Source organism: Rosa chinensis, chromosome 4, assembly GCF_002994745.2.
Source record: "Rosa chinensis cultivar Old Blush chromosome 4, RchiOBHm-V2, whole genome shotgun sequence".
In the NCBI taxonomy this organism is placed as follows: Eukaryota; Viridiplantae; Streptophyta; class Magnoliopsida; order Rosales; family Rosaceae; genus Rosa; species Rosa chinensis.
The window spans coordinates 2811561-2881981 of NC_037091.1; the positions used below are offsets into that span (position 1 = coordinate 2811561).

The following is a 70421-nucleotide window of genomic DNA, read 5'->3' on the forward strand; positions in this document are numbered from 1 at the left end:
GCTGTATTTCTGTTTGTATTTGCAGCTCCTGAGTTGGGCTCTAAGAATCACTTTGTTGGAAATTGATTGCATTCCAACCAAGTCCTGACGTGCTCAAATTGAATTCTAACCATTTCTTTTAGAAGTTTGTTTGTAATTCACAAGGGAGATGATGGTGTCAAAATGAATATTATATATATCTAGCTAGCTAGCTCTCTCCTTGTTTCACAAAGCATAAATGGCTGGGTTTGGAAGGCTACCTGGCGTTGGTCTGCCTCCAAGAAGAAGAACAAACCACACCCACCCCCGTCAAGAAGAAAATCAATGGTTCAAGCCATCAATGACTTCCATGGATATTCTGGATGATGAAGCAGCTCATAAAGCCCGGGAAAGACTAGAGAAAAGGCTTGGCCGTTTCAGACCCTGCTCAAGGTGCACTCTCTTAATTAACTTTTCTAAATTCCAATTTTTTTTTTTTAATTTTCTCTTTTCTAAATTCCAATATGATAAACGAGTGATTGATAATTAATCAGTAATTACTAAGTACCTAGTTTTGTATATACCAATTTGACAAAGGAGTAGCAGCAGCAACCATTATGCCAAAATGGGTTCAAGTTCAAAGCAATTAGGGAGGCCTTCACGGGGATCCTTCTTCTCTCTCAGCAGAGATGAAATAGATGTTTGTGCTATTTGCTTGGAGAATTTTGAGGCAGGAGAAGAGGCCATGGAGCTCGCGTGTGCCCATAAATTTCATTCCCATTGTCTTTCGCCTTGGCTTCATGCCCATTCGGATTGCCCCTATTGTCGGACTAATGTTTCTGTTTGTTCCTGAACTTCATTCCTGGTTCTAGTTTTGTTTCATGTACTTGCTAATGGATTGTTGAAAATACTAGATGGAACCAATACTAGAGAAAACTTTGCGTATCTAAGTTTATCCAAAGAAAATATGATTCATAACACTGAGATTTGCTAACGCAGTGTAAACCTCTCCACTGAGAAAACTTCACTGCGTGGCTTTTAACGTAGCCAACACGAAAAGGCAATCCAATATGAATCAATAGAGTTTACAGAATACAAGTAGTGTTGTTCATAACAAACACTTTCACTTAGCAACAGATGCTAACTTGTTTTACAACTGTTCTAACTTCTAATTTTTCAACATCAACTACTTCAAGCGAATATGTATTCAATCATCCTCGTACTCAATCTTCTCACTGATCTTGAGAATGAATTATGCAAGTGATTGATAAAGCAATGAAACACATGAAACAAAAAACTGAGAGTTTTCAAAGACCGATATAAATAGCCAAACTAGAAGTTCAAGCAAAAACCAATTTTATGCAACCAAAACTCTCACCGATGAATTAGTTTGAAAACCCTTTTATACAAGGTTCTAAAAAACGCTAGGCGCTAGTCGGGCAGTGACCCGAGGACTAGCGCCCAGGGGCCTAGGAGGGAGCCTAGGCGGGGACTAGGCGGTTTTTATTTTTATATTTTATTTTTATTTTTATAACATATAATTATTTAAATAAAAATATAAGGTATATATAATGTTGGAAAATAGAAAAAATGGCATGGACAAATAGGTCAATTGAGCAATAACTCACTAAGTATAATAATATAAAAAATAAAATAAAAAACCCAGCTTGAGTCTTCGGCATTCCAACCTATCCCACTAAAATACTAATTAAACCAAACCCACTACCTCTCTCTCTTCCCTCTCTCTTCCATTTCTGTGCATCAAAACCTCAGGCAACCTCTTCCCTCTCTCTTCCATTTCTGTGCATCAAAACCCAAGGCAAGCTCTTCCATTTCTCTGCGTCAAGACCCAAGGCAAGGCCACCACAGATCTGAGACCTCCAAGATCTCCATCTACAATTTCCAATCTTTAACAGTAAGCTACTACTCTCTCTCTGTTTCGTTGCCCAGAAAACGTGGTCAAGAAATTGGGGATTATAGTAAAGATTGAAGCTTTTGCTTTTCTTGAACCAAAGAGGGAATCCCATGTTTTCTCTGCACCCAAATAGATGATTTTGATTTTGAATTGTGATTTGTGTGCTTAGAATATGGATTTTTCAGTTCTGGGTTGTTGGCAAACTAAGAGAGTGAGAGAAGACAATCGTTGCTTTGACGAATGAGGATTAAAAAAAAAAAAAATTCAAGCGCCCAGCGCCCAGCCTCCGCTCAGGCCGCCTAACCTCCGCCTAGCTCACCTAGGCGGGCGCCTAAGAGGCCAGCGCCTAATACCTTCGTCCAGGCCAAAATCGGAACGGTACGCCGGCGACTAGCGCCTAGGCGCCGCCCAGGCCGATTTTTAGAACCATGCTTTTATAGGAGCAGGACTCCCCCTCAATCAAATCGTATCTTAATCACAGAATAAGATAAACATGGAAGGGTTTTAAAACTCTTTTTGGCATGTAATCGGTTATCCATATATAAAGAGATTTTGAGATCAATTAAAATCAATGCATATCAATTTAGAATCATGTAAATATGATATGTATTAAATATACCTTTATCTCAAGATCAGTGAGATAGTTTCCTTGAAATTCTCTTCATGCGATCTTCCTTTATTTCCTTTGTTTCTGCGAGCAATTAGGAGAGTATCTCTCCTACTTCTTTGCATGTCTGTTGTCCTTGAGATCTTTGGAAAGTCATGTGTTGAAGGGAGTAGTCCAAGTACTTACAATTGTTATACCATAAAAACTTGCAGCCATATATATGCAGAAACATCTTTTTAATTGGCTCAAGGATGTTAAATAAAAAGTGTTTATTTGCTAATTTGCCCTGGTACATAGTAGATCCTCAGGTTAGGCAGTTTTATGAGATTTAGCTACAATTAAATTGTATGGCCGATTAAAGCTAGCTGAACCAAAGAAGTTTAACCATTGATAGCGGAGTTTATCATGGTAAAAACCTCTTAAGCCGATTGGCCAGAGATTTAGAAATCAACTTATAAACAATTGAACACAAACTAATAGGCGTGAATTCGATCAGTCGATCACCTGCTTGGGAGAGGTAATCTTAGGGATAAGAGCGAGAAGAGTATGGTTAAACTCCGGTATTTCTTTGCCGATTATCATCGTCTTGATGATGCATGTTTTATTTTATAGAAGCACCAGCCCCGGTTACAGATAAAGCCAGCAAAGCCAACACTTCCATTCATGAATTTCGTACTTTTTTTTTTTTTTTTTGAGTTGAAAAAGTCATCTATTATACAATTCAGCGAGCAATACAATGATGACTTGCCGGTAAAGGATGCCAGAAAAAGTCATCATACAGAGTACACCTCAAAGTACACCCACAAACGAGTATACGACTAAGCACACCCCTATCACACCCACCTTCCTATCACACCCACCTTTTTGGATTAAGCGCAAAAACAAGAAAACAAAACTACCCCAAAAAAGAAAAAAGTAAACAAGAAGCAGTTCGTCTCTCGTTGATCTTCCCCATTCAAGCAGAAATTAAAGCAAATTCTCAAAAAAGGGTGTTCAACTCCTCAACCTGAACAGAAGCAGAAGCAAGCACATTTGGGTTACAAAGGTTTGCTAGCATCCTCCATAACCACCCAAACATCTTTTGCAGCATTCCCACTCTCCAGAACAGTAGCCTCCATTGGATCCTCCATAGGGAGAGACTCTCCTTTTGTTTCCTCCTCAAGCCTTTTTAGGAATCGTTTCCTACGCACCTTTCACTTTAGATCAAGGCAACACCACTACCTCCTCCATCTTTGCAACTTTAGTTTTGTTCTTCTCACCCTTAGGTCATCTGAGCTTTGTCTTCTTAGGGGAGATAATCAAGGACCCTACTGTTGAGGTAGAGAAAGTTTTATATCCTCAGTCACAGGTAGCTCCAATGCATGGAGAGACAACAAACGTTTCACGAGCTTCAGCATAGCCACCTCAGTGGTCCGTTTCTGACCTCCAAGACCCTCAACAGCCGGTGTCTCATCCACCAGGAAAGACAGTGTAGTACCTCAGAAATTCATTATTATTTTTTGAGGATTTTCCAGAATTTAATTAGTGGTTATCAGACCATTTCGTGGCTCATGGATGGAGCGGAAATATTTCGGGCGAATAATTATTCAAGAAATGTCATTTTAGGAGGGGGCGCAAGGGTTGACTTTTTATTTGTTGGGTTTCTCCCAAAACTTCCCTCATGAAAGTCGTAGAGCACATCAATACGAGTTCGTGGACATGTGGAACATCAAAATCGGAGTTCGTATGAGAAAGTTATGAGCGATTGAAGTTTGGGAAAATTCTATAAATAGGGGTTTCCGTTTTCGGAAACTTACTATTTTCATTTTGGAAACTTCCCTTTTTGAAAAATTTTCAAAACCTCCATTCTCTCTCATCAGCCGCGTGACCCGACCTAGATCCGGCTTTTCCAGCGACCTCTACTAGTGAAGCAGGCCCAGACCGACTAGCCTCCACCGTGCACTCCTCCCTGTGATGTCCTCTATTGAGGATTCTCACCGTGTGCGACGCTGGAAGGCAGTAGCTTTTGAGTGCAGTCGGACCCAATCGGAATTCCTAGCTCCGGCGACATCGTGGCTTCAAACTTTCTGTTTTGAGTTCGTAGGAGCCTCCTCAAGCGATCTATGGTGTTAATTTTGATCGATTCACGTTGGAATCGGATCAACTCACGGTGAACAGTTCACGGCAGCTTGTGGTGACGATAGGCGGCTATCTAGGCCGATTTGACTTGAACCCCAGGTATTAAAGTTGTTCTCTTTGGTGTTCTTGACATTTTGGACGGTTGGATTAATCTAGTTTTGAGTTTTGGCCGGTGGTGGTTGAGGTGGTTGTGCCACTGACTGTAGTGCTGTTTTGGCAGACTTCCAGTCATGTAATGGATAGTTTCTGGTTTTATATATCATCTACTCATCAATACGAGCGTTTTGATATATAATACGTAATTTTTGGAGATCGTATGAATATGTTGTGATTTTTACTGTTTCGAACCATTCGATTATTCGATCCGTGAGGATTTGAGAGTTCGATCGACTTGTGATTTTGACATATCGATTGTAGAAGTATTCCGGAGACTTTGGGTGGTCTCGGATGTGGTTTTGCCTCGATTGGAGTCACTTTTGTGGTTTTAGTTCAAAACTGGGGTTCAGACTTTAATCACTTTGTGATTCATGCACTGAATCGAGACCGTATGTGTTTAGGTACTTGACAGGCTTGTGTTGAGCGGATTGTGGCAATTTGTGCTTGTCTTGGTTAACGTGTGAAGACGCAGCGGGATTCAGAGGTGAGTAAATCTCACGATATTTATTATGAGCATAATTACCATATTGTCTTGAAGTTATTAGGTTAACTGTGACTATAGTTGGTATTAATGGCATTCCTGAGTGGATGATTACGTGTGTGTGTGTGTGTGTATTGGTGGCTTCGTTGTGATGTGAACAATAATTTAAATGAGTTCATTATTGCTCGAGAATGGTAAAATTGTGTTTTGAGTTGTGATTGTAGAATTTCATGTGTTGAGATACCATGAGTCTAGTATGACCGTCTTAATTGAGATTTAAGATATGATAGCTTGTGTAGGAACATCTATGTGATGAATTGATGACATCAGTGTGATGAATCTTTGTGATGATTGTCATGTAAAGCTTGTGTAAGAATATCTATGTAATGAATCGATGACATCAGTGTGATGAATCTTTGTGATGATTTTCATGTAAAACTTTGTAAATAAACTCCAAGTAAATCGCCGGAAAAGATCTCTCAAAAAGCTTCGTGAAAAGCTGACAGTTTCTACCTTATCGGGAAGCCTACTTTGCGCTTGGTTTCCTACTGCCTCGTTGATGCTTCTGACCAGTTCTTTGGCTGTAGTTGAAGTATGATATCATTTCTTCATGGATCGCTGGCCCTTTCTTCAAAGTTGCAGCTGGAATGATGCAAGAATTGCTCCTCAAAACCGTTCCCAGAAAGCTGATTCTGAAACTGCAGTTTTCTGCTTTGCAGCAACTGTTTTGCACAATGAATTCTGTGGACTTCCCTTGTATTTTCTGGCCAAAAGGTTATCAATCTCAGTCCTCTGCATCAGTACTTCATGATCCAAGGCTCCATTGCTCCCGTTAAGCTCTTATTTCTCTTGAATCAATTCACGAACAACCTAAAAAGAAAACAAAGTTAAAACTGACTTTTACAAGGAATTAACTACGAAAAGTGTAAGGGATTTCACACTATATTTGTCACATTTATGCTCCTATCAATAGCTTGTGTAGGAACATCTATGTGATGAATTGATGACATCAGTGTGATGAATCTTTGTGATGATTGTCATGTAAAGCTTGTGTAAGAATATCTATGTAATGAATCGATGACATCAGTGTGATGAATCTTTGTGATGATTTTCATGTAAAACTTGTGTAGGAACATCTGTGTGATGAATCGATGACATCAGTGTGATGAATCTTTGTGATGATTGTCATATAAAGCTTGTGTAGGAATATCTGTGTAATGAATCAATGACATCAGTGCGATGAATCTTTGTGATGATTGTTATCTGTGTGATGACTGGCGAAATCTGTGTGATGATCAGTTGGATGATTGCTATCTGTGTGCTGACCGGCAAAATCTGTGTGATGATCAGTTTGACGATTGCTATATGTGTGATGACCAGCGAAATCTGTGTGATGATCAGTAGGATGATGGCTATCTGTGTGATGACCAGTGAGATCTGTATGATGATCAGTGTGATGATTGCTTGGTAGCGGAGTTGAATTGTTATTAAGTTAACAAAGATCGAGAGGACTGTAGTGATGGTCGGAGTTACCTACGGATGTCAGAGTGTGGAGTTATGATGATTACTATGACTTGAATTTCTTGTCTTAATGTGACCTCCTGAACTAAAATTGTACGCAGGGGTTACTATGAATTGTTTTGCTTGTTTTGAATTGTGATTGCCTTGTTTTCTTCTTGATTTTATTGATTTATGGTTTGATTGATCTTAAAGGCCATAGGGGTGACGATTGTGCTCTGTGTGAGGATAGGAAGGTGATTCATTGTTTTCACCTTGATGTCATGTTGATGGCAAAGGCTTCCGGTGGGAAGGAAATGAGTGTGATCTTTGTGACTCGTCATTGTGCGTCAAAGGATTTCCAAACATTATTTGAGGAGGTTTTGTTTGACTAGAATTTGTGTAATTGGATGCTAGGTTGAGAATCTGAGCATGTGGTTTCAATCACGAGTTGACCTACATAAGCATGTTATGGAAGGTTATCAAACAGATGGTTGTAGTTGTGAGTTATGTGCTTATCGTTGTTTAGGTTAAGGTGACTTAAGAATGTGTTTCTGCTTTATGGTTTTGAGTTTACTCATACAATCTTTCATAAGCTTACAGGGTTTGTTGTGTGGCAACCCGGTGCACTATTCAATGGTGTAGGGATTAATTCTGCAGATCAGGATAATCGTGGCTAAAGTTGAGGTAATGTCTTTGCAGCTTTACGGTAGGAAGCCATTTTTGTGACTTTACCGTTGATAAAGACTTCTGTTGTGTAGTAAGCTTTGAGGAGCATTTACGTTTTATTTTGTGGTGACAATTTAATTCGTAAGCGTATGTAATATATGACTCTGGGGAGCGGGTCTGTATTGACATAGTGGGTTCAGGGCATCAGTATATACTTGGTTTAAAAGGAAAAAGTTTCCAGGTATTTTGTATTGATAGCTGAACCATTACGCATGTATAATTATGGGATTATACATCAATTTTTATTTGTGTTAAAAATCAGGGGCGTGACAGACAGCGACCCATTCTTCAACAGACCCGAGGCTTGAAACCCAGAGTTCAGATGGGAGAAGAAGGCAGCTTGATTTCGGTGCTGAAAGCCTGTTTTGCTGCAACTTAGGACATAAACCCTAGGTCTCCTTAAATTCTAGGCTTTCTAGGGACCTTAGAATTACCATAAACCCTAGGCACAGTAACAGTGCGAGAACCTCCCACTGCGGCCACAATTGACAAACTCACCATCTCACCCACTGGCACTGCCATCTGCAACTCCTCATTCTCTTTGACAAAGAGCATATCACAACCCTCCATATCATGAAGAAACAAATCCATAGTTCTTGCACAACCCTTTCACCCTTTCATAAAAAAAAAGACAAATCAACCACCATTGTAGTAGAGAAAGAGAACTTACAAAAGAATCTAAATCGACACCTTGTGTCAATCACCAGACAAATTCATCATTTTTCATCCTTTCGATGGAGAGCCACTTGATCAAAACTTTCTACTTTCCCGTTAGAAGATCCTATCATGGATAGAGCGAGTTTGTTTTGAAGTTTTGGTGGCAGTCCTTTCACTACCATCCAGATCTCCAAGGAGTGAAGTGGGACAAAGTCTACAATTGATACACCGACATATGGCGCCACTACCAGCATGATGTTTCGTTAAAACCAGGGCCACCATGGAGGTATTTGTTCCGATCTGATTCATGATCAAATTGGAACACAAAACGCTCCCCAACAGCGTGTACTGATAGCCCTTATCTCATCCTCTAGATGGTAGTGATGGATCCAACAAAGCCAGCAATATTAGGGTTTCGTGTGAGCAGTTTCCCCACCATATAATAGTGATTATCTTGCAGGGATGCCTCACCGGCCAACCCGAGGTCAATATGAGCCTCATCAGACAAGGCAAAGGTTGTACCCTGCAGGGTGGAGAGTGAGTCCGCCATGGAAGAAGGTTGAGAATTGTCGTAGACTAGTTGTACACGGCCATCAACTATAAACCCTAGAAACGATAGTGCTAGGTCAGAGAAAAGCTATCAAGAGCATCTTTGTCATAACAGTAATGAATTTCATACAGTTGATTGGTCTTGTATATATGGCTTGCAACTAAATTGATTGTAGAGGTGGAACTTGAAAAATTAGGTTATCCTGAGGCCATTGAAGATGGCTTGCTCGATAATCATGAAAAAATGAGCAATTTACCAATAAGGTAAATTGACCCAGCCTAATATCCATGCGCAAACAGAAATTAACGTAATACCATGCGGTTTATTATATTTCTATCTAATACGAAATAAACTTTAAAATTTACATTAATTACAAAATTGCCACCGCATCTTTCTATTGACCAGTAATTACCACATTGCCACTGCAGCTTCAAAATGACTAATCATTACCTAACTGCCACCGCATGGACAATAAAATGAAATAAACCAAAAATATTTGGCCAACCATTTTCATCTAAACCAAGGCAAGTATTATACAATTACTATTGACCAACAATAACATTCAAAAATCTTGCAATTTTGCATTAGCTTTGTCAATGTTACACTTGATTGACATTCCAAAAACACCTTCAACTTTAATGACAAGTAAATTTTGAGATTAGTTTTGTACCACAATACAATATTTCTCCTTTGCTACATTCTTGGTCTTTGCCTCTGTTCTTGACATTGAGTTTATACTTCCTTCTTTTTGTTTGCACTCTTCACGTGTTATCCATAGTTTATGAACATTTTTTGGTAGGCATGTTGTGAAACTATAAATAATTAACAAATTATGAACATGTCAATTGTTATTATATATAGTTTAAGTTACTGATATACAGTATTTGTTGGTGCAACTTTATTTCGTATATCTAAATGATTAAGTAATACATATTAAAAGTGAAGCTATAGACATGTATGAAGAGAGAACTAAACTATTAAATCTACTAAATAGATGAAGTTCATATGGAAAACATTTAGACTCATCAGCATCCATTAGATGATCACTACTGAGTACCAACAGAGAATTTGGTTATTACTTTAGTATAATTGTAACAAACAATTAATAATTGGGTAATTGCTAACAAAATCAGTAAGGAATTGAATATTTCTTGCCTCATTATGAGTGGAAATTGGGTGACTACTACTAAATGAAAGTGACACATTAGTAATGTATCAATACTATTGATTGTCAGTAGCAAGGATGTGTTTCCTATTGACGGTCAGTCTGAAGTTGGTAATTGAGAATTGTGTACTAGCTACTGAAATAGGGAATTAACTACGAGTCAATATGAAAACCAATAGTTCATACGGAAGATTAGTATAAAAATAGAAAATTGCTACTGAGGATCAGTAGGAATAAAGTAATCCTATTGTAGGTTAGTAGGAATATGTTAATTGCTAATGAGGGTCAGTAGGGATTTAGTAGATAACTAGAATTCCTAAGAACTTTACCGTCATTATATGTAACGGTAACAAACTGTGTAATAGGAACAAAACATCTAGCTCAGCCACTGGATAGAAATTAAAATACCCTGCAAGAAGAGACTTGAATTAACCAACTACTTCATGAAAACAGAACTGTGAAAACCTAAATAAACACCAAGGATTAAGTAAAATCAGATGCATTAACCAAAAAAAAAAACAGTCATATTATATATATCAGCTAGCATTTGATTACAACACCATGAACATAATAAAAAGTAAGTCTGAATTAACAAGAAAATCCACATGCAAGACAACCCATTGTGAATTTCAATAGAAATGGAATAGAAAAATTCAAAATATAGAAAAACATACCTCAAAGTGTTAAATCTACAATTCAAAGTTCATGTTTGAATGAAAATTTTAGATTCATTGCCTTGATTGATCTCAATCTCGATCCAAATATAGATATTGATCTAGATCTCTTCTGTCTCTGGGTTACAAATCAAACTTCATATTTGAGTGAGATTTCAAAATTCGTCTCCTTGATTGACCCGATCTCGATCCCGGTCCAGATTTGTTCTCTCTGTCTCTGTCTCTGTCTCTGTCTCTCTCTCTCTCTCTCTCTCTCTCTCTCTCTCTCTCTCTCTCTCTCTCTCTCTCTCTCTCTACGTGCGTTAAGGGACATTTTCGTCAGTAAAAAATAAAGAATTTGCCTGCATGTCTACGTGGACTTTATGAGCTCACCGCAAGGAAATAAGTCCCTTCAACTCGGATTCAAATTTGCTCACCACCAATATTTTGGTGGTGATACCACCACTCAATACAAAACTGTCATGTGTTATAAAACACAATTATAGTTAATCATGATGTTTTATTAAAAAATAATTTCAATTAATTCTATATGATGTGGCAAGTTTTAATAGGGTGGTGAGCAAATTTGAATCCCTTCAACTCTGCACGTGGGAATTATTTGAGCGAGTTTGTATTTATTGGTAATTTGCTAAAAAAATTTAATGTTTATGTATGGTCATTGGGCATATTTCAAAATTGAATGGCCATTTACAACTGTTTCCTGCCTAATCACTTGGAACTTTTCGTTGCCATCATCAATGAAATCAGCTCTACTCCAAACTTCAAAGTTCAATTAATATTTTGCTGCTCCTCTTGGTGGCCTATAATTAAAGTCTAAAGAGTTGGCTCTTTGAATATTTTTCCAAACGGTTCTTAGGTTCAAATCCCTTACCCTAACCCTAACTCTATGTCTATGGCATATGGATTATCGACTTGAATCTACCCACAATAATAAGTAGGAAACTTTCAAGTACAGTCGTCACAAGTTTTACATAAAGCTCTGTTCTAAAATGACTTGCTATGAACAAGTTTTCAAAACCACATTATGAGGGAAAAAGAATTTTACCTACCTCAACTTAAAAGCTTTTAGTGGTGGTGAAGATGGTCGTAATCACATCTCCATCACACATTAACCATGAATTGTAATTTCAATCATGTTAAGGACAAAGTAGCCGGTAATCCGGTACATACTACTTGAGCAGTGGTCAGATTTGAGGGAACCAAGTGACATATCGATAAAGAAGTTCTTTAAAGGTTCACGGTATTGACCAAATAAGTATGAACAATCTATAAATCTTATACAAAGGGAAGCTAATATTGGATAGCATAAAGGGTGCTATTTTTCCTTCCTTACGGATAAGGTTCCTGATAAAAATAACATCCAAATGCTCTCTCAACAGCTACAAGAAATGATGCAGTCGGAAAGATCACCTAAGGTTTACAAGCAATAAACCTAGAACAAAGTTTCTGGAATCCACTAGAGATAAATCTCAATTTAATTGATAATATGATAAAAGATACGTTCTGCAGCCGCTTAAGGCTGCTTAAATAAGAGAAAATAAACCCTAGGGCGACTAACAATGAAACTCTAAAGCTCATGGGTAAAAACGAAAACAATGCAAAATAGACTAGAAAACCAAAATTCGGAAAAAATAGAAAAACTGCGTTTTGAGGCCCTAAACGATCCCGAAAGCCCGAAAAGGCCCACAGCTCATAGTAAACGATTCCCTTTCCGGAAAGCTATGGCGCGCCCCAATCGGAGACCGAGTTCATCCGTGGCTACTAGTACCTTTTCGTTTTCCCCCTTTTGCGTGATCAAACTACTCCTCGAATCGGGCTGCCATCCGTTCTGCGTCAAAAAATATATCAACATATGCTATAACTGATACTGACCATGCTCGTTATTTGATGGCATGGAAGAGCTCACCGCCACTCTCCGCATCTCATTCTTTCAATTCCAATAGAATAAGTGTTAACTGTATTCGAGATTTTTCGTTGTAAATTTTTATTTTGTGGTCGAAAAAATATCTTATGTAGAGAGTTCCAAAAAAGTGACATAAATAAAGCTTATGTAAACGTATCACTTTTTGAAAGTTTCTCAAAAGAGTATGGACCATGTATAAATCTGACGTGTCCATGTATTGAAAAAAGATCCATACCCCAACTCCCAACGACCTACTTTTGCCCTTGCAAAGGAGTAAACCTTTGAAGCTCAGCCACGTTATAGCAAATCTTAACTAGTACTATAGAGCATTCTAATTCAAAGTTCATCTCATCCACAGGTCAAATATTAAATCACAAGCATACCTCACCGCCCTTCCTTCCCTTTGTCTCTCTCTCATTCATTTCCAGCCAGCTTCTGTTCTGCCTCTGTCTTAGTATCTGCAAATTCTGAGACTTCAGAATATGGCTTTCCCCATTATCTGTGTTTTTCTTGCCATGTTTCTTCCTCTTGAATCTGTCACTGCCGAGTCATTAGGCGACATATTGGCTCCTGTTATCTCTCCAGTCATGGGTTTGTTTCATTCTCATTCTTTTGCTTTTAAATTACTGGGCTTTCTTTGATTTTCATTTTTATCTCACTATCGCTTGGAATGGTGGTTTCTGATCACAGTTGATGTTTGCAAAGGCATAGAATGTGGTAAAGGGACATGCAAGCCTTCAACCAGCAGCACTTTCTTTTTCGAATGTGAATGTGATTCTGGGTGGAATCGGACCACTATTGAGAATAGTGATCACTTCAAGTTTCTACCTTGTGTGATTCCCAATTGTAAGGCCTGTCAGTCTTTCTCGTTCCATAATTCATAAACAAGTAGATTATGGACTGTATCTAGTAATAACAGTCAAATTATATCTTCTCGACTAAAATAATATAGACACACACATATACATATTTCTCCTTATTTTATATATCTCTGTGTGTGTGTGTGTGTCTGCGCCTTTTTTTTTTCCTTTTCTGGGAGTGTAAGAGTGTTTGTTATTTTAAAGCTCTTAAAGATGCAAAAAAAATCTTAATACTTTTAAATGCTGGTTTCTTAGTTTAGTAGTTTGGTTGATGTTAGTAATCTTTGCTCAGTGGTAACTGGTTGGGAACTTGGGGGTAAGGGGTTTTTGGTATATGGATAGCCTTTGTTCTCCGCAATTAAGACAGGGCAAGTAACCGGGACTAAAATTTAAACATGCAGAACAGCTTACATTTCAGGTAAAATTGAAGTATATATCAAACCATGACAAACAGCTGACCCCAAAGGACAAAATCTGTTAATAAACAATGCCCATTTAATTTAATTTGGTAGTGCATGTTAGTCACACAGACGCACACTAATCTTGTCTTTGTGAGATATGCATACACTTCTAATTGCAAAGCTGTGATTTTGATATCTTACCTATAAGTCAAAAGATTTTGAGTGTAACTTTCCTTTTTACTTTGATATTCTACCCGTAAGTCAAAGATTTATATAATGTTACATGAACAATTTCTAACCAATGTCATGATTTTGAGGTTGCTGATATATGGTTGTGGATGTTTATAGGTAACCTGGATTACTCCTGTGCAAAAGCACCAGCCCCAATTTCAGATAAATCGAACAAGACCAACACATCAATCTTTGATCGTATTGACTCTTATACTAACAGACTGTTTTTTTCTCCTTCTTTTCCTAGATAAACTCACTTATTATATATTTTTTGTCTTATAGCTTGCTATTGGATGGATTGTGGAGGTGGAACTTGCAACAAGACATCAAAATTGGCGTACAAATGTGAATGTGGAGAAGGTTATTATAACCTGCTCAATGTGACTACCTTCCCTTGCTTTAAAGAATGTAAGAGCACCTAAGTTTTTAAATACTGATAATGATGATGAATGAGTATGCAGCAATGCAGATGAGAAGATAATGTCTGACTGTTTCACTCTTTGTATTTAAGGTGCAATTGGAATCGATTGTGCAAACCTTGGTATTTCGGTGTCAAATAAGTCTACTAGTCCTCCACCACCTGCATTGGCTGACAATAGTAAGAATTATGGTGTAGAATAGAAACTGACTGTTCTGTCAAGTATGTGTTGTGTGTTGGGGGGTGAACTCTTGCACTTCTGGTGGAAACTTTACTTATTGAAAGCAGTACAACAAAACATATATTATTTGACTTTTGACTCTTCTAGGAGCTTATTTTACTCAGAAATTTCAGTTGAATGCTACTTCCAACAGCTATACTAATGGGATTAAAGTATCTGTTTGAGTTATTCGTATTGACAGTGTAATGCTGAATTCATTTTCTCTGCCTTTTTCTCATGTACAGGTAGCTCGACTACACATGCAAACTCCATTACATTGGTGATCCTCATAATGTTTGTTGTTATGGTTCATGGGATATGAAATTAGTCAGGTTAGTTAGCTAAGTTACCACATGTATTCAGTGAGGTGATCATTTCAATTTTTCTTTCATTCACACATAGTTGAAGTGTGTTTCTGTTTTTGTATATAACTGAGACCTGTTGCCTGCCGGAAGATATAGGTTCATATTTGGGCTTGGTTTTTGTACTTCTTTCAAGATGTAGGTTAGTAGGCACTTTGAGACATTTTGAACTCCAGCAAAAAACAAAGATGGCAGTGCATTTTAGTAATCTGCTTGTATTCTTTATACAGACTAGTTCTTGAGACCCAAATACTATCCAGTATTAAGAAAGAGAATTACTTGGCTGGTTACTTGTATAATAAGAAACTTGCGGCCTTCAACCCGTTGATAACTTAAAGAAACAAAGAAGACTAGAGACTTCCAAGTATTAGACAGAATTAAACTTGAAATATTCTCGTAGCTGCAAACCAAGTCAATAACCAAAAGATACTAACATACCTTTGAGAAAAATAAAATACCATGATGGAAGCTTTTGTTGCAAGTTTTTGACCTCCTTTTAATTGAACTCAAAAACCACATCTTAGATAAAACTAACTTTCTCAGATAAAACTAACTTGACATGTCTTTGAACCCTTTACAAAGGATAAAATCTTCTCCTTTGCACCGCGAATGCTGGAACAACTTTCACAAGAAACAATCACCTTATTTAGAACTTCACCATAGATTAACAGATACACTGCCACGCCAATCTCATTCGGTGTTCCTTTGAATCCCTTTATGGAGATAGTCTTGAGCTGTGAAGACAAACACCTAGGAAAAAACTCAGGTGGATGGAAGGAATCCCATCCTTCTCTCATGTTGATGCTTGCAAAGTCATCGCCAAAAGATTCCAAATCAGGCAATGAATCTCGTCCTCCTGATTTTATTTTTGCAAAGTCTAAGACAAGATATTCTAGATTAGGCGATATGTTAAGCACGTCGGCAAGCCATTTCCAGCAAGACTGATTGTAAAAAACCAGCTCTAGCTTGATCAAATTACTAAAAACATGCGGCAAACAAGGCTTAAAATCAGGAGCTGAAAGGACCATATATCTGACGCTTGAAATTCTATCCAAGAACTCAGCAACACGGTCAGCACAAGCTTCATGGAACTCTTGGAGTTGAACTTTGGCTTGAACTAAGGAGGTTGAGTTCTCCAAAATATACGTTGACATAACCTCTCCCGCAACACAAAGGTTTTCTAGTTTTGGGGCATCGATAAAGAAATTGCAGGGTTCTACCCTATATTCTCCAGAACCTTCTCCGCCAGAATCTTCATCCGATTCATCAAATTCTTCATCACTTTCTTCTGAGATGATGGTCGTTAGTGTCCGCAATTCAGGTGCAGATATGTTGAAATTCAAAACATCTTTCTTATGATGTCCTTCTATAGTCAACTCTTCAAGTACAGGGCAGCTACGGAAAAGATTTTCCTCAAAGGCCGAATCAGAATTATGCCTAGAAGAAAAATGAAGGAACTTGAGATTTGGGAAACAACAACCTGTTGTAGGAAGAGAATAGGTAAGATAATCTGACTTCACCTTCAAAGCCACCAGTGATTTGCAGGTAAAAACACTTCGAGGCATTTCGAAAGGACGCACCAAGTCAGGTTCACCACAACAATCCACACTTAAAGAAACAACAAGCTCAACTACATTAGCCTTGATGGCGGCACGTATCCAACGATCAGTAATAGAGAAATCTTCATAATCGACCCAATCAACACGAAATCTTCTGATGTCTAACGATGAGTCGCGTAAGGCCAACACCCGATCAACGAACGTGACGAAAATGCGATAGTTATCCCGTGATGAACGGAAATCATACATGTCGAAATCAAGGTTGGTAATACAACTAGTCCACAAGTTGTTCCACCTCTTAGACAAGACGGTGGTCCGGACAGAATATAACGGGATGAGGAGAGAGAGTATATGACAGAGAATCTCATCCGGTAACGCACTGATCCTGTCATCTCCAATACCTTCCGCAGCTTGGAGTTGTGATTTTGAATCTTCATGTGCACGTTTGTGATCTCCACTGTCCTTCATTCCGCTGGGCTTTCGGTTTTTGGTGTATGAGTGTATGGCGATCTTCCAGATCTACGTGTTTAAGGATAAAGGATGCAGAGAAGATTGTAGAGAATAGTTGTGTCTTTCATTGATAATAGAATCCCATATATATAGAGTGTCTTGGAGTGCAAAGAATCCTATTCTATCTAGAAAAAGGAACCTACAACATTCTCTCCTATTACAACTATAGAAAGTAATTCTAGTTTGACAAGACACACTAAAGTCAAATATCCTTCAACACTCCCCATTGTGCTACTCAAACTTGGTATCGCTTTTGACATCATGACGCTTCAAATGTTGCCTCGTTAAAACCTTGCTTGAGTAATAAAAACCCTGTGGGACAAAAACAACCTTTGGGAGGAGAAAAAAAAGTACAACATGTCCTTCATTCTTCGAGACCAAACATGTAGACATTATACCTCCTTCTAATGTCGAGATCTCCCCCTGATTGCTACAATCGTGGGTGTTCGGATAATTTTCTCATTCCAATGCTCTGCACATGCTTCTCGAATGTGGATTTAGGTAACGACTTAGTAAATAAGTCCGCTACATTATCCTAAGATCGGATTTGATTCATTTCAATCTTTAGAAGTGTTTGTTGTTGCTGATTGTAAAAGAACTTAAGCGATATATGTTTGGTGTTGTCTCCCTTGATGAAACTTAGCTTCATTTGTTCAATGCAAGCTGCATTATCCTCATATATAAATGAATGAGAATAGAAAGTATATGACAGAGAGAGTATATGACAGAGAATCTCATCCAGTAATGCACTGATCCTGTCATCTCCAATACCTTCCGCAGCTTGGAGTTATGATTTTGAATCTTCATGTGCACTTTTGAGATCTCCATTGTCCTTCATTCCGCTAGACTTTTTGGTTTTTGGTGTACGAGTGTATGGTGATCTTCCAGCTCAATGCTAGGGTTTCAGTTAATTTGTACTGTGTTTGTGTAATTGCATGGGTTCGAAGAGTGTGATATGTGTTGGCCCAACTAAATATTTGTATTGGCCCAGAGCTTACTGTTGACCAGCAAAACTATTTTGGGCTGAGAGAAATAATATGGTGTGGAAAGGTGCTGGATACAGCCCATGAATATGATCTCGAGGACTATCAAATTGTTGGATGAGTTTTAGAAGTACCATCCTAAGGCTGTGAGGAAGAAGAAGAGGCCTCTTACCAAGTGGCAAAAATCACCTTGTGGTAGACTGAAATATATATCAACGCATTACGACGATGCATTTAGAGTGGAAGATGGTTGTGGGGGCATTGGCGTGGTGGTCAGAAATGATTCGGGTTCGGGTATTGCTGCTTTAGCTAAACCTATTGTACATGCATACTCGACCCTTAATATGGAAGCTAAGGTGTGTAGAGCTGGTCTACTACTTGGTATTCACCAAGATTGGTCTGACATTGATATTGAAAGCCACTCTGCCATTTTAATTGCTGCTCTCAATGGGGAGGAGAAGAATTTTTCGGAGGTAAATCAAGTTTTTAAGATTAATTAAATGTTTTTCAATCAGTTAGAATCCGACATATTTACCATGAAACAAATAATGTAGCAAATAGGCTTGCTCTCCTTACTAGTTTATTTTCCATTGATGATGTTTGGTTAGATGAGACTCTTGTTATCATATAGGATGTTTTTTACGAGAATGATTGTAATTGTTTTTTTGTAACTTGGGGTTCAGGTTTTCTGTCCCCTCAAGATTGGGTTCCAAAATCCTTTTAAAAATAAAAACAAAAAAACAAAAAAGTTCCAGAGTTTAAGACATTCCAATTTGTACTAGGTTTCCCTATTATAATAAGGGTCCTGGATTCCTGGACTCATAAGGATATTGGTCAAGATTTTCTTTTCCTAATTAGATGATAAATTCTAGCTTGCGTTTCTATGAATGTTCTCCATGCATGTCAGCTGGTGGGTTCGATTGTTTATGTGCAAACCCTGCATTCTGCTACCTTTGCTCAATGCCGGGTAGGGATTCTCCTGTCTCTATAAAGACTCGATGTTAGGGTTTACGTTGTTATGTACGAGATGAACTTTACAATGGACTCGGCACAAGCCCAAGCCCAATACCAATCCCAAATATGTATTGGGCCGAGTCCTCCATTTTTCCTTTGTGATCATGATCGTAACCCTCATGGAAATTTGGCTTGGGATCACAAATGGCAAGGACCTTTGCGTGAAATTTCAACGTCATCCAAAGAGGTAAAAGAGAAATTGGGATGGGGTGATGGTCATGTATTCCTCCTCTCTTTGTGAAAAGTGGAGGAAATTGGAGAACCTTTGGATGGACTCAAAACCATGAGTCTCATATTTCAGTTGTGCCGTCTTTGCTAGTAGTATTGATCTCCATCATTATCAGACCCAAAACAAAAACAAAAAATGATCTCCGTCATAATCAATTAATCCTAAGATTAGGGTTAAAAATAACTTATAATACTGCATGTGGTAACTCTCACCCCTTAACATTCTCAATATAGTTCATTTCTCAAAGTAAGAAAATAAGACGTGAAATATTGTGCAAATTGTTCTTGTAAAGACTAGACATAATTTTTGATACATTGAATAATTTTTTTTTAAACTAGATGGTGCCAAATGAAATGAGCCAACTGATTTGTGTACGTTAAGGAACTGAGAATTTGAGATATACAACTTTTACTTTTTCACATACCTACTAATACTTTTCTTCTTATAATCCGAGCAAGAGAAAAGTAAAGAAAAGCAATTCACCCTTTTACCTTCTTTCTTTCTCCGACTCCAAATCACATTCCAAAAACATAAACCAGTAGTCTAGTTTCTATATGATGTGTTCATGTATCCCAGTACGTACGTGGGGGCAAAAGTAAACCCAGCATAAATTCGTTCATATGATGGATCCCAAACTTCGTCATTCATATCATCATGAATGACAAAGCTGGGAGAAAGCTGAAGCCTAAGCTACCCATGAATCATGATTAGTATTCCTCCCCCCTGAATCTTCAGTAGTCCTCTCCAAAATCTAAACTCCCTCAGTCACTCAAAGCTCACCAATCAATCCCTCATCCAAACCCCATTGTAAAGCAACTAGTCTGAGCTGCAAAGCTTACAAACCCTAAACCATAGTACAATAAAATAAATAAACACAACCCCTAAAGCCAAAAGCCAAGCTAAGCTGTCCCCCGGCCCTATGACCCCCATCACATCCCATCACATTAAATCTTTGAATCTCTCTCAAACTCATCAGCCTCGCCCCTAAAGTACGGCAGCCCCCTAAAACGGCGGCGTACGGCTCCTCCCCGTCCCATTAAGGTGTCCTGTATCATAGTAGTAGATTAGTGTACAGAAAGGCTGACTGACCCTTGAATTTGATTGCACTCCTGTTCAAAAAAAAATTTGATTGCACTCAAACCATTCGAATCGAATTCCACTAAGCTGTATATACATGTTATTCGAATCTCGTGTTTGAATTATTGCTGCTTTTACTCCATCTCAACACATCACCAACTTGTCCCGCTCTCTGTATCTGTGTTTTTTTTTTTTCCTTGTTCAAGTTATTGGTTTCCGTGCCTCGCAAGTCACTAAAGTTTCCATTCTTGTTTCTAGTTTCGTTTCCTGCCCATCGGGGAACTCTTCTTTTTGGGCAACTCTTTTGTATTTTGGGCACCAAAACCCTAGTTGGTTTCTCAGTTTTTGCTTTAGGGTTAGTGCTGTAGCAGTGAAAGCTATGACTTGATTCACTGCTCTCTAGCCATTGGAAATTGAATCTAGTATCTATCCACAACACTGGCTTTCATGTCCATGTTAATTTGCTACTGTATCATTCATTGTCAATCAAATCCGAGTCCTTGTCTGTCATCGAAATATGAAATGCTAAATCTGGGCTTGCTTTTCTTTTCGGCAATTAATATTCAATTTTGATCCTTTCACTTAGAAATAAATAAACGAGATTATCCAAAAAAACAAAATAAATAAACGAGGCATTACCGAAATTTCTATTTCAAGAGTCAATTTCCTGCCTATTGACCAGTCCCCACCTTGAGTGTTATATATATCATGACTATACCCACATGGTCCAATTCAGTTGGCAAGTTGACTGTGCTCCTTAAGCAAGTTGGGGGACTTGAGGCAAAGGTCTCAAGTTCGAGCCTTGTGTATGGAAAAGACTATGCGGGGAGGGCAAGCCCACCTATTTGGTGTACTCGATGCCCGGAGGGGGGGTGTCGCTGCGTCTTTGGCGCGGCACTGTGCTGGACTTCGGGTAAAAAAGGCCATTGCATGCCTCCTTGTGGTCCTTCCCAGTACCTCCTTTTTAAAAAAGAAAATATATATATCATGACTATGATTCATGAGTCATCTAAGCAATCTAGTCTTATCCATGTGGACAATAAATACCATGATTGTAAAGTCAATACGCTTAATAAGTTAATATTGTAATTATAATGCTATTAGAATCATAGAGAATGTAGGAAGTAATTAATGTGTAGACTAATGATTCCCCATCTTGATTAGCAAATTGAATGGTTTGTGTGGGTGAGGCTGTAACCCACTAGCCGGCGGAGTTATTCTATATGCTGGTACATTCCATATTTGATCAAAAGAGATCACCCGGGTTCAAGTAGATAGTTTCCTCACTTAATCTCTAAATTCAAATTTTAATTAAAATATAACAATTTTTAAAGAAAAATTCAACTTCAATAGACTAGTAATATCTAAATTAAATTTACCCTTACGTAAAATTAATAGTTATATTTAGCTAGTGAATTATAAATAGTTAAAGTAAAAGTTATATTTATCTTTCCTCTTTTTGTCCACATGTCAATTTATAATTCAATAAAACATATTATATCACTTTCAAATAACTACTACTATTAGGATGTAGAAATGGCTCTGCGTTTCAAGCCTAGCCTCCTAAAGCCTGGCCTCCTCGGCTTTGCGTTCCAACAATGGCGGCCGGCTACGGTCTCTGTCCTAAGCCATTTGTTGATGGCCCTCCAACGCCAACCTCATGTGGAAACCACCCAATCTAACCCTCAAACCTTCATAACCTCTTTTGACTCTCACCGGAATGAAGTGGATGATGTGAATGAGATGGATTGGTGGTCTAATCCGGGGAGACCCAAGGCTCGGTGGGTGCAAAATTGTTTGTCCCGGATTCACCCAAGTAGAGCTCAGCTCAAGATAGACCTAGGTTTGTTTGGAGGAGCCTGTTTCGTGAAACCATGGGGAGGCAGCCATCTATATGATCTGGATCTGAAGATGGCGGTGATGGACATCACAAATCACAGATGGAAAAAAGCTTCTAGTGTTTGGCATAAAGGACGGGAGCAGGAGACGTTTGGGCTGGACTGGCGGCGACAGGCTACAGATCTGCCATTGCAGCAAGTCTTCGAAATTAGGCGAGCAATGTCTACATTCGACTGTGATGGGAGGCTGGGAGCGATGCAGCCTAATTACTCAAGGGGATACAGACTGAAGATGAAGAGACACACGCATCGATCTGCGGGCACGGCGATGGAGTCTGCTTCGAATGATTGCATGGCAATGGCGCGGCTGGTCGATGGGTTGAGAAGCAGCTGTGCTGCTAGAGATCGGAGGCCGGGTTTTGATAGGGTGCCCGAACTATGCTAGGTGCCCAAAGTAAAATATGATTGGGGGCCCCATGGAGGTTTGGGACCTAAATGGGTGAAAGTTTGTTGGAATTGGGCTCTCTTGTGAGCCAAACTAATGAGCTCTAATTTGCTAGGGTTTCGTATTTGAGATCCTAGAGGTTTTAAACCAGTCAAATATGTTTACATTGACATAAGTGGTACTATTGCATCTTCTGGAGTAGTACTGAAAGAGGATTCAAATTATTCTATAATGGTGGAGCATGAAACGTCAAATGAGTTTACCTATCTCTATGTACCACCATGGGTACTACCACATCTTCTTGTTCTGTCTGCAGATGACAGCGGAAGGGTATGTAATGGGTACTCTGGCCTTAGGCTAACACAAATTTCTAGTATTTTGTTAACACTCTACGATTGTTATCTGGATGTGTTACGATATGCTTGTAACCAAGCTCTATTGAGTTTCTATCTATAAAATTATTTCCTTTGATTCAAAAAAAAACTATTAGGATGTAGAAAAAATATCATAAAGACTTAATTGTTTAAAAAATCTCCCAAAACCCTTGGTGGATCGTCTGTTCGTCCCGGCAATTGTGTATGCCCGGTCCGACGGCACGCCCTAGCGGCAGTGGCGTCGGACGGGCAAGAGAGGACCTTGTGTTTGGCAGTGGATGGCCCAATCAGAGAGAAGGATGTAGGGTAGCGACGTTGCTGTCCAGGACTCTTAGAAGAGTTAACGGTGTCGGGCAGTGGTGGGTTGGTTGCCGGAAGTCAGGGCCGGTGTCGCTTTGTCTCAGGGAGGAGTGTGGAAGGCCTGGTGGGCATTTTGAGGTGGTGTTGCAAGATCGGAGGTCTCCCGAGGGTGATGACCGGCCGGTAGCATCTATGAGATTCGCGGGAATCAGATCAGATCCGATTCGATTTGGATGGTTTGGTTCCGATCTGAGAATGGGCGGCGTGGCTATCTGGCGAGAGGGAAGTGATGGTGACGCTGCTACCGGCGATGGAATGGCCTGGGAAGCGCCGGCAGGATGGCAAAGTCGTGATCTCTACACTCGGGTACTCATACTTGGGCATGTTGAGCTTTGGGTCAGGTTTTTGACCTTTGACCTAGCTTTGTTGGGTTGGGCTTTGATCCTTGATCCAATTTACTTTTATGCTTTGATTTATTATTATTTACTTTTAGTACAAAGTGGCTCTATGCCGACAATAAGTCCTTACCACTTTTGGTTAGGGCGACGTGGGCTTTATCCTGGTATGCACACTCAGTGTGCCTTGTCTAGCCTACCAAAGCGGCAAGCTGTTTGCTTGATCAAATGGACGCAACCTCCTAATGGCAGGATGAAATTGAGTGTCGCCGGATTTATTTCCGTGCGACAAAATAGTGGGAAAGCTGTGCTATTTGTAATGATGTTTTTTTGTAATAGAGTTATCTTTCTAGTATGTCAAAGCAAATGGAGTAGCCACTCGTGCACTCTTTGCTAATTGGTGCTTGTTAGAATACATATATTTTGTGGAGACTCCTTGTATTATTTCAGGATGTTCTCTCTATGCTTATTGTAATCAAGGGTTTAGGCTCCCCCCCCCCCCTTATATTATGCAGTTTCATTAATCAAAGCTTGAGGGCAACCGCACCAGCCCCTTTTTTAAAAAAAAAAAAAACTACTACTGTTAGAGCAATATTATTAAATTAATAACTATATTTCACAACTTTAGTTAAATTTAATTAAAAACTAAAGTATACTATTGAATATGCCTTAGTTCATCACCTTATGTTGAGTAAAATGTCTGAATTTCATTTTTATAATCACGGTACCATTATTTTACCCGAACTTCAGTGTTTTTGCGAAACTATTGTTTATGGACTAATTACTCATGGTAGTTTCTAAATATGTTACACTACAGCTGATTATTGAAAAGTTCAAAAATCTTCAATCTTAATATAACCCAAAATAATACTTTAACCTAGTTAAGGATTTTGGATTTGGATTGAAACTGTTTTATACTGATGTTTTATGTTAATGTATAGATAAATAGGGTGGGATGGGCTAAGGGTTCTTTTTGAAAAGGAAAAAATAATAATTTGTTAATGTATAGATAAATAAGTTATGCCAAATGTATAGATAAATAAGCTGGTTGGGTGAGCGCGGGGGTTGGTGCAACCAACACTGGGCAACCGGGGCTGTGAAGTACTGGAGGTGGCGACCCGACGTTGGCGGTTATGCGACAATGGCAGCGAACAGTCGGCGGTGGCTTTTCTTGAATTGGGTTGGGCCTTACATGTTTCTGATCTCTTTGATAGTGCTTGGGCCTGGGCTATCCTATTGGGCCAAGCCTGGGCTTTTGTTTTATTTCTTTATGTTATAATTTAGTTTGGTTGCGCATTTCTCGCAAAATAATTCCCTGCATGTGTTGTGTAGGGCTAGTCGGGCTATATGCCTGTGTGTGCACTCAAAGTGTCTTGTTTGCTCTAGGTAGGTGGTGAGTTTCTTGCTTAGTCAAATGGTCGCTACCGCCTAGTGATAGGGTGGAACTAAGTGTCGTCGGATCTATCCTCCGGCGGCAACATAGTATGAAAGCTGTGCTTATGGAAATCATGCTACGTTGTGATCGGGTTACATATCGAGTTATCTTTCCGTTATGTCACCGCTATGTCAAAAAAATGGAGTAGCCAATAGTGCACTTTGCTAATTGGTACTTGTTAGAATACATGTATTTTGTAGAGTTTTCTGATATTATTTTAGGACGTGCTCTAGATGTTTATTATAATCAGGGGTTTAGGCTCAATGTCTCCCCCCCCCCTTGTATTCGACAGTTTCATTAATCAAGGCTGGATGGTAACCGCACCAAACCCTCATTCTAAAACTTGCAGCTACTTTCCATTATTTAAAGGGCTGAACTCAACTATTTGAACTTTTGAACAAGAGGATACAATTAATATGAAAAACACTATATATATTTTTTTATCAAATAAACAACTCATATACAACAACTCAGTCATGATCACCTGGTCACCTACTGACCAAATATTATTTGGTCAGTCACTGTTTGATTGACATCGGACGGTTGACAGCTAAGTGATGAAATCTGAGATGAGAGCTGTCAACCGTCTGATCTCAATCGAACGGTGACTGACCAAATGATATTTGGTCAGTAGGTGACCATGTGAACGGGGCCGCAACTCAGTCATGATACAACAACTAGTTTATTGTGAATTGAACTCACGACCTCCCATTTACAAAGGAAAGACTTATACCACTAGACCAAATGGTACTGGGCAAAACACTATATATTCAATCTCAGCATCAAAATGAGACTCACAAATTAACATATCAACAATAATAAAATGTATCCCGCCACATCTTGAACTTTGTATTTCAGATAAAGTGTTTTTTCCATTAATGTGATGATGAGACTAAGGCTTTATTAACTCCTAAAATTTGTTTATGGCTCATTTTCTCTCTCTCATGGTGGGTCTGTTTGCCCTGTCCCTTATCTCTTCTGATGGTGACGGCGGGTGCGGGGATGACGGTAGCGAGTTTCGTGATGGCAATCTGGGCTAGTCTCAGGCATATAGAGGGTCTCGGCCACCTTTGCTTTCTCATTCTATTTATGCGGTGGGTGGGCATAGGATGGTGATGGGTGACTGTGTGGTTTTGAATCCACGTAATGGTCGTATGTCTTCTCCCTCTTTGGGCAATGAGATGGATGTATTGGCGTTTGCTGCCAATGTTGTTGATTGTAGTGGTGACTGTCAATGGCAGTTTGCTGACTGTGATGGCCGACAAAGCAGTGTTGGTGGCGGTCTAGGCCATGGTGGAGGTAGTGGCTACTGTTCTGAGGCTATGTTGGTGTTGGGTCAGGTCAGATTGATCTGGACAGGTGAATGTGACGACGGAGCGAAGGTCTCCAGCAGCAACAGTGATCTAGCGTGGAGGCTGGAGACACCGATCTGGTTTGGTGGGACTGCAGCTAGGGTTTGGAGGTTGGCCCCTTGCTGTTGCTCTTGGGCTTCAGCCTTTGGCTAGGGGCCTATGTTTTAGTTAGGGTTTTTTCTCTTTTTATTTGGCTTGCAACATTTTGGGTGTGTGGGTCGACAATTTTTATTTTTGGTCTTTTCATGGAGCTTGGGGAATGCCCCTTTGATTAGGGTGTTCTCTTGGGTCTAGGAATAATATTGGGGATGAATTTTGACTATGTTCGGAGGCTTTTCTAGTAGTCTTGGAATTTTTTCTACAGCATTTGAGCTTCATCTCATGCTTAGGTAGTCTAGAGTTTTGCTTTAGGCTTCCCATTCATGGCTCTTTCTGTCGTTGCTCGGAGTCCGGGTGAGTCATATTTATAATGTTTCCTACTTTACTATCAATGGGCTGACATCCCTTGCGTTTAAAAAAAAAAAAAAAAAACCTCCTAAAATTAGACTTAGGAAAAATATGAAAAGTATGCCTAATTAGTTACTCTATCAAACAAAGCAAAAAGGCTACAGGTTAGTATATTCAATGGAATATTTGTGTTGAGGATTTTGGCCCTCTTAATTAATCAAAATTCTATTCGTACATGGGCCAAGATGATCATGATTACATAATACAACACTCACCAGCTTTCCGCTAAGCAGGTTGTATTCATAAATGCCATGGCAACTTGGTAATGAATATGTCAATTGTCATATCTCATGGAGTCGCAGTCACATTAGACCCCTCGCCCCGGCCAGCTAACAAGTCGCAACTATATGTGCAGATTGATGGATACATACATATTGAAGAAGCTTGTTGACTAGTAGCATCACAAGGTGAGCTTGGTGGTGATAATCAAAGATTCCAATGAACCTGAAGTTGAAAGTTTTAGAGAAATCGCAATATTTGGGATTTATAGTTGGTTTGATCACTATCTTACATATAGGACTCCCTGTCATCCACACAAAGTGAATAGCTTTCTAAGTTGGTGGTGGGTTTTAATGTTCCATAAAATCCTCTCCTTCCTTGAGTTATGGTTCTGTCCCATCTCATCATCACAATTTAAATAACCGATCGAAAAATATCCTAACTTGAAGAATTTATGCACGATTATATTTATAGCAATTGGTCCTCCATAACATCATTTTTTGTAAGTAAAGGTTGATAGCGTCATAATGTTATTCAAAACATCTATTTTGAAATTGTAATCTGAACTGAGAGGTCAATTGTATTATTATCATTAAAAAATCAGCGATTAACAAACTTTTAAATTAATTTGATATATATTGTTAGCACATTATTAATATTTTTTGACCTGCTGGTTCAATTATATTACGAGTACATACAAGAATTTTCTAAATTAAAATAATAAAAATGAGATCCTCGCCCCTGACAATGTAACTCAGAGCTTTTGATCTCTTTATGTCATTATATATTAAGAATCTGCCAAGTGGAAATCATGCTATGTGGCCATTTGATTTCAACAAAAACATGGCTTCAAAATGGCAAAATCCTAGCCATGGAAACCCCATAAATTTAGTGGACTGATTTAGAAAGTATTAAAATAACATTCAGACCTAGCTATAAGTAGTCTATAACTTGAGGCAAGCCTGCTCAACTCTTCCAACTGTCAATTTTTGTGTGTTTTGACTCTTAATTACAAGATTGAATGTGTCTTTTTCTCTAAGCTACTTAGGTCACTCACGGACGTCATGTCAATTTATTAAATTGCATTAACTATGCTATTTTCCTTTGATCAAAATGCCCATTGCTCCGTAATTATTATTAGTTATACAACATTGAACTAGAATTCCGTCACATTGCTAGTTACCCCATATGTAAGTTACCTAGAAGTTCAAGTGAAACTTAAGTTGATGATTCTCTCTTATCTTGTACTTTAACCTAGGAATATCTATACAATTAGTATTCAGATCAAGGGAGCCCTGGTAATGAAGATCACTATAATGAGGACTAGTTGATGACTTTATTGTTAGACGTACTTTTCGATCACATTTCCGTAAATCGACTATTAGATGTTTAGATATTTGTGTGTAGATCATTTATGCAATTTTTTAACTAAATTGAAAATCGCTAAGGCATTCATAATCGTGATTTATTAGTTTTGACTATGAATGATTCATATTTGACAGATTTGGTTTGTTAATTAATTTGATCTACTTCGGTACTTTAACAATTAACAATTTGAAAGAAAATTTTGAAACATGATCTACTCATACATATATAAATATCTAACGGTTAATTTATAAAAATAAGTCTCCCAAACTATTAATTAGAAAACCCTCAACTACTGCTCAATATATGTGCTCGCACTTGACATGCATCTCGAAATAAGAACTGAATTCCCATGTTTCTGCGCTAGTTATCGAAGTCATTAAAATAATAGGTTTTGCTCTACCATGTTTCATGAAGCTATGATTACCAGGAGCATCAAACTTGGTACAGCTAATAATTGCACCCTCTACATCACCACTGCAGTTACCATTACCAATGCGGGCAGCACCCCCATATTGCCAGACCTCAGAACTCAGAAGCATGGTGTTTTTCTTTTGGACATTAGAAGCGAGGTGTTCTAGTTATCGATCCACTTGTATATATTGATAGCAACCAGCCAGCTATCACTATAAGTATACTGCTAGAAAATCTAATTATTAACCGCAACCTCTTCTCTGACAGAAAGGAAAAAATAAAAAAAAAATAAAAAAAAATAAAAGAAGAGAGAGAGAGTAAAACTTGATCCGATAAAAATAGTACCGCATATGTTTGATTTATTAAATAGAGTGTAATTATTCAATGTAATATATAGTCAAGTTATATGGGAAGGAATGTGATTTTTACAATATTACAATATTTAAGAATAAAATGCAACTACATTGTAGAATGAGAAGAGAATAAACGAGCTAGGGTTGATGAAGGAAATTTGAGCATGCATTGCATATTTTGTTGTTACTATATATCAGGATTTTTAAAAGATACTACGTACCCAGATATTCCGCATATGGTTATTTAGCATACTGTGCACAAACTTCCATATGAAACATTGAACCTTTAACAGGTCTCCCTCATTATTAGGTCTTTAAGTTCTCACTTAGCAGTAGTAAAGTGTTACTTGGCTTTTCCATTAAACAAAAGCGGGAACATTCTGCACCCAAATTCAAACACTCCCACCACCATTTACACACTTCCACAGCCCATATATTTGACTACCTCAAGACCCTTTTTTCCACTATATTTCCACTAAAAGTACATGCAAGATCGATCACCACAAGGGCAGTATCGGAAAAACAAAAGGGCAACTCGGGGGGATCGAGCATGATATCAGAGAAATGGGAGCCCGCGCTCTGCACAGTAGTAGTGTGCACAGTAGTGTTGTCCGGTTCATTCACGAAGAAGAAACAAAAGTGTAAAAGAGAAAAGGGGTTAAAGCCTGTGACCCTCTCTCTCTCTCTCTCTCTCTCTCTCTTAAAGCTTTTGATCTGCGAAATCGAAAGGGTTTAAAGCAAGAAGATGATGACGCAAGGCAAAGGCACGCCACCACGCACCGTTTTGGCAGGAGAGCAAGGAAGGGGACCCCGAAACAAAATCTGCAGAGAGACACCTACCGCTAAAATAGTATTACCGGAATCACTGCATGCACTTCCATTGTCAGGGGCTGGTTTCTCTTACATGTTTTGTCTCCGTTAGTCTGAGCCAAGAACTGAGAAAAGGGTCAGGATTATTGTTCACATGGCATTTTTGGTCCTACTTGGCAGTCATCTATGGGATCGTTGTGGGGAGTGGGGACCTACATGACTTGGATCGATGGATCATGTAGAAATATCTTCACGGAATCACGGGGAATGTTAAGGAATAGTACTCATATACCTATTCACCATCGGTGTTATTTTACATTCGGGTTACGGGTTACCTAGTACATGTTTCAATCTCGCTATCAACTACTAATTAAGTAACAGCAGAAGTGTTCAATGAAAAGCCTCTTCATGTTTGTAATATGCATTTCGATGGAACACTGGTAGCCTTAGACATATTTTGTGTAAAAATTTCATAAACATTTTATATACGGAGATATTTACTAAATTGATGAATTCTTAATTTTTGACACAATTGAGACCCACCTCAAATACCCATGTTATAAACAATATCTAATTTTTATGTCTCTTGAAGTCTTAAATGAGACAACTGTGCTGGGAGTGACTAATTGTACGATAGTAAAGATTGTTAGATTATTTTGAGTTTGCTCAATTTTTCTATATTTATATAATTTATGAATTAGACATGTCACAACAACATTCCACCCAACACTTTCTCCATCAATTCTTTCTTACATATGTATGTTTAAAGGGGAGGTTGAAGATTGTGTGTATGCTTATGATGTGTAGGTCGTGATTGATACCTGTGAAAGATTATGACAATGCACAAGGGTATTTACAAGTTATATCTATTCACAATTTAAGATTTTAAGGACCCATTAACAAATTAAACCTCAATGAATGTGGAAATGGAAATACATAAACATCCTCAAACCTAATTATTTCTTGCATATGTATGTTTAAGGGGAAGGTTGAAGATTGTGTGTTTGCTTATGATGTGTAGGTGGTTGATACATGTGAAGGATTATGACAATTCACAATGTTATATACGAGTTATATCTGTCAGAATTTAAGATTTTTAGGACCCCCTTACCAAATTAAACCTCAATGAATGTTGAAATGGGGATACATAAACATCCTCAAACCTAATCATGCTAAATGCAGCACCAATAATGTCGATCTGTACCAAGTTGGAAACAAATGTAAGAGATGAATTAATTGCTGGAAAACCAGTACAAAGTAGCTTAAGCTAGGTAGACAGAAAATATGGTGGAAGCTAGAACCTAGGGCTAGGGCCAAGAGCGAAAGAGACTAGCAAGAGGCCAAGAACCAAAGGACGTCGTTGAAATAGGTCTCTGCCCTACATTTTTGGTCCGTACTAGTAAATTGAAATTCCTTCTGTCTTGTTCAACAAGCATCTGTTGAGAATATATACATCCCACATGGGAAAAATGGGACCTTGCCTATGGGTTTATAAGGGTTTGGGCCACTCCATCCATTGCCAATTGGTTTTGGATGTGAACCCCAGATTACTTTATCATGGTATCAGAGCGGGTTACTCACGTGTGCGTGCCTAACGGCCACACGGGCTCCACGTCACCCAAGTTGTCCACGTGTATGGCTTGAAAATTCGCCACACGTGCGGGGGCGTGTTGAGAATATATACATCCCACATGGGACAAATGGGACCTTGCCTATGGGTTTATAAGGGTTTGGGCCACTCCATCCATTGCCAATTGGTTTTGGATGTGAACCCCAGATTACTTTATCAGCATCATGAGCTAGTTGATCGAGAACTGGAGGGGACTCTGATCAGAGTCATCAGAAAAGGCTGGGCCAGTGAATTACTGGAGCAATATCATGAATCTTGATTCTTTGCCGTTGAAGGCTGAAGCAAACCACGGACAGATCGAGATGATTATTTCTGAATTCTGATGGGTGTTTAATTTGTATCTACAGCACTGTATGGATCGGGTCGGCCAATTATTATGCATGCCCTCTCTGCACGTTCTACAATTCAAATTTTGTTTTACATGGAATAAGCGGATTCAAAATTGTGTGAATAAGATTGTGAATGAGCGGATGCCGGAAAATTCTTAGTCAAGATTATAATGCACAGTGGTTATAAGATTCTTAATCATGTGGTGGTGACCGTGTGATCATTATTGTATTCTTTGTATATAATCATTTTTTTCAAGCGATAATTTTAATTAATCTACTTTGAGAGTTGAAACGCTTTAAAAACATATTTATTTAATTTAAATGACGATATAAAAAATTTATAAACATTAATTACTTACAATTAGAAATGAAAAATGATGTAAAGATCACGCTAAACTACCGTGACAAGCCCTTCCATATTCAACAACCACATTGACAAGAGGAAATGTGATTCCTCCTCGAATGGATGGGTTTTTCATACCAAAGGACTTGCATTTTTCTTCAAGAACTTCCATATATTTGTCCATGGATATTTTAATAATAAAGCTAATTTATTGAGAATGACTATTTGGTTTATAACAGGACTATCTTCCTTTCAATTTGGATTTCTAGCTTATCGTTAGTTAGTAATGAACTTAACAAGAACGATCCACTCATGCCCCAACCAATTGATATTTACCTCTTATTCATGTTAATTTTCATTTCAAAAAACTAATGTATTGCTGCAAACTTGGCAGCAAAAAAAAAAAAAATACAAACAAACAAATATCGGGTAACTCTAATGCTGATCAGTCACGACTATTGTCTACGATAGTAGAGCTAAAATAATCATCCACCTTGTTATGATGCAAATCACCTTCCACCTTTTTTCAGTAACATTCGGAAGTTGTCAATTAACATTCCTATTTTAGCATGATTTTTTTTTTTTTTGTTGTTGACAAGGAAGAACTTTTATACGTAAATTAAAAGCGATGGGAGCTCTTCTAATGAAGATCACTTTAATGAGGACTAGTTGACTGTTTGGGAGTCCCACTTTTTATTACATTACGGCAAATAAATTGTTACATATTTATGTATATATGATTATTTCACTTCTGAAAATTTTCTTCTAAATTGTTAATTGTTAAGGTACCAAACTAGATTAAATTAATTGATGAACCAATTTTGTCAAACATGAACCGTTCATGCTTATAATTGATATCGAGTTATCTTTCCGCTGTGTCACTGCTATGTTAAAGCAAATAGAGTAGCTAATTGTGCACTCTTTGCTAGTTGGTGATTCTCTGTAGAGATTTCTGATTTTATTTTGGAAAATACTTTAGATGCTTATTGTAATCAGGGGTTTAGGCTCAATGCCCCCCCTGTATTTGACGGTTTCATTAATCAAGGCTTGAGGGCAGCCGCACCAGCCCTTTATTAAAACCAAAAAAAAATTTGATAAATCACGATTATGAATGTCTTAATGATTTTTAATTTAGTTGAAAAATTGCATAAATGATTTACATATAAATATCTCAACATCTAACGGTTGATTTGTGAAAATGTGATCGAAACTTAATCTCTTAAAAAGTTAAAAACTAATCTTCATTTTAATGGTCATTAATAAAAGCGATCTCTTATACAGTCCTACAATAATAAAGAGATAATGAATCGAGGTGTTATGAACGCAATGATCTATTTCCTCAAGAATTCTGGATCACAAATATTTCATCAGAGAAGATTGACATCAACCATCAACAATTGGGGTATTCATTATTCACTTTTAATTCTCTGGCCTTGTCTTATGTCACATTTAAGTTCATAATTGAACAACAACGTCTGACAAGAACAGTACGCAAGTTATGTAACATACACACATGAATATGTCATAACTCATAACAACCATACCATATAATGGTCAGAATATCTACCATGGCATGTGAGAAATGACTACTGAATGAATACTGGATAGGATTCACAAGTACCTTATTTTCCGATGAACAAATTGTTTAGTAGAAACAGTACAAAACAGAATTCTGAACGTGATCAGGAACATTTACCAAACTCAATCGATCACACACTAGAGCAATGGAGGCCTCTCTTCTTCCAATTCATATACATCCGGAAGCTGTGAGTCGACTGCCAATGATTGATCGTCGTCTTCATCTTCTTCTTCTGCAATCTTCACCATTAATCATTCAATTCAATTCAATTATCAGTGAAAGCTGCTTAATGAGATTACCTCTATCGCAGGTTCCTTCCTGGATCATAACCTCTCCTTGTCACTCGTTGCTTTGTCTTTTTGGCCCCATTTCATTCAATTCTCCAGATGGATACAGTTCACTGCCTTCGTCTCGGGACCCTTTTAGCTCCAAATGCCAACCCTCTATGTTTTCAGACTTGTCACACATTATTTCTTTCTTTTCATAAAATCTATTTTGTTTTGTTTCTTAAAAATAGCTCTATAATTGAGTGATTGACCTCAAAATTTTTCATGCCTTTCAGGCTTTCACTGAACTTTCCTAGAAATAAATAATGAATATGGAAAAATATGACTATGTGAAGAAAACGAGAGTTCACCAAAAAATAAATACACATCAAACTAAAATTATTGAGTTTCCGCTAGAAAACAAGAGAGTCCACCAAAAAACAAATACACATCAAACTAAAATCATTGAGTTTCCGCCATAAAACAAGAGAGTCCACCAAAAAACAAAATCATTGCGAGAATGTTCATCGATCAACTCCTTTTTTCTAGGGGGGAGTGTACCTTCCACCACTGAGTCGAATGCTCTAGCTGTTATTCCATGCTTAGCAGATGAAGAGATGAGTCTCACTTCCGATGTACATCGATAGAGCACTTCAAACTTAGATATCAATATTTTGGATAAAAATATCATTCAATATGTTGAAGTAAGCTCTATCCACAATTATTGTGAAGTCAATTTTGTTATTGATGTTATAGTTTCTACTAGTAATGCGCAAATGCTCAAAGACCTATAAAAAATGTACACTATATTTTAACTGATGTAGCCTTGTATTTTGATTCGTCGTGAAAAGGATGAGAAAGAGAGTTACGTAACCAAAAAAATTATGGGTAGATGACAAATCTAACCAAAATAGAAAATGAAAGTCTCAAAGGTATCATAATCTCAAAGAGGCATCAAAACAATTTCGAAGTATCTTCCTCATTGATTAGAACAATGTGGGTCTTCCCATTTTCTTCACCAACAGTTACCAGAAAATGAAACTTTTTGATTGGGCAGAGACAAGTCAATGCAGTTATTACACACGTAAATAAAATTAACCGCCTTGCTACTCACTCCTGATTGGCCTGACAAAAGTTGCCAGCCGTACGATTTTAACTTTATCGTGCAGTAAAATACCCAACGCGGCCGATTTGCAACATGTGTCTCTCTGTTTTCCAATTCCACTTGCTGTCACACTCACTCACTCACAAGTCACAACATGCTTACTCTGAAAGAGTTACAAAATATTATAATAATAAAATTGACACAATAACATGTTAAAGTTAAAATTTTTAGCCTCATAAATTTTAGTTTTTTGCGTCATAATTAATAGCTTTTGCCTTTTGATCTTTTCCAAAATAACATATTTTTGATTAATAAAAACTTGGACAAACCTTTCACTCATTCTGTTCTTCATCGATAGGTTGCGTGGTCTTAACTTTTGGTCTATACATTCCTCATAGCTATATATTGAATCATATGAAATTTCCCGCCTAAAAACATTTTTCTCTAAACTTACAATATTTTGGACACACATAATACTTTAGTATTGACATAGACAACTCAGATCACACCTTTAAACTGAAAAAATGTTGTTTTTGCTAACCAAATAGTCTCATATTTGTTACTTACTCACTTTAAACTTTAAAGGACAACAAAAAGCTTAAAATAACTTTGGATTCTCATACATAATTGTTTTTTTTATTTGTATAATCTTAACATATTTAAAACTCCAAAAAGCAATGTATATATAAATTTCGGTACAAAATATGCAAATATCCTCTTCTTATTCTTATTATTATTATTATTTTTCATTTTACAAAGCTGTAATTTAGTGAAAAAGAATATCCAATTTAAAGAAAAGCCAATGCGGCCGCTTGTCTTTTTCTCTCTCTCTCTATAAAGCCACGACCTTCCCCATTTGTGCATAGAACTCTCCTTTAAAGCCCTTCACTTCCATTAAAACCACCCACTCACTCTCTCCCACTAAACCCATGACCGAGCAGTGGCGACCCGACCCGGCCCACTCCTCCCTCTTCCGTCCCCCGGAGACTCCCCGTGAGCCCATGGAGTTCCTCTCCCGCTCCTGGAGCGTCTCCGCTCTCGAAGTCTCCAAAGCCTTGGCTCCTCCCCAGGGCCAACTCTCCAAGCTCAACCTCAACTCTGACGCCACCGCTATTCCCGAGGACTTGGCCGGCGAGTTGGAGGACGCCGCCGCCGTCTCCGGCAACCCATTTTCGTTCGCTTCTTCCGAGACTTCTCAGCTCGTCATGGAGCGTATTATGTCACAGTCGGTAAGTTCTAAGAAGCAGAGTGTGAAACAGAGTCGAGACAATATTGCGGATTTCTCAGTTCTGTGTTTTTTTGGCTCTGTTTTGTTTAATCTGATTGCGATTTTCTGGTCTATTCTCTCTTCGCTTCTTTTTGTTTTTCTCTTTGTTTTCTTTTAGCTTTCCGTGACTTTTTATTTGGCCTTTCTCTCGTGTTTGTATCTGAGCTCCGGTGGATTCTTATGTGCCTCGTTTTCTTGTTTTTGGCTGACAATAATACAACACCCATTCTTACTTAGAATGTCAACCTTCCATTTCCGGGTCTTGTTCTACTAATAATTACCGATAATTTCCTCTACTACAGCAGGAGGTGTCTCCCAGAACTTCAGGCAGGCTCTCTCACAGTAGTGGCCCTCTCAACGGTTCCCTAACCGACAGCCCGCCGGTCTCTCCTTCCGAAAACGATGACGTCAAGGTCTGTTTCAATTGTTTTCTGATCATGTATGAGTTTATTAAGTTTTTTTTTTTTTTTGGTTTTTCACGTTCGCCGGAAACCACCGTCCACGGTGGCCGGAATATGACACGGACACGACTAGAGGACAAGTACAGTTGTGTCTTGTGGTTTAGAGCACGAAAAATGTGAGAGCCTGACGCAAACTCTGAACCGGTCGAACATAGTCCCCAGCTTTCCCAGTAACCAACGCCAATTGTGTGTTGTTCCTGTTTTCAATGCAACCTAGATTTAACATCCACTTTAAATTTTAGCTTATCAAATTTGGAATGGTTGTAGACTTGTAGCTTCAACATTTACGCAAACAGTGTTCGTTTTGTTTTTATTTACTTAAGTACCACTCTTCTCTGTTCTTCTCCCACTATCCATATTGGTCCCCCAAAGTTCTGATCGATTCAGCTTCCAATCCGCACGGCGTGGGATGACACCAAAATCTGTTTCAGAAAATTTATAACCTCCATATCTACTTGTAGACCCAGTTCTTGGTGTTGCTTTGGTTTGGTTAAATGAGTTATGGACCCCCATAACCAGAAGTGGGTGTGTGATTAGTACACTGTTCATGATCCACACTCTGTTTTGCTGGTTTTGATTTTAACTCTTTTTAAGTCTATCATACCCAATTTGGGGTCTTTCAATCAATTGATGATGACCCAAAACAAATTCTGTCCTTTTTTCTCTGCAGTATTGTCGCTCCAGCAACCACCACCTCAACAACCAATATAGAGCCGCCACGAACGGCGGAGTTACGGTGGCTGCGGGCGGTAAGACGGTGGGGAGGTGGCTGAAGGATAGGAGGGAGAAGAAGAAAGAGGAGGCGAGGGCTCACAATGCACAGCTCCATGCTGCTGTGTCCGTCGCCGGGGTGGCTTCTGCCATTGCCGCCATTGCTGCCGCCACGGCAGCTACTTCCGGGTCTGGAAAAGACGAGCAGATGGCTAAAACCGACATGGCAGTGGCCTCTGCTGCCACGTTGGTAGCTGCTCAATGTGTGGAGGCGGCTGAGGCCATGGGTGCTGAAAGGGAGCACCTTCACTCGGTTGTTAGCTCCGCCGTGAATGTCAGGTCTGCCGGGGATATCATGACGCTGACCGCCGGTGCTGCAACAGGTAAAGAATTCTAATTTTGTTGTGCATTGTTGGGTATAACTGGAAAGAGGAAATTTTGTCTCGTGGAATAATTCTAATGCCATTTGATGCTTGTGGTATGGGATTGCAGCATTGCGTGGTGCGGCAACATTAAAGGCCAGGGCGTTGAAGGAAGTCTGGAACATTGCGGCGGTTATTCCTGTTGAAAAAGGGAATGCTGTAGCTGGAAATGGAGGCAGTAATGGTAATTCTAACAGTAGCTTCAGTGGTGAACTTGTTCCTGAGGAGAATTTCTTAGGCATTTGCAATAGAGAATTACTAGCCAAAGGTTGTGAGCTCCTGAAGCGCACCCGCAAAGGTAAATTTTTGCAGGCAGTAACTTTTCTTCACTGAAATTGATGTATGAGCATGCATCTCTAGATTCAAAGTTGGAAAATCAATTCATTTAAATGAACTAAACCGATTCTACGTGTACTTTAAATTGTCTTTGAATTACAGTATAGTAAAGCTAGTGAGTACTAATTTTGTTGTCATTGTTGATGAAGAAAATGCTTTCTTTTCGCGTGAATTTACTTGAACTAAAATGATTCTGCGACTACTGGAGATTGATCACTTTAGATTGTTCTTAAATTCCTGTAGAGTGAAGTTACTTAGTACTAATTGTGTTGTCTTTGTTATGATTAATGCAGGAGATCTTCATTGGAAAATTGTTTCTGTTTATATCAACAGGAGCAGTCAGGTAAAGCTCCTAGCATGTCTGTGATTAATTGTGCTCTTTTAGCATTAATTGAATCAATTATTTGGGCATCAATACAACTTTTCTGGTCATGAATGTGTGAAACTGTTGGGATCAAAAGGTTCCCAGCAAAAGAAGAGTAGTATGATGAAAGAATTGGATCTAGTCTCTCTTTTCTCTTTTTGTGTTCTCTTTAATTAGATTGGAGCTTCTTTTTGTGCAGGTTATGCTGAAGATGAAGAGCAGGCATGTTGCTGGGACCATCACCAAAAAGAAAAAGAGTGAGTGAATTGCTTTTGTCTTTGGCTAATAATTTGATGAGCAGAATGGAGGTGTGGGGTGGGGGTCTGCTGCTTCTGTATCTTGGGATTTGCAAAAGCTAGCTTATCAGTAGCACTACCAGATCAAAAGAGTTCATCTTTAATTCCATCTCCTTTTGATTTTTACAGATGTGGTGCTGGAGGTGATTACAGATATGCCCGCCTGGCCAGGTCGCCACCTTCTCGAGGGTGGGGAGCACAGACGTTACTTTGGTCTGAAGACTGTTTTGCGTGGGGTGGTGGAGTTTGAGTGCCGGAGCCAAAGGGAGTACGACATTTGGACTCAGGGTGTCTCAAGGCTAATCTCCATTGCTGCAGAAAAGAGGAACAATAGGCATAGAGTTTGAATAGTAGCAGTAGTGGTAGTAGTCGTCTTCTGTTGAATGTTTTTGGTATTTTGGCAGTGCTTATTATTGTAAAAAGGGTTAAATTAAAGGTATAAGCTATCCAAATTGGTCTTCTTTAGTATTGTGGATGGAATATATATATTTTGGACTCTTTGGGTTTTCTTTTTTTTAGTGGGAAAGAAAGTGATTGGAATGAGATTGAGAGGTAGCAACCCCATGTGATTCAAGTCCTTGTTTAAGACACTGTTGAGGAAAGAAAAGGGGTATCTTGGACTGAAGGCAGTCAAAAAAGAATGGAAAAGAATCTCAGTTTGAGTAAAGAACAAGATGGAATATAAAGACGTTGTCCTGATTTGTGGTTTTGTTTACTCATGTGGGGTTTTTGGCTTTTGACCCCTACTGGGTTTTGGACTTTGTTTGAGGTTTATAAGATGCTGTGGATCTATCTATGATTGTCTTGGTGTGTAATTCTGCGCTTTATTAAGTAAATTTGTCTGGATTAAGTGGAATGTTGCAAGGCTTCAGAAATATTTCATTTAATTGGCGGAAAGGGGAATAAGAGGCTGATTCAGAGAATGTGCTTGAAATAAACTAGGCGGTAAAGATGATTGTCTGCTCTTAAACCTGGGTATTGTATAAAAATATAAATGGCCTCGTTAGTCTTTAGATTTTTCAAGATCCTGTGCCGGAGGCCATATATTTGACACGAACGCTGCTTTCCATGATAACAACAGCATTAGATTTCATTTCTTTTTAGTCTACATAGATAGAGTCGCTTGGTGCCAGTTGTTTAGATGATGCCTGAATCGAACTAGATGGACTAGTTTTTCGCTTGTTACTCTCGATTTTGTATTTCTAATACAATACTGGATTGCATAGAGAAGCATCATTTGAGCAAAACAATGGTATCTGGTCTAGTCTTGCAGAAGAAGCGAAAAACATATAGAATACAACCGAGTTTTTGGTACTAAAAAGTGGGCGGTTTTGAACTTATTCTAGTCCCAACTCAATTTCTCATATTGTACTCACTCACTAGTAAAGCTAATCATAGAGCGATGGAAATTTTGCCATAGATGTTTAAAGAGAAAGAAGCATGTACAATAAACTGAATGCAATTGAAATCAGCTATTATTGCAAAAATGTCTGCATAGTGCCATGGTATGATTACACCGAGCAAGGGATGTTACAGCAATTAGATAGGGTGATGAGATGAGAGAATTACTGAAGTTAGGATCTACTCTTGACATTACTCTACTGGTAACTGATATTTACTCTGCAGTGGTAATTAACTCATTAACCGAGCAAACGTAGAATTGACAGAAACAGCATGACAATATCGGAATATATATTGAGAGCTCCCATGATGTACTCATCGTAGCTCAGGCGCTTGATGATGTTGTCTGTGTCGTATACAATATAAGCACAGGCCAGAATCCCTGACAAGGCTGCAAATATAGTCTTCGATAACGGCCCCATAGGTAAGAAAATCTGTTGTAAATGTAATCCATTGCAAACACCATATTAGACGGACAATTAGATTAATCAAGAGCTGATTGAACTAAATATAAACCTAAGAAAAGAGCTAGAAATGCCGCAATCAAACATGCATGGTGCCGGAGCTTGCTGTTTAAGGCTGCTCCTCGAACAACTTGTTCCCAAACTTTCAAGGAAAACCGCAAAACATATGGACATGCTTAGTAGCTTAATGCCTAAACCAAAATGGGAGGGAGGAAGATTGTCTTGCAGACAGTTATACATACATGTGCATTTTGTGATTCTGGAAAAGTGCTTTGGGAGAGCAGATCATAGGTGCTTTCTCGATCAGAGGAAGCATTATTACGTGCATTTACTTGAGTACTTGGGCATTTCCAAATTAAAATGTGCTTCTAACAAAATGCTACCGGTGTAATTACCTGAATGAGGGCAAAAGTAAAAAGCATGAGCGATGCAGCGAATAAAAATGGTCCAAGGAAGGCGAAATCCGCTCCTCTTTTAACTGCCCAGAATGTGTATGCAGTTAAGCCAACAACCACCGTCAGCGTCAGAATCACAGCCAGCATGACAACCTTCCCTGTTACCAACAAAACTTAAACAGTCACTCCAAAATTCTAAATTAGTTACTACATAATCCATGTCAAAGACTTGCATACATATAACTTATATTTTCCACGCCCTTTTGAAACTCCGAAAAAATGGAAAAATTCACTTTCTTTTCTTACGAATTAGGGATGGCAGATATATCCATTGTTGATCACTTGTCAACTTTCTCATCTCCTCCCTCTCTTCCTCCTTGTAACGAGGGAGGATTAATATTTAATAGTGACATTTGCGTCATTAATATATTTATTACCATTGCAGATAAACAAATCGTGAAGATCAATACACATATTTAAATCATGCACTTTTATGACAATTTTAATTTTCTATTCACACTCACATAACTAGAATCAACAATTTGAAGAGTTATATGAGAGGGTCAAGGTTGTAATTTTAATTCTTCTTTAGAAGAAAAAAAAAAACAATTTGACAAGTTATGTTAACCGAAATTCTTGCTTACCTTGTTTAAATGAACAACAGACCCCGATCACAATCGCCTCAGCAAAGGTAAACAAAATAAGCAGCAAATAATTCCAAGGATGCTTGTTGTGCAACCACCACAACGAAATAGCAACTGCACCAACAAACAACACCACAAATCAAGAAATTGAAAACCTCAATATTGATAATCAATTATTGTTGAGGAAATGAAAAATGTGACATGAACTTACTGGCTACGGTAAGGATGATGAGGCATACGAAGGTGATTAGTCCTTCTAACGTATGGAAGAACTTGGAAATCTCTTTGACAGTGACCACGACGGCGGCGACTGCGACGGTGAGAGCCAGCTGGCAGCAGATAATGCTGTAAACCTTGCGGATGAAGGCCCAGCGGAGCTGAGGCGTCTCCATCTGATTAGGGTAAAGTTGGCCATTTTTTTGGGCCTCTACGTCGGTACTCTTCATGAACTGTGGTAAACCCATTGATCAAGATTGAAATATGCAATTAACACAGACGGAGAAGAGATAGAGACCCCAAGGGATATTAGATTGTAATAGCTATAGAGGTCTAGGAATTATGACGACGGATTTGCCTTTTGTATGAGAATTGATCGACGGGAGAAAAAAGCGTAGGAATGTGTGGAAAAAATTTACTCTAGGCTACACGGTTTTGATTAGGAGTCTTAATTATCTTTTCTACTAGAGAAATTTTTCAATACTACCATCAAACCACTCAGTGAGTCTCTTTTTTACCTATATACTGCTGCTCCCGCGTAACATTAGCGGACGCGTACTATCTATATATGGTAAATATGTATCATTTTAGTTTTTTCTACCAAGTGAGAAGCGCGTAGCAAGTATTTTCTTTCTTAAGCATAAATGCCAAACTTATTGAGGATGCGAAGATATCCATTGTCTAATTTTTGGATGGTAGTTACTTGAGAGCTTGAATTAGCGTATAGAGATATATCTTTTTCAAGTTTAATAACATATTTTTCTAGTACCGTGAAAAATCAAGCGTTACATATATTAAATTGACATACACGCTCGAAGCTATAATCTCAAGGTACAAGAGTTTGGAAATATGGACATTTCAATTCATGAGCATGTTATAGGAAAGAGAGTTTCTATTCATGCATACCTCCTAAATTGGTATTTGGACCTCCCCTTCTAATATTTATACAAAACTTCCAATCTTGCCATTTCTTGTAACCACACAATTTTTTCCAATACAAATCTACTAGTAATATCTTTTTTTTCATCACTTAAAACTCAGTTCATAGCCATAACTTAACACCATTCACCTTGTAAGCTTGGATACTCTTATAAAACTCCTTCTATATCTTAATAAAACGTGCAATTTACAATACCACAGGAGGACTATTATCAAAATCAATTTCCCTAAACCCAAATCAAGCTAGCAACATAGTCTACTCTAGTAGAAAAAAGAAGAAGAAAAAAAACCATAAACAGAGACCAAGATAACAATTAACGATCAACTCCATGAAGTGAAGCAATTAAGCCAAACTAGAAAGAAACAAAAAGAATAGGAAATAGAAATTGCTTTTCGATCATTATTTTCTCGATTGTCTTCTCTATATTTTTTGTCCTTTATTCCATTTTACAATTTTTAACATTCTACCTTAATCAAAGTTGCCCAATAATCCTCATGTATGGTTGTAAGAGAATGAGGGAGGGGGAAAGGGGGGAGAAGAGAAGGTGCAGATTTTATTTAATTTTTTTTTATCTTTCATTTTGTTCATTTTTTAGAAGGGCAAAGCTGGATTTAAAAACTTCCAAAAATTGTTGGAGGTCTAAATATAATTTTAGGAGGTATGAACAGAACTTCCCTATAGGAAATGATCAAGACAAGTCTCCAGTCTGTTAAGCTACGTATTCCACTATGTTCTTTTAATGTATGAGAGAGTATTCAGTATATGGACGTGCACTTGCACCAACAGAATTCTATAGTTGGATAACATCAAGTACATTTTTTTGTTATTATAAATAAAATTACATATAAATATCAACGGTTGAAATCTGTTGGATCTGATGATTCACTTGCATCGTCAGTGCATAGAAGAATTTCTTTAATGTAAAAAAGGTAAAGTTTTTCCTTTAAAAAAAAAGGTAATGTTTTTAATTTCATTTAGTATACCTTTATACTAATATTTAAAGAAATAACGGAGATTGGATAATTATATTATGGGACCTATTGCAATTCTTTCGCTCTCGTTAATTTCAATGAATAAATAAGCTTTTATTTTCTTAACTATTTGACGATTGAATTTTTTTTTTTTTTGAACCAAGTAATTCATTCATCTTAAGCCAGAATGGCACGGATACATACCTTCACTTGCCAAACTCAAGTGCAAGTTTAGGACGTGATATGCTAGCACCACCCATTAGACAATCAGTGCTCACTTATTCAGCGAGCCTAAGAACTATGAAAATGAATACATAGCAATTAGGCAAAGTTCAGAAATAAAACTAAACTAAATTTTCTCCTTGCCCATAACACTTGGGCTAGGAGGTTTGGAAGGAATGTAGAAGTGATTTTCTGAGTCGATTCTCCTGGATCCCAAAGCTGAAACCCTGAAGAACCCGAGCCCAACAGTTTGGTCCACCAAAGAGCCCACAACCAAAGGGTACTCTTATCAGCAGTGAACACCCCAAACCCCTTTGATTTGGGTACCCAGACTAATTCGGGCCACCAAAATGATCTGGGCACCCCCACTTCTGCCTCGTTGCCCATCATGGCTGACGCTGCTGTCGTCCATTGTCCACCTACTGCAGAACTGCTCGCAGCCAGGTCCTCAGACCAGATTGCCCCTTCGACGTGACCTGTTTTCCCCACCACCGAACTCGACGCCATGGTCGCACTTGTAGAGCAGTGCACGACAATCATCGCCGTAACCATCTTAGAATTGAGATTCGAGTATCATGCCGCTACCACTTTCTTTGATCGAAGATCCCACTGCACTTTGTGTTGGACATCTCACCCAAGCCATTCTTGCATCATAGCCCAACCAGAGACAGTCATCCTCTGCAACCCAAGCCTCAATCTCCACCCAACGGCGGTCGGAATAGCCAGTGACTCATCAGAATCACCACATCCACACAGGGCTTTGAGGCGTCCCCTCGCCGGTCGGATTTTCCAACTGATGGCCCCCCCGCAAATCGTTCTCCCTAATGAACTCACTCCGACAAGGGCTGTTCTCGGAGAGGTGCAAGACCATTCGCACCCCGGAATGTTGCAGATCTGATTGGGTGTTCGTCAAACATGGTTGACGTTGGAAAGCTGCGCACAAGCTACACGTTGCGGAGAGGATTATTCTGCTTAGGGTCGGCGACTTACTCCGATGTTGGGACCCAATGCCGAAGCGGCTAGGGTTTAGAATTTTCTCCATTTTTAGGTCACACGAAATTCTATTTGACGATTGAATTAAGACACAATCGTACGAATTTATTGTTCCGTGTTAAGACACTATGTTTTTAGTTTTTTGTCTAATTACAATAATGTTCCTTAGGAACCTAGATCTCTAGTGTCTCCAGCGTAATACCAAAAAATGATCCCCGCTACCTCTACGTATTTGAATGTATAATGAATATGTCTATTTCTATTTACTACTGTGGTTACTACCACTATCTTCTTGTCTATCTATAAGACTATAAATGGCAACGGAAGGGTATGTAACGACCTATTCTGATTTGTGATGAATATATTATCTCGCCCCGTGGGCTTAATAAAAAATAAAAATAAAAAAAAACCTAATTTTCTCTACCACTGACGAAATACATTGAATCTTTGGGTGTGTTTTAGTTGGCCCAAGAGAATTGGACACTGTGCGGTAGTACCGAATTTAGGCACACAATAATTGGGTACGTATGAATATCCAACTTGTATGGAATAGTAGTTCAATGTCATTGACAATATGTTAGGCCTCAAGACCCAAAAATAGACATCATGTTAGGCCTTGAAACTCCATCCATACCGAACCAAGATTTTGCATTGTAAATATCTCAGACAAACTTTCCCTTCGTCACAAGTGGGGCTATAAATACCACTACTCAAAAGACCAATGTAACTTATCCTTTGATATTTATGCTCCAATTCCACTGAAAGACAAGTCATGTCTACTTCATCTTGTTCAAATGTTTTTGAGCTTGGAAAGTACAGGGTAGAACTCCAAACAGTTGAGGCAGCAGAGTCTAGTGGATGCTGCAGCACCAAGTCTTCTTTAAGTGTTTCGGTTCCGCCTCCGAAACCGCTTTTGATTGGCTTGCCTTGTGAAGCTGGAGAGTTCCCAGTGCTGCTTCTCCTCCATGGTTTCCTTCTCTCCAACTCTTTCTACTCTCAGCTTATCCAACACGTTGCTTCTCATGGCTTCATCGTCATTGCTCCTCAGGCTAATACTCTCTCTCTCTCTCTCTCTCTCTCTCTCTCTCAACTTAATGATGTGAACACTTCACAGTTCTTCACAGTTTTGTTCAATTCCGTGACTTCAGTTTCAGTCAGACATGAATAATCAATTAGCATATATATTGCCTTGCCAATTATATATTGATTGGGGTTTAGATTTTTACCATCTAAGTGGTGAGGTAGTCGTTAGAGTCGCCTAATGTGCTTTGCATTATTATTGTTAGCTTTTGATTGATATTGTCGGTTCGTCATCCTCTTGAGCTTTTTGAGTCGGGTGGTTGCTGAAATTGGTATCAAAAGCTTACAAACTTGGTTTGCACATTCCTAACTAAGTTTTTAAACCTTCATCTTCATTCTGCACTTCTTTGTTGGTTTGCGAAGTTCGCGTGTGATTTGAATAATATATCTCTTTCTTTGTATTTTTTTTTTAGTTAAAGGTTTTAGATTCCTATGCTTTGTCTAGCAACAGTGACTCATATGCAGACAGTGTTCATATCCAATTTTCCTTCAAGCCACTCTCAATTATTAATGATTGCCTTACTCTGCAAGATAGAGGCTTTTAGGTTCTTTAAGGTAATACAAGAAGCAAAATAATTGAATGTGCTTTCTTTTTCACTAAACAAATTATTGAAGGCAGAATTAAGTATGATATGGAAATGTTCAGTTGGTATTGTATGAACTGAAAAGAACCAAGTGGCTCAATATTCCTTGTCAAAAATGCTTGGCTCTAAATACTGTCCTTTTAATCTGTGGTCAATTGGTCATACAAGTCCAAAAATCTCTATTTTTCCTTCGTCATCTACAAACTAGAAGGCCTGTGTTCACATTATGATGTTACATGTAGCAATTTCTAGACCAAAACTGATTAGTGGTTACTGATAAGTAAATACTCTATGTGGTTGAACAGTTGTATACAATAGCTGGATCAGATACAAGTGATGAGATCAAGTCCACAGCTGCAATAACAAACTGGTTATCAGAAGGACTTCAATCCTTGCTTCCACCCCATGTTCAAGCAAATCTAAACAAGCTAGCACTCGCAGGCCACAGCCGCGGAGGCAAAGTTTCTTTTGCTCTAGCATTAGGGAAAGAAGGCATCAGTACTAGCTTGAAATTTTCAGCCTTAATAGGCATAGACCCAGTTGATGGAATGGACACAGGGAAACAGACCCCTCCACCAGTACTAACCTATGTCCCTCATTCTTTCGATCTCGATGACATGGCAGTGATGGTGATTGGTACTGGTTTGGGTGAAGTGAAGAGAAACCCTCTATTCCCTGCCTGTGCTCCAAAGGGTGTTAACCATGAGGAGTTCTTCAAAGAGTGTCGAAAACCGGCTTGTTACTTTGTGGCCAAGGATTATGGGCATCTTGATATGCTTGATGATGAGACAAAGGGGATTAGAGGGAAGGCTACATATTGTTTGTGCAAAAATGGCAAGTCCAGGGAACCCATGAGAAAATTTGTTGGAGGAGTTGTGGTTGCTTTCGTTAAAGCCTATTTGGGAGGGGATATGAGTGAACTAATGGCTATAAGAGAAGGAGGGCATGAGGCTGCACCAATTGAGCTTCAAACTGTTGAATTCTTTTTGTGAAACTCAAATGGTTTGATTATGTATGTAGTATTTCTTTTTTTTGACAAAATGTACCTGATACACATGAATATAGTTGTGTGTTTTATTAACCTCTAAGCCTTGTGATTATGAATTTTAAGGCACTAAGATTGAACTAAAAATACATGTGGTCATTTAGTCTAAAATTTTGTTCAACTCCCATATCATTCAGCTGGTCAATTATTGACAAAAAAACAAACAAAAAAACTATACTCAATCACTGTTTGTTGTAAATTTAATAATTAAGAACAAAACAACTTAATTATGCTGCTAAAAGCTCCTCCGAGGCTCTAGAACGCGCCCCACGCGCGTAGGAAAAAAGGAGGAATCCCGGCGGAGTTTCGTTTCTCTCCCGGCCGAGCGCTACCGGCGATCCTGCCGCTGCGTTCCGGCCCGGGAGAGGATGACGGTGATGATTGGTGGAAGGCCCTTAGTGCAGAGATGCGGTCCAGAGGAGGAGGAGGGTGGGCTCTTGAGTTCGGGTTGGGCGGATCGGTCTCGATCTGGCCTTCTGGGTTCAGGGGCGACGACGGCCGAGTTATTGCGGCGGTTTGGTTCTTTCCGGCGGAGAGACTCGGAGTCATCGCCTAGGCGGGCTGCATCATGGTGGCGGCGGTCAAATCGCGGCAGAAGGGTTCCCTGTAGGGAGCTGTTTCTATCGTGCGTTTGGATCTGGGTGGGATTGTCAACAGGATGTAGATTCTGTTTGCAACTTGGCATGGTGGAGTGGCGATGGCAGGCAACGGCGAGGCAGTGGGGTGATGACGATGGTGGTTGCCGGCGGGGGGAATGGCTGTCTGCGGTGATTGGGTGTTGTTGGGGGAAGAGGGCTCTGGGCCGGGCCCCTGTCTTTGGGCTTTGGTGTTGTGTGGTTTTAATTAGGGTTTGTAGTTTGGTTTTGGTTAGGGTTTTTAGTTTGGTTTTGGTCAGGGTTTTTAGTTTGGTTTGTTTAGGTTTAATAAGTCCCTACTCTTTTGAGCTAGGGTTGGTTTCCTACTCTCTTGAGCTAGGAATTGGTGTAGGTGTTAAGCCATGTGAATGGTGTCATTCCCGAGGACGAGGACGATTTTGTTCAACTCTGGTTTACTTTTGCTGTCGATTTGCTGATAAACGATCCTTTACACGTGGTCTAGCACCTTCGGACACGGTGTTGAAGAGGACGCTGTCTTCTTCGCAGTTGATTACAAGGTTTTACTGGAATTTTCGGGTTTATCTGCTCAACGTAGCCTTGGAAATAGGCGTTTGGTGGTTAGAGTTTGGGCCCTTTGGCCTAATGGTCTCTGTAACCGCGGTTTCTTGGGGTTTTGGTTCATGTCCCCCCCCCCAATGTAAGCTTTGTTGATTAATGGTTATTTTCTCTTCTCAAAAAAAAAAAAAACAAAACAACTTAATTTAAAAATAATTCTTTTCACTGTTGGTAAATCCAACTATAATTAAGCATACTTTTCTTGATCAATTACCGATAAGGTAAACACGCTCGACTTACTCTCAGTAGAAGGTGAGTAGGACTTTATAAAACCTCGGGCTTCTGAAGCGCGAGGTGTATTGGGTTTTACTAAACCCTCTTTAAACCCCGGGAATGAAATTTATCGGGACCCAAAAAGAGAAAATATCTTAAGCTTTAGCTCGGCGGTCTCCGCCACGGCGCCACCCCTCTTTCTCCGGTCTCCGCTCCAAGTCCAACCCAACTATCTTAAATTGATAAAGAGGTATTTACTTCTTCTGGGTCTTATACTCCTTCCTCTATTTCCTTTCTCTCTTGAGTTTCTAATGTTCTTATAATATTGTCTCTGAATTTCTCCCGTTTGATTATAGAACTGATGGGTTGATGACTTGCTGAGTAGCCTGAATTGTTGATTGTTTAGAATTTATTCAATAATGGGCAGCTGATTTCATTCAGTTCCTTCGTTCTTAATTGAGTTAACTCTGATATGCCTAATGTTGTAACCATGCACTAATGCAATTGTTCATAGTTTTTCAGTTACTTTCTTTATATTCTGTTTTTAGTATTTACAATATGCCTTGCTTCAGTAGCTGGTAATGCTCTGTGCTCAACATTGCTCCAGCTTCTGTCGCATTGGTGTGCTGTCGAGGAATCCCATTTTGCTTTTGTTGAATGTTTGTATTGTTAACTGCTAATACAACTATGTTTTTATCTCTTCAAAGTTGAGTTGTTTTCTTTTACGCATCTCATTCTGTCTTGGTTCCATTCCGATCCATAACTACCAGTTACGAGCAACATGGATTGTTTTAAAAGTGATTTAAGCAATGCCATTAGATTGCTTCAGACAATGTTATATATATTCCCAAAAGCGTTCGAAGCAGGCTGCCCTCCTTTTGCTGTGAGAGCCTTTTGGATTAATGGTTTATATGTGAGTAGTATTGGAATGGAACTTGTTTATGAATATGAGGTATCTCTGGTCTTGTATTCATTTGCTTGAATGCCAATTTTCCATGTGGCTAGTTTTAAAGGGGTTGATTGGGTTGTCATTTGTCAAATGTTCATATGGCTAGGTTTAACGGAATGGAACTTATTACTTTATTTATTCTACGCGCCCGCCTAGTTACCTAGGCACTAGGCCCCTGGTCACCGCTCGACTAGCGTTTGATGACTTAAATTCAAGCTGTTCTAGTGCCTATCAACTTTTGTCCTTTACCCTGTTTTTTGCTCAGGTTTACTTAAACTCTCTCTTGGGCTCTTAGCTTATCAGAACATTACAGTGGATTTAATCTTGAATTGTTTTGTGGATTAGTCTCTGTTTCCTTCTGTAGATGGGGATTTAGTTAAACAGAAAGTTGAACTTACAGAACAACTGGAAGCTTGTTGACTGAATTTAGGCCATCCCCAAATGGGTTACCACACTAGCCAATTAGCCATTATCAGTGTGATACCCCACATCCAATTTATCTTTTCAATTGGGTTTACATTTTTCAAGCAATTAAAGATTTATTTCTTTTACTTATATAGTTGGGCGCTTTTGTTTTAAAAACAAGTTATCTTTCAGTTTTCATTTACTTATATTAATTGTTCTTGAGTTTATTTCTTTTATTGGTTTGTTTTTGGGTATTGGGTTTTAAATGAAGAGGATAAGACTTCAGCTTTAGAGGGCTGACAAGAAGAGGAAAAAAAAAAAGCAAAGAAAGAAGAGAGGAGGAGACGGGAAAAGAAAAAGAAGAGGGAAAAGAAAGAAGAAAGAAAAGAAGGGGGAGATCAGAGGTGAGTTGCAAAGGAAGAAGAAAGAAAACAGAGGGGAGGGGAGCGCAACTATTTGAAAAAGAAAGAGGAACGAGAAGTAGAGAGAGGGAGACGGAGAGGGAATGAGAGGAGAGAATTAGAGAGTTTGGGGCTTTTCTCAAAGGCTGCGAATTTTAGGTATTTCTAAATTGGAGGAGAGTGAAGCTCTATAGAATTGTGTGCGAGCTTCGATTGAATTTTAGAAGAAGAAGAAAGATGAAGGAATGAGAATGAGAGTTTGATTTCCTGCTCTTGAAACTGAATTGTGGGAAGGCCAAGGGAGGAAGTTTTCAGAAGTGATGGGTTTTCGTCTGGGTTGTTTTGTATCTATCGTTGTCTTGCTTTACTGTTGAGTGACTTCTCTACTTTGTTAATTGTTTTATTTTCTTTATATCCACTGCCTTGCTGCTGTTAACATGGAATGTGAGAGTTTGGTATCGATAAAGGGTTATGTTGGTTGTTTGATGTCATGGGAACTTACTGAATTTGTTGATTTTTAGTTTGGGTGCTCTTTGCACGATGCTTATCAATTATATTGTATTGGTACTATGTTGTTTATGCTCTGTATCAATTGAACTGTTTTGGGTTTTGGTTTCGGTATAATGATTGTTAAAGGAGCTCTTGGGTTTATTGTTAGCTTTTGAAATCAGCCTTGATCTTGTACTGATTCAATTATTATCTGTTGTTTTGTGTTGTTTGAGTGCTTTCTATTTTTTCTCTGAAGTAGGGTACTTGTTATTATGTTCTTGTTGATTATACTTTGTTTAATAGCACGGTCTTTAGGTTGTGAGAATTACTGTCAAATAGTAAAGTATTTCATTTATGAATTTGGATTGGGATTGGTTCAGTTTTGTTAGTTTTGTCTGTAAGTTTCACATATGTTAGCTTCTGACTAGCAAGATTAAGCAAGTGCTCACTGAACCCCGTTTTGTTTTCTTCCGGCACTTATTCTTGAGAGTTTAGGTTTTCTGCTAAATCCCATCTGTTTTGCAAATGACAATTTTAAGTCGGCACCGAATGTTAAAAGAAAGGTACTTCTCTTTGTATGCCAGAGAGTTTCATTGCAGACTCCCTATTTGTTTAGAAGAATTATTTTGGTTCTGTTGGTTTTAGTTTTAAGCCTGTTGTTCCTTGGGTTTAAAATTGGGAAAGGTAGCTTTTGCTGCTCCTATATTCAGCACTTTGTCGCTATGGCTGAGGCTCACTATTTTTAATTTTTTAATTGTTTTCAGAATACTTCTTTTCTATCTACATTTAGTTTGTCATCAATTGTCTGATTTCAAGTTTCATCCATATTATCTATTGTCATTGGTCTTTTTAATAACTAGCTTTATAGATGTGGAAATAGTGATTTACTTTTTAAAGTCTCTTGCTTTATGATTTTGTTTACTATATTTGTTAAAGTCTCTTGCTTGGTGTTTACTTGCTTTCTGTTGCTATCTGAGTACATGAGTGGTGATCAGTTTTCAGTGGTGTAGTGGTGGAACAATTTCTACAATTGATTTCCCGATTTGTGCGATGGGAGCACGAAAATTATATATTATTTTAGAATCCTCTAGCCAGTAGGAGAGTGGTACTGGCATTTTGAACTTGTTAAAAGCACGATGAGTAGCATCAATCACAGTACAATTTATCCATTGCCTAATCTATGTTCTCTTCGTTCACTGTACTGAGGACAATATAGCGTATTCAAATTTCCAGTTCTCGATACTTTGATGTGACCACTCTTAGGGTATATAGGTACCTAATTTGATGATATTTATCACACTGGACACCTATCAGTTTCTATAAAATGAAAATCTTAGGCTTGTTTTGGTCTCTATAATTTTATTTATTTTTGTTAAGATAGGCATTGTGTTTAGCTTTTCCTTTAGCAGATTTAGATTTTGGTTACTTTACTTTTACTTTTAATTTTATTGTTGAAACAGATTAAAACAAAAAACCGTCTGAGTTCTGACTCGTTGCGGATATTCGGAACACCCTGTTTTGCTATAGTTGGATATTGGTCTCAGGCTCAGATCTGGGTGAAATGAAGATGTATGTCTTAAATTTCTATGTTTGGTTTTCATTACTATTGGTTTTTATTTACTTCCAATCAGGTTCTATGAATGACTGCATTTAGCTATTATTTAAAGTTTCTTTTAACCACTTATTGGTGGGAGGATTTTATGAGTTTCAAATTTTACAACTTCTTGCAGACTAAAGGCTGATGTCGGAGCACTTGACAATTTTGAAGTGCTCGAATTCCTAAAATCTAAAGGGGCCTCAAAGAATGATCTATCACGGGTGGCAAGAGTTACACAATCGGAGTATAAGGTTGTGATGGAATTTTTTTTTTATCACCTGTATTGTATTCTTAATTCCACGTTTGTAGTGAGAAAGTGATGTATGGTTGATTTGCGTTGTTTAGGTTTTCGATTATTTGGTTGATACTCCTGCTGGTACTCACACAAGAGAGAGTGTTGAAGAGTTCAAGGAGAAGTGTAGACAATATGACCTTGGGAATGATAAGATCCTCAATATTATTAACACTAGGCCAGCTTCAGTGGTTGAAATATATGCGGTGTGTTATTACTATTTGCTTCTACTTCGCTGTTCATCATTGTGTGAGCTTTTCTGTGTGTTTTTTCGTTTTTTCCTTAAATTCATAATCTTGTATCATCTCTCCTGGTGAGGCTCTTCTATTGGGTTTATGTCGTGACTTATTTGCTGTAATTGAGTTTGTCTTTATACCCTGCATTGTGGGTGGAGTAGGCACTGTATTAGACTGGGATTGAGAAAATAGTTTAGAACTTTATAGCAACTTTTGCTTAAAGAAAACTGATGAGTGGAATGTTGTATCTTCTATTTCTTGACCCTGGATTCACTTATTTAAATTCTCGCATAACTGTTGGTATAACCCATTGATATCCGAACATGATCGACCCTGTGTCCTGTGACCAGTGTGCTCTTCTCCTTACTAACATGATAATTGGTGAAGTCTATGGCTGTCAGTGTCCAATGTCTATAAGGAATAGCTGTCTTCCCCAAAAGGACCATTGAATGGCGTAGTGTGTTTTCCTTCTTGTTGTAGATCTAAGGCAATCTGTTGCCAAGGACCTGGTGCAGCGAACCTTATATATTTTGAATGCCCTTGATATAGTGTTAATTATGTGTAAGTTAAGAACATGTGAACTTGTTTGCACAATTTGTTTATCTTCTATGATGTTTCACAGATCATGGAGGATAATGCTGATGAGCTAGTAGAGCTGGTTGCAGAGGTCTTGACTCCTCCAACCGTCGCATCCCCTAAACCTGAAGCCGATACTAATGAGATTGATTCAGAGACCATGAACGTGGAACAAATTGAACAAAATGATGGCAATAAAGAAAAACCTGAATTTGGGGAAGCACCAATGGAGACTAGTTGATGTGGGTATAGTATTGACCGGTTTCTGAACTCAAAATCACATGTCCAAGAGCTTTAAATTTATGATGAGCAGCTATTGTTTATCTTATATGTTGACAGCTGCTTTGATGTTTCCAAATGAGTCGAATGTGTGTGATTGTAAGTAGAAATGATACTGGATTTAGCATTTCTGGTGTCACAGGAGACCTCCCACATTTACTGTATTACGTTTCCTTCGCAGCATTATTTGTCAAAAGTTGTTGAATCCATCTTCATTTGCTTGAAGTAATTGCAGACTGAAATTGCTAGTTCGGTCTGGGTTTTGCCCATTAATTTTACTTCTAAAAGAAAATAATAGTTCATTGCTCCCTAAAATGAAACAATGTTTTCTAGGGTTATAGGTTATGATTATATTATATCAGCGTTCGATTTCCCTCAAACGTGTTCCAAAAAAAAAAAAAAATCTAGGGCTTTTAGTTAGCTATTTTTGTTTTTAATCAAATAAACCAATTGGCCCTTTGTTCGACAAATAATACTATAAGAATATCTCTTAGTTCTAACTTTTCTTTTTCCTTGACATCTGTCATTCATAAAGTTACACTCACCACAAGTAACTTCATTACTAAGTTCTAATCCTTTGAGTATTTGCTTGATACGAACACACCTAGTAAATTGTAATACTGTAAAAGGGCAGTAACTGAGAAAGTAGCAATACTTGGGAGGCAAGGCAAGTTAAAAAGAAAAAGAAAAAAAAAAACAGAAACTAAAGACCAGCAAGGCATCATAAGGGAAGGTTAATTCTATTTAAAAATAAAAGGAAACAAAATCCCGCTAGGAATCAATCTCTCCTAGTCTGCTCTGGTAGGGAAACACAACAAAACCATATTAAACCTGCATCGAACTTATCAAAAATTTCCCAAAAACGAAAAACCTATCAAAACCTAAATAGCTTTCTTGGCGTCCTTGATTCTACTGGAGATTACAACGCCCAGCTTACTTCTCTCAATAAGGTATATGTTATATAATTAGCCTATTAGTAATCAGTGATTGTATTATTCTTGATTTGAAAATCGATAATATGTTGGCATGAGTTATACAACTAATGCACATGAATTTTCAACCTAGTTTTCTGTATCCAATTAGGATTAGATTTCCCTTAGATTAATTAGGTTTTTATAAATACCTAGTTATCCTCTGAGAGATTAATTGTAACCCTAGCTGTAGGTATGTATATCTTTATGACCGAGGAGGAGGCCAACAAGAAGGTCTTGCAGTACGAGAATGTCCTGGTGACAAACAGAGAGCTTCATATTCTTAAAGGCCCACGCTTTCTAAACGACATCATCATCGAATTCTACTTCCTCCATATTTCTAATGCCCTCCTTCAATCCCATGAGTCTTTCCGAGATGACATCCTTCTGGTTTCGCCTGCCCTCTCATTCTTTCTGCAGCAGGATTTTGGGGATGACTCTCATGTCAAAGACTTTGCGGAGTCCAACAAAGTAGATAGCAAGCAGGTTGTAATGTTTACGGTGAATAACAACCTAGATGCCGGCAGGAACGACGGAGGAAGCCACTGGAGCTTGCTGGTGTACTACAGAAAATCAAATACATTCGTACACTATGACAGCTTGGGATGTAATGGTTCTTTTGCTAAGAAGCTTTTCCGAGCAGTCAAGAAACATGTGGCAACACCAGCTGAGAGTAGCTCCACCACTGGTACAATTGTTCGTGGAGATGTGGATTCTACCAATACTGATGCAATCAATATTGGAGATGTGGATTCTAACAATACTACGACAACTAATATTGGAGACGTGGACTCTAACAATACTAGTACAATCAATGGAGATAGAGATTCTACCGATACTACTATGGTCGCAGATTCTACCAATACTAGTGTGGTCGATGGAGATTGTACCATGATCGATGGAGATACTACTAATACTAGTATGATGGATGCAGATTTTTCTTCTAGTAGTAGTAGAGTTGATGGAGATTATACTAATTGTACTGGAGTTCATGGACATTGTACAAGGTTTGATAATGATGAAAACCAGTTGCAACTATATAATCAGAAGAAACAAAGGATGCGACGGAATTGGGAAGAAGAGGATATGCCCTGGAGGTATCATCAACGTGGTTTTCGCCGTAGTTGGTTGTGGAATGGGGGTTTTATGAACTCGAGGTCTGGTTATACTCGTTGGGATAGGGATGCTCGTGGGTTTCTTTTGCCAATAGGTTACCAGTATCATGAGGAAGATGATGATTTTAAAGAAGAGGGATGCATGCCGAAGCAGAAGAATTTTTATGACTGTGGTTTGTACGTGATGGAAATTGCTAGGGTGGTCTGTGAATGGTACTACCTTGATGACGAAGCTAAGCAGCAACAGCCGGAGCATCGAGGTTTTTCCTGTAAGTTGGGGGGTGGCGGCCGGTTTCCCAACATCAGTGAGTCTGTTCATACTTCTTTGGAATCCACAATGCGCGATATGCTCTTGTCCATCATTCAACAACGTGCACGCGAGTCTGGAATACATCTTGATTTATTTTCTTCTGATGATGATGAGTCCAAGGCTGACGATGTTCTTGGTTTACATTCTGATGAAAATGAGTCCAAGGATGATGACAGTGCTCCCCAATTAGGCTCCCAGCCCAAGTATGATGATGAAGAAACACCGGTGGATAGTGTTGTTCGTGATTTGTTTTATGGTAATAAAGCCAATGAAAAGAACCACCAATTCGGCCCCCAGCCCCGGCCCCAACAATATAAGTCGGAGGATGAAACACTCGAGGATTGTGGTGGTGTTGCTGCTCCCCCTCCACAATCTGTATCCTCAATTTCAGAAGATGAGCCAGAAGAAATTTGGGATCGTATACTAGAGGACAGGTGCTCATTGTTGAGTAAATCTAGCAATTATCTAGAAGGAGATGATCTCCTCGCTAAAAAACGAGCATGATATCTCTAGCTCAGTTTTGTATCTAGATTTTTTTATTTTATTCAAAAGGGTTTATATCCCTAGCTCTTTGGCTAATAGCTACTGTTGGTAGCGATTAGTTTCTCTCCAACAAATTTTTGGCGGAAATAAATTCACGGTGGAAGAAAAGCTTATAGCTTTCAGCACCTACTATTCCCAAACTTAAAAGGAAAAACACTGGTTGCTTATACACTGAAGTCTAAACATCTTAAGGATTTATTTTATTTATTTATATTTTTTTTTTTTGAAATGAAACATCTTAAAGGTTAAAAGCAGGGAAATTTTTCCTTCCGGCTAGAGGCAAAAATACTTCTCTTTCTTTTTTCCTACTTTTTAATCTGAAACTTCAATTTCTTAAAGCATCAACGTCACTCACACTCAATGTTAAGGAAGCAAAATTATGTATTCCTTGTATTTACGGGCGTTTCATGAACTAAAAAACTGTCAAAAAGATAACCATTATCAATGACTTGGTCCGTTGACATAAATTTTCCTTCGTAAGTAAAATAAAATAAATGTCTAGTAAATAACACCCGTTAATAGATGGTAACACAATTATTAAACATGAGAGAAAAATGATAAATGAAGACAAGGAATCTTTATACTAGATTCCTTCCAAGATAAAATCTATATCATTCCATAACAAAAAGTTGAATCTATAGTATTCCCTAAACCCTAAACTCAGAGTTGGAGCTCTTTCTTCCTCTAGCTCTATCTCTTTCCTCCACCACAATTCCACAACTTGTATTCTCGAGTAAACTCCTTTTAGAGTGGATCGATAGATAATAGTGAATTTTATTCTTCCTAATTATTAACCCTTTAAGATCTTTTATTCGTTTGGTCGGGAACCCTTTTAAAATCTTAAACAGATTATAGGGCTAGGAATCATTTTCTACACAAGCTCCTCATTCTCAATTGAATTTGTCACTTTGTGCACCATGCATATAGATTTTTTTTTTTTGGGTGTGTCTGTGTGTCAAATGTAAGTAAATCACAAATTCACCTAGAGTGTGGGGATGACATTACTCTGTTTCTCTCTTTTTAAGGGTTATGCACTTTTACATCCCGTTCCTCTGAATTAACTATGAGAATTGAGAGCATTAAGGGATTTTTGGTAAAAAGTAGAAAAAGTAAAAGGAGAACCGGGGAGGAAATAATTACTGACTGGTGAAAATGAAATACGTGCTGCCATGCTGGTGGAGATAAAAAAGAAAATTGATCATGTGAAATCACGAATATTTTTAGTCCAACACAATCTAAAGAAAAAAGACCCGTTAGAGTTGATACGTACAAAGCTGTCTTAAATCATTTAAAAATCTAGTCTCTATACCACGGCACTACCATGTCAAATCAAATATCAGTTCAACCAGAAATAATATCACTCTCTCTCTCTCTCTCTCTCTCTCTGCAGCTTCTGAAAACAAAAGAAGAAACTAAAGAATGGTCATGTGCGTGGGAATGGGGCAAACCTGACGAGACCTCACCACGTACTGATTGAGTAGCTAGGTCGAGTCTTTTGGTAATTTTTGAATTTCATGTAGGTATTTCGGAGCAACCTGCTCACTCGTCTCATATCTCTTTGTCAAATTGTCTCACCCAATCCAGGAAACCAAGGCAATAATTTTGTTAAGGACCAAAACAAAAAATGTCAGTCGTCTTGGGCTCGTGAAGTGATGGTTTCAGCATAATGTACGCCTCCTTAATTCGTGCTAGCTTAACTCCATCTGAAGTTGCGCTACTTCTGCTGCTCCTCCTATGCTGCCAAACTAAACGACATTGTTTTTCTCGAGCCTGGAACGATTCCTCTCGTATGTAATTCTGTGATAAACCAATTTATACATATTCGTTTTCCATTCAACCTGTGCAATAGTGCCGGCCCTGGCTATAGGCCAAATAGGCTTGTGCCTATGGCCCCCCAATGATCATGGGCCTCAAATTTATTTTACCCTTCTTTATGTCTATGTAGAAAATTAAAGGAAAAAAAAAAACACACACACACACACAATAGCTCGCCTTTGCTTGCAAGTAATCTGGCTTTCACAGATTGTTTTCAATTATGGAATTGGAAAGCCTATGAAGATTGGAGGACTTACTTTCAATTTTTCATTCTCTTTAAGCTTGTTGAAGAATTTAATTTAATTTTTTTGTCAGCATCAATACTTCGGGAGAATTCTTGGGTACCTTGGTGTTTCCCATACCCTCATTTTGTTAAATATTTTAGACCATTGGATTAGTAATATATCCAATGGTTATGCTACTCATTTCCAATAAGCAAAAATGTTAACACAAACTACTAATTGAATTGAAAACAATAAAGCCAATTAATATTTAATTATCAATTGACAATTCACAATTATGATTTTTCCTTTTTCAAAAAAAATTAAAAGAACCTTCTATCCTAAGTTCACCGAATTACTATTAGTTAAATAGTCTATATTACTAATTAATTTTATTATTAGTGAATTAATGTTTGATTAATGCTTGTTATTAATGGACAATTACACAATTGAAAATTATGTTTTTTCCTTATAAAAAACAAAAACTTCTAACCTAAGTTTGCAAAATTAGTATTAGTTAAGTAGTCTTTATTACGAATTAATTATATCATTAGTAGTTTCCTTAACCAAATATAATTCTTTTTACATGCATTTTATGACAACCACAACAATTAGTGTAAAAATAAATAATATTTGTTTTAAATGTAGTCAAATGAGAACCTACTTTAGGACTTATTTACTCAAATGAGAATCTACTTTACTCTAATGAGAACCTATTACAATTACCACTTTTAGGACTTAATTACTCAAATGAGAACCTACTTTACTCTAACAAAGACCTTATTTACTTTAATGAGGATTTTTTTTTTCTAATTACCACATGTGTCCTCAAAGTGGTTACATGAGTCCTCAGAGTAGTAAATATTATATAAAATAGAATATGTATGAGAAATGTTAATGTACATAGCTTTACCCATCCTCATTAGTCATTTGTGTAATAAAATTCTCCCTTGCGTAATGAAAGTAATATATTGTGTAGTGTCCATCGTCGAATTAGTAATTACTCTTAATCGAAGTAATTTACCACAAATTCCAACGATTAACAAAAAAATGAAAAGTTTTGTTCTAATTATAGTAATTACTCCACCTAAACTAATGTACTAATTTATGGACAATTTAACAAGTATGACAACAAATTTGTTGTCAGAGTTGTAAATCTTTATGTTTTTATCATTAATGAAATGATTACTACAATGGCTACACATTTTACCCCAATCACAACAATTGATGTAAAAGCGGTAACTTTTATCCTATTTATAGTAAGGACTAATTTCAATTTACCCCCCTGAGGTTAGGGGTCGTCATCATGTTAGTCCCTCGAGTTTCAATTTAATCAGTAATACCCTTGTACTCTCCAAATTCATCAACCGTGTCCAATTTCTACTATTCCGTCCAATTTGGACCGTTAAGTCTGACTTTTGAGGGCTAAAATTGTCATTTCAAGACCAAAAAAAAACTTTTTAATCGTTTTTTTTTTTTTTTTCATTTTTTTTTTTTTTTCCATTAAAATTTTTTTTTTCTTGTTTTTTTTCTTTTCTTTTTCTACGCTTATTATTATTATTATTATTACTATTTTATAATTTTGTCTTCAACCTATACACCACAAGTAATAATAGGTTTATAAAAATAAAAAAATACTCTAGGTGGTTAAAAAGCCGCTCGCTGGTCTACGATATTTGTGATATATCTCTGATAAAATGAAGAATTTTAGGATATATCTGTAAAATATAATAGGTTCATAAAGTGAAGAATTTTAGGATATATCCCCAATAAAGTGAAGAAATATCTATAAAATATGATTAAAAAAATAAATACAGATATTTCTTCACTTTATTGGGGATATAAATTCTTCGCTTTATCAGAGATGTTCCACAAATATAGTAGACTAGCAAGCGAAGAATTTTAGGATATATCCCCAATAAAGTGAAGAAATATCTGTATTTATTTTTTTAATCATATTTCTTCACTTTATTGGGGATATATCCTATTATTCTTCACTTTATAAACCTATTATATTTTATAGATATATTTTACAAATATATGCTAAAAATTTTCGCTTTATCGGAGATATATCACAAATATCGTAGACCAGCGAGCGACTTTTTAACCACCTAGAGTATTTTTTTTGTTTTTATAAACCTATTATAACTTGTGGTGTATAGGTTGAAGACAAAATTTATAAAAATAAAAAAATAAAAAGAAACACCTAGAGTATTTTTTTTTTTTATAAACCTATTATAACTTGTGGTGTATAGGTTGAAGACAAAATAAAAAATAAAAAAACAATAATAAGAGAAGAAACAGAAAAAAAAAAAAAAAAAAAAAAAAAAAAAAAAAAAAAAAAAGAGGAAAAAACATAATTTTTTTTATAATTTGGAGCTCAAAATGACCATTTTACCCCCTACGTGGGGCCCACATAAACAATGGTAATTTTTTTTAATTTTTATAAACCTATTATAACTTGTGGTGTATAGGTTGAAGACAAAATTAAAAAATAATAATAATAATAATAAGCGAAGAAAAAGAAAAGAAAAAACAAGAAAAAAAATTTTAATGAAAAAAGAAAACAGAAAAAAAAAAGAAAAAAGAAAAAAAATTCTTTTTTTTAAAAGTTTTTTTTTTCTCTCTTGAAATGACCATTTTAGCCCTCAAAAGTCAGACTTAACGGTCCAAATTGGACGGAATAGTAGAAATTGGACACGGCTGATTAATTTGAAGAGTACAAGGGTGTTACTGATTAAATTGAAACTCGAGGGACTAACATGATAACGACCCCTAACCACAGGGGGGTAAACTGAAATTAGTCCTTATAGTAATTACTCGACCTAAACTAATGTACTAATTTATGGACAATTTAACAAGTGCAACAACAAATTTGTTGTCAAAGGGGTAAATCGTTATATTTTTATCATTAATGGAATAATTACTCAATGACTACATATTTTACCATAACTCGCAACTATTGGTGTAAAAGCGGTAACTTTTGTTCTGATTGTAGTAATTACTTCAAAAACTATACCATTTACAAGATTACCAACCATTTTACAATTCCGACAACATTTGTGTTGTGAACATGGTAAAATTAAAATTAGACCAAAAGATATGTAAAAACTTAGTATTGTAAGGAGCTTCTCCACTTGATAATCAAGGTTCTAAATTTGATAAAAGTTGTCCAAATATGATATTTACATTTTTGACCACTCAATTACAAGAACCACAACAACTGTTGTCATAAGTCGTAATTGTAGTTCAACTGTGTGTAATTTATTATTTTGACAATACTTGTTACATGATTTTTAACAATATTACATATCAAGAAAGAGTGTGTTGTTAATATGGTAAATTTTATTTTTAAAAATGACACATGTCGATATTTAATTAGGTAACCTGTGACCAATTCAGTGGGTTTCCACTATATTAATTTACTAAAAGTAAAAAAAATTAAAAAAATAAGGGTATGGCATACATCAAGGTACCCAAGACGACCCCCAATACTTCGTTTAATCTATTCATGTTCTATTATTCATCTATTCTAAATTTATAGAAGCCTTGGCAATTGGCAAGAAGGAACCATTGAATTCGATCAGTTACTATCTAAGTTAAATAGTTCATTGGGTAAATTTCAAGTTTTGGTTTCTCTTTGATGATTTAGATTAATATGGATTTCTTTTTCGATTTACCTGATATTATGAACTGATGAACAACACCAAAGTTTTACTGTAAGTGGTGTACAACGCAACACATATCTAGAGTTTCATTCAAATGACATGCTAGTTATTTTTTGTGAATAGATTGTTTTATATATCACAAATTGATTATTTGATTATTGTTATGGTTAATATATAGTTCTTAAAAGATGAAGGTCTTTATCATTTTGTTGAAGTCTCTACCTTTATCAAAATTTCAATTTTGATTTCACTACAATGTATTTTTTTCGGTTGCTATACTAACTGACTCTTATTATAGAATATGATTATGGGGGTGGAAGAGAAAAGAAGGAAAAGATAGATCACAATTCACCTCATGAACCCTATTTTTTTTATTCGCCTAGCCCTTTAAATCTCAGGGCCGGCCCTGTTGTGCATCCTCGCCTCCGCTCTCATTTATGTTTAACTAATAAGACCTACGATTAATACGTGAATCATCAAACTTTCTCATAAGTCTGGTGACGGATTAGTTTTCTATTGTTATACGTTATGGAAGGCCGGTATTAGCCTCTCAAACTAGTCTACTACTATATGATGGGTTGATTACTTGATTTATTGATATTTCAATATGCCGAAAGCATGAAAACATACGTCATCGAATATGTTGTTGCTGTCGTTAATAGTTTTGAAGGTTTTGGAATAATCTCAACGAAAGATCATCAGTGCAAACATAGTGCGGTAATTCTCTTTCTCATGTAAGTTCTTTCAGTCTCATACTCTCATGTTTGTTTTCAATTGAAACAATGTATACATAGTTCAAGACAATTCCGCAGTAATATAGGACCCAGTAAACAGAACTGATAGCATGCTTGCAGTAATGAGTTAAAATTGTAAGAATATACAGGACATCTGCGACTTCCAAACAAAATGATGAAATAAGTCAAACTGACTGTTGTAAAATTAAATTTATTCTCTCGAGTAGAGGAAGTCACATAATCTATAGGCTTTGCCATGCATGTCCAAGGGTGCATGGGAGCTGCCAACATGTACGTGCTATTTCCCACACATATATAAAAGTGTTCACATCTTATTACTCTGTTTACCGACAAATAGTCTCTCGAATAAAAACTTCAACAATGATGTGGTGATCGGACTTTTGATTTTTTTTTTTTTTTGAAATAATTAGCCAGATCAATTTGAGTTTGTCGAATTCAAACAAAAAGTCTACAACATATGTACGAAAGATCAAGTTTGTCTCATGATGGGATTGATTTTGGTTCAAGATTTGTGATCTGGGTTGGTTGGTGTTAATTTAAACAAGTCTCGCGGGTGAGTTGGTTGGCTTAAGTGGATATTACAAGCCGAGATTATGAGTCTTTGTATTCTTTTGAGTCAAATGTGAATGTAATTCGGTAGTAACTCGTGCATGTCATACTTGTTGAGAATATATACATCCCACATGGGAAAAATGGGACCTTGCCTATGGGTTTATAAGGGTTTGGGCCACTCCATCCATTGCCAATTGGTTTTGGATGTGAACCCCAGATTACTTTATCATGGTATCAGAGCGGGTTACCCACGTGTGCATGCCAAACGGCCACACGGGCTCCACGTCACCCAAAAAGTTGTCCACGTGTATGGCTTGAAAATTCGCCACACGTGCGGGGGCGTGTTGAGAATATATACATCCCACATGGGAAAAATGGGACCTTGCCTATGGGTTTATAAGGGTTTGGGCCACTCCATCCAATTGGTTTTGGATGTGAACCCCAGATTACTTTATCATGGTACTCTGGCTATAAGAGTTATAACAGCGATTTATTATATTCGCTCTTTTTTTATAAATTAATTTTCCTTTTTTTTTTTAAGGCCCATGTGACAGTAGGAAAAGACGTACACATGATTTTATAGGTGGACAATGGAATGAGCCCTAAATATTAGTTCTTGCCAAATTGGCAAAGACCCATCCGATATCCACAGAGTTGCACTTTGCACACACATGCATGTGAAGCAGCAGCTCCTGCAAGTTTCTGCACCAGTCTCAGATCATCAGCTACCATTATTTCAACGGGATTTATCGATTTGACCCATTTGCCCATCACCATATGGTTTATCTTCCTGTCTTTTCAGCTAAACTACTGTCATTTCTATCCATGATCTTACGAGGATAGACCGGTAATTGTCCAAACTGGGTAAAAAGAAAGAAATTCATAGAAGAAGGAAAAGCAGCCAGCCAAGTAGGTACGGGTCGAGAGGAAAGCCTTTTTTTCGTAGAAAGAAATAAATGCTGTCATATCCTTCTCAACACCCAGACCGAATAAGTTTACTGGTCTTTTGGATCCATTCACAGACTGAAATTAATTCCACAGGTAATTCTTCATGACTTCATATCTGTATTGTGTCATTGTGCGTGTACATGAAGCTAGACGTAGGGATGGTCCCGACCGATATATCTGTAAGTATGTTTATCTCCAAAATTTTGATTAAGAAGTGCATTTTCGTTTAGTCGCTTATTATCATAATATATTCATACACATTATGCTCCCATAACTCTTTCATAACGTATTCGGTATTAATTCTATCTAGTCTAGCTGAAATCCAATCAGAAATACTGATCGAGGACGGAAATGAGTAAGTTGTACTTTGTTAGTCTCATTTGAATATGTGTTGGTATAGAGAACCGCGGTGGTTTCTTAGATACGATAGTCATCTTCCTTTTAATTTGAGGTTGATATGTGATGATGAACCAAGGACAAAGAGGATCCCACAGACAGCAGACCATCTCAAGGACCTCTCTTTCCTCTTCTCTTCAACTTCATAAAAATCTGTAGAAATTTGTAAACACATATTTGATTCACATGCCTACATGCACCCTGGTGAAGAAATAATGGTAGCTCATCGATGCAGCATGCATGTGGAACCCATAATCAGTTATCCTATTTCATGTGTCTGCCTAGTGTCTACTACTACTACTAGTAGCTAGCTTCAAAAACTCAATAATTCAATATACTATTCACTATTTCACCATTCAGATTTCAGAGAGATAGTGAGCTTAGACACATTGCAGAATCCACATGCATCAACCATATCATGACCAAGAAACCTCTAAAATGAAAGACCATATATAGGTACATATATACCATAAACAATTAAGCTACAAAAAGAGAAAATAAATAGTAGCGAAATAGCTAGAAAGAACATAATAAAGTTGTGTAAGTAGTACGTGGTCGTCTTTCAATTTTATCTAAAACCAAACTAAAATACAATGAAACTTTTGCAATATGTGGTTAAAGCCCCCAGCTGTACACCCCTTCTATAGGGTATTTGGTAGAGTACAATAGCTACTGTTAGACCCTTTTCCAAGTATATCACTTTCTCTATTGAAGCTACATTACAGAGAGAAGAAGAAGAAGAGCAAGAAAAAGAAGATGAAGTTGCTGCTGCTTATAAAGTTTGTGCCTTCAAAACTACCTAAAGTTATAACCATAGCTCATCATCTTATTAATTAATTACATGCCCTGAACTTCCTTCCATTCTGTCCCTTATATTAACTTTTTAGTAATTAAAAAGAAAAAGAAAAATATATATATCATTATCGGGACGATGATGCATGATGAGGATCATAAACAATAAGAGATAGAGAGCGTGGATATCTAAACAAAATCTTACATTCCCAACACCGCCCTTGTCCCCCACGTCCAAGCAAGAATCGATAGAGTAAAATATAAACATCAAAAGCTAAACAATCAGTAATTAATTAATTACTGGGAGCTAGCTAGATTTGAGATTTTTAATAAGCTACTAGCTCTCTCTCTCTCTCTCTCTCTCTCTCTGTGTAACTAATTAGCAGCTAAACTAATAATTAAGATCAAGGCATGAAGAGCTTATTGCCGCACTTGCAGCGCCAAGCTTCTGGGTAATACTCGAGAGGTATGCTCAGACCTGGCTGAATGGGCACGTGCACCGCCTTGCACGGCGAGCATCTTCCACACTTGGATCTGCATCGCGGCGGCGAAGAACCCGGCCCTCCCAGTCTCTTCTCGGCCGCAACCTCATCTTCGGTCTCTTGAGGCTGCTGGTGTCGCCCACCTGGAAAATTAAATGAAATAAGTTACTACAGAATTAGGAACAAAGTTTCGAGGTGAGTTATCGAGAGAGTGCTAGACTAGTTACCGAGTTGTGTTGGAGTAGTACGTATGGCGGAGGCTGAGGTGATGAGGAAGAGGAAAGCCAAGGCTGTGAGGGTTGAATGGTGATGGTGGCGGCGGTGGCGCAGTACGCCCATGGCTGAGGTGGAGCTGCGCACGTCAGTAAGTAGCTACAACTGGCTGGCCTGAGAGAGAGAAGGTCTGAGACTGATAGAATGGATCGGATGATGTAAAAAATAGAAAAGTCAGGGCTATAACTCAGGAGAGGAAGTTTGAGGATTCAGAGAGAGAGAGAGAGAGAGTGGTGCTGGTGTTGGTTATGGCAGTGTGGGCGAGCGTGTGGGTTGCAAGACTGGGAGGAGTGGTCTAAGTCAAAATTAAGAACAGAACACAGATCGATCAAAAGCTAGAGATGGCATCGAGTTTGTTTTATTGCTTGGCTAAAGGGTGGTAGTGGCCCCCTTCTCCTCCCTGAATGATTGTGATGGATTTGAACACAGACCAACTTAGAACCCACATTCACCACAATGCCACTGTAAAAATCATGATCAATGAGAAATTGAGAATGAGGGAAATACTTGATGGTCCGGATTTACAGCTCTCCATATATACTTATATACAGCCCTCAAACCATGACTTTTAGTACCTTTAATCTTTGTGCCACGTACTTGCATTACAGACCTAATTCACATTGTACGTGTACCGGTATATTGTGCATTGTGATGTCATTTATGTCTTGTTTCTTTCAAATGTAAAACATGTTGCGCGTGTAATTATACACATTTAATTTATACAACATATATAGATCAATAGTATACTTTTAAAAAATCTTAGACGATTGTCATATTTAACTACCCTCTGATACAATCATGACCACACATTCTAGTATTCAAAATGAATAACGTACGGCTACTAATGACCAAAACCCTAATCTTCCGAACCATTTTTTCTTTTCAAGAACTAAGTTCATGTACTGCAGGTGATACATATGAATCTATTTTGAAAATTAAAGCTACTGCTGCTACTCTACCTTAGGGTTCATAAAGACAGAAATGAGTTGATTAATGGCATACGAGGAATGACAAATAAAGGAAAGGTGGCTTAAATGTAATATGACCAAAAGCGGGTGGGTTTTCCAGGTAAATTAAAAAAGCGACGCACTATTGAAGGCGCCCGTGTGGAGGAGAGAATGGAGGAGAAGGATGCTTGTCCTGTACGGGACGAACACAGAACGTATATATCTGAGTCAAGCCTCAACCCCACCGCACCCAATACTCTATAGAAGCCCACAACCCTCTCTCTATATACTATATACGTACTAGTATACAGTTCTACACCCACCACCATTATTGCTCTCTCTCTCTCTGTCCTATTAAATTTCTGGGAGGGACCCTTAATGCAGAGGGCACGAGACCCTACAGTGGGACATGGACACCTTGTTGGTGTTGTTTTATATTGTGGAGTTTTATTTTTGTTTCAGAGGGTAATTATTTCGAAAAAGAATGAGGGGGAGAAGGAGAAGAATTGTATTAAAGGAAACCCCATGATCTTTCTGTAAGTGCGGGCCTAGGGTTTCAGAGGGAAAGAGATGAGAGGAGGAGACTGTAAGAGTCGGTGAATCGATCTGGGACGACGTCAGTGAGTGATTTGACGGGTTTTGGGGGTTGGGTTGCATTAAAGGCTAACAAGAGTAGCTGCCACATTTGAGCTAGCTAGGAGGAGGCCGACGACTCAGAATGATTTGCTGGCTCTCTGGTCATCGTTTTGGTTGCACAAGGCTAGTCACGTAGGTTTTACGACACACTAGTTTGGTTTGCTTGACAAACCGTTCAAAGGTACTGTCGGACAATTAAAAGCGCTTCTAATCTTGCAAAAAAAAAAAAAAAACAGTGATAGTTGAACAGTTTTTTTTTTTTTTTTTTTTCATAAAGTATATGTGTTGGTCTTGTTAAACTGTTTTGAGATAATTCATCAATATATTTATCTTCTCGGTAGGTATTATCTTTAGAATTCAATCATTAAGTATGTTTACTAAACATTTCCAGTACTCAATATTTACTAATGGTTTGAATTAGAGTAGGTTGAGCATAAACAGTTAAAAGCTTTCAAAGTTATGAAAATTATTTTTACTGCCTTTTCTCTTAAAGCATGAATGCATGGTGCTTTCTATGTTATGTAACTAAAAAAGCTTCTCTACATTTGGAAGCTAATAAAAGAGCAATGAAACCTATATAAAAGGCCTATTCGATCTGGTTGTGGTATGATTTCAATAAAAAACTCGGAAACCCTAATCTTCGTGTTCTATTTAAATTGCGAGACAAGCTATGGTACTTGTGGGTATCTCATACACTCATTTACAACTATTTGAACAAATAATTACAATTATTTGAACCAAAATTACAACATTGAGAACAAAAGTTATCATATTCATTTACACTATTTACATATAGTTAAACAAAAATTACAACATTAACAACGAATTTGTTCAAAAGCTTGTAATAATGTCGTAAGAGGTGTAATCACTATTATTAGAACTAAGGTTACACAAAATAGGACTCAATATTACAACTCTGATAACAAATTTGTTGTCTCTTTTGTAAATGTGGGTATGAGATACCCACAAGTACACTAGAATTTTCCTTAAACTGCGGACTCAAATCTTAAACCTTCAACCTAGTTAATTAAAAAGAGCCAAAATTGGTGAATGTGATCCAACATAGATCACCATTTCTGGGTTAGTAGCTAGAAATTATGAAGGAATTAGAGCAGAAGCTTAAAGCTTAATTAGGGGGAGGCCTTGGCGAGAAACAAGCTACGCTCTTGCCCTGTTGGGCCTTTATGAGTTTTGGGGGTAATGA

At 37.8% G+C, this 70421-nt stretch overlaps 7 protein-coding genes across 11 annotated transcripts; 4 read left to right on the forward strand and 3 right to left on the reverse strand.

Annotated features, from left to right (window-relative positions):
* The first annotated feature begins 12668 nt into the window (after positions 1–12668).
* On the forward strand, positions 12669–15177 carry LOC112200010. The gene is made up of 6 exons (XM_024341007.2): positions 12669–13001; positions 13101–13256; positions 14020–14100; positions 14185–14310; positions 14414–14500; positions 14786–15177. Exons 1-6 carry the CDS (start codon positions 12893–12895, stop codon positions 14860–14862), a joined length of 636 nt encoding a protein of 211 aa, XP_024196775.1. The 5' UTR covers positions 12669–12892; the 3' UTR covers positions 14863–15177.
* A 264-nt stretch (positions 15178–15441) lies between these two features.
* Positions 15442–22840, reverse strand: LOC112198617 (F-box/FBD/LRR-repeat protein At5g56420). The gene is made up of 2 exons (XM_024339760.2): positions 22821–22840; positions 15442–16846 (listed from the first exon to the last, which is right to left on the reverse strand). Exons 1-2 carry the CDS (start codon positions 22838–22840, stop codon positions 15442–15444), a joined length of 1425 nt encoding a protein of 474 aa, XP_024195528.2.
* Positions 22841–36187: 13347 nt separating this feature from the next.
* On the forward strand, positions 36188–39698 carry LOC112200814 (VAN3-binding protein). Of its 3 annotated transcripts, none has more exons than XM_024341823.2 (7): positions 36188–36562; positions 36903–37013; positions 37732–38155; positions 38265–38492; positions 38824–38873; positions 39094–39151; positions 39320–39698. In XM_024341823.2, exons 1-7 carry the CDS (start codon positions 36263–36265, stop codon positions 39535–39537), a joined length of 1389 nt encoding a protein of 462 aa, XP_024197591.1. In that variant the 5' UTR covers positions 36188–36262; the 3' UTR covers positions 39538–39698. The 3 variants fall into 3 exon arrangements, with proteins under 3 accessions (XP_024197591.1, XP_024197592.1, XP_040374897.1); XM_024341824.2 differs by having other exon boundaries at positions 36906–37013; XM_040518963.1 differs by lacking the exon at positions 36903–37013.
* Positions 39699–40643: 945 nt separating this feature from the next.
* LOC112196422 (protein LIFEGUARD 4-like) lies at positions 40644–42670 on the reverse strand. Its single transcript, XM_040519307.1, has 4 exons — positions 42306–42670; positions 42095–42208; positions 41451–41608; positions 40644–41025 (listed from the first exon to the last, which is right to left on the reverse strand). The coding sequence occupies exons 1-4, from the start codon at positions 42556–42558 to the stop codon at positions 40831–40833; spliced, it is 720 nt and encodes a 239-aa protein (XP_040375241.1). The 5' UTR covers positions 42559–42670; the 3' UTR covers positions 40644–40830.
* A 3481-nt stretch (positions 42671–46151) lies between these two features.
* LOC112195827 (chlorophyllase-2) lies at positions 46152–48188 on the forward strand. Its single transcript, XM_024336041.2, has 2 exons — positions 46152–46484; positions 47406–48188. Exons 1-2 carry the CDS (start codon positions 46209–46211, stop codon positions 48090–48092), a joined length of 963 nt encoding a protein of 320 aa, XP_024191809.1. The 5' UTR covers positions 46152–46208; the 3' UTR covers positions 48093–48188.
* A 1419-nt stretch (positions 48189–49607) lies between these two features.
* LOC112196093 lies at positions 49608–55045 on the forward strand. 3 transcript variants are annotated; one of them, XM_024336392.2, is made up of 5 exons: positions 49608–49819; positions 53274–53382; positions 53544–53661; positions 53756–53908; positions 54561–55045. In XM_024336392.2, the coding sequence occupies exons 2-5, from the start codon at positions 53375–53377 to the stop codon at positions 54753–54755; spliced, it is 474 nt and encodes a 157-aa protein (XP_024192160.1). In that variant the 5' UTR covers positions 49608–49819; positions 53274–53374; the 3' UTR covers positions 54756–55045. The 3 variants fall into 3 exon arrangements, with proteins under 3 accessions (XP_024192160.1, XP_024192162.1, XP_024192161.1); XM_024336394.2 differs by lacking the exon at positions 49608–49819 and adding an exon at positions 51176–52376; XM_024336393.2 differs by lacking the exon at positions 49608–49819 and adding an exon at positions 51177–51693.
* An 11990-nt stretch (positions 55046–67035) lies between these two features.
* LOC112200861 (EPIDERMAL PATTERNING FACTOR-like protein 4) lies at positions 67036–67958 on the reverse strand. The gene is made up of 2 exons (XM_024341869.2): positions 67589–67958; positions 67036–67504 (listed from the first exon to the last, which is right to left on the reverse strand). Exons 1-2 carry the CDS (start codon positions 67698–67700, stop codon positions 67284–67286), a joined length of 333 nt encoding a protein of 110 aa, XP_024197637.1. The 5' UTR covers positions 67701–67958; the 3' UTR covers positions 67036–67283.
* Between the last annotated feature and the right edge of the window lie 2463 nt (positions 67959–70421).

Excerpts from the sequence above, each read along its gene's own strand:
- LOC112195827 (XM_024336041.2), top strand. The coding sequence starts at position 46,209 with ATGTCTACTTCATCTTGTTCAAATGTTTTTGAGCTTGGAAAGTACAGG. Across the intron at positions 46,485-47,405 it reads TCATCGTCATTGCTCCTCAG|TTGTATACAATAGCTGGATC; the intron begins GCTAATACTCTC and ends GTGGTTGAACAG.
- LOC112200010 (XM_024341007.2), top strand. The coding sequence starts at position 12,893 with ATGGCTTTCCCCATTATCTGTGTTTTTCTTGCCATGTTTCTTCCTCTT. Across the intron at positions 13,257-14,019 it reads ACCTTGTGTGATTCCCAATT|GTAACCTGGATTACTCCTGT; the intron begins GTAAGGCCTGTC and ends GGATGTTTATAG. Across the intron at positions 14,501-14,785 it reads ACCTGCATTGGCTGACAATA|GTAGCTCGACTACACATGCA; the intron begins GTAAGAATTATG and ends TCTCATGTACAG.
- LOC112196093 (XM_024336392.2), top strand. Across the intron at positions 53,662-53,755 it reads TTACACAATCGGAGTATAAG|GTTTTCGATTATTTGGTTGA; the intron begins GTTGTGATGGAA and ends TGCGTTGTTTAG. Across the intron at positions 53,909-54,560 it reads CAGTGGTTGAAATATATGCG|ATCATGGAGGATAATGCTGA; the intron begins GTGTGTTATTAC and ends GATGTTTCACAG.
- LOC112200861 (XM_024341869.2), bottom strand. The coding sequence starts at position 67,700 with ATGGGCGTACTGCGCCACCGCCGCCACCATCACCATTCAACCCTCACA. Across the intron at positions 67,505-67,588 it reads TACTACTCCAACACAACTCG|GTGGGCGACACCAGCAGCCT; the intron begins GTAACTAGTCTA and ends TTAATTTTCCAG.
- LOC112198617 (XM_024339760.2), bottom strand. The coding sequence starts at position 22,840 with ATGGTGGTACATAGAGATAG. Across the intron at positions 16,847-22,820 it reads ATGGTGGTACATAGAGATAG|GATCAGTGCGTTACCGGATG; the intron begins GTAAACTCATTT and ends TGGAGATGACAG.
- LOC112200814 (XM_024341823.2), top strand. The coding sequence starts at position 36,263 with ATGACCGAGCAGTGGCGACCCGACCCGGCCCACTCCTCCCTCTTCCGT. Across the intron at positions 36,563-36,902 it reads AGCGTATTATGTCACAGTCG|CAGGAGGTGTCTCCCAGAAC; the intron begins GTAAGTTCTAAG and ends CCTCTACTACAG. Across the intron at positions 38,874-39,093 it reads ATATCAACAGGAGCAGTCAG|GTTATGCTGAAGATGAAGAG; the intron begins GTAAAGCTCCTA and ends CTTTTTGTGCAG.
- LOC112196422 (XM_040519307.1), bottom strand. The coding sequence starts at position 42,558 with ATGGGTTTACCACAGTTCATGAAGAGTACCGACGTAGAGGCCCAAAAA. Across the intron at positions 41,609-42,094 it reads CTGTTGTTCATTTAAACAAG|GGAAGGTTGTCATGCTGGCT; the intron begins GTAAGCAAGAAT and ends TGTTGGTAACAG. Across the intron at positions 41,026-41,450 it reads TTACTTTTGCCCTCATTCAG|ATTTTCTTACCTATGGGGCC; the intron begins GTAATTACACCG and ends CATTTACAACAG.